This window comes from Phodopus roborovskii, unplaced genomic scaffold (genome assembly GCF_943737965.1).
Source record: "Phodopus roborovskii unplaced genomic scaffold, PHOROB, whole genome shotgun sequence".
NCBI classification, from domain to species: domain Eukaryota; kingdom Metazoa; phylum Chordata; class Mammalia; order Rodentia; family Cricetidae; genus Phodopus; species Phodopus roborovskii.
In genome coordinates, this window is record NW_026126651.1 from 11,487,810 (window position 1) to 11,548,757 (window position 60,948).

At 37.9% G+C, this 60,948-nt stretch overlaps 4 pseudogenes; all 4 read left to right on the top strand.

Moving 5' to 3' along the window:
• The first annotated feature begins 933 nt into the window (after positions 1–933).
• On the top strand, positions 934–1,904 carry LOC127213805 (ankyrin repeat domain-containing protein 40-like; annotated as a pseudogene).
• Positions 1,905–28,413: 26,509 nt separating this feature from the next.
• On the top strand, positions 28,414–29,476 carry LOC127213701 (leucine-rich repeat-containing protein 58-like; annotated as a pseudogene).
• Positions 29,477–43,308: 13,832 nt separating this feature from the next.
• Positions 43,309–44,877, top strand: LOC127213700 (leucine-rich repeat-containing protein 58-like; annotated as a pseudogene).
• Positions 44,878–53,939: 9,062 nt separating this feature from the next.
• Positions 53,940–54,865, top strand: LOC127213703 (leucine-rich repeat-containing protein 58-like; annotated as a pseudogene).
• Positions 54,866–60,948: the final 6,083 nt, after the last annotated feature.

Sequence of the window (60,948 nt, forward strand, 5' to 3'; positions counted from 1 at the left end):
GCATATGTAATGTATTTCATAAAGAAAAATTATATCTAGCCCTCCTTACTTGCTAGCATGCATCCTATATTCCCACCAACATGGTGTGTTACCAGTTATTTTTGCTGTACTTACCAGAGTAGCATGAGAATGTAGATTTTAATCATTTCTGGTTACTGTCTATAAACTCAGCACTTGAAAAGGTGAGACTGGAACATAGTTGTGAAATTACACATCACCCTGGCATACCAATTGGGTTCCAAGTCTGCCTGGGTCATAAAGATAGAACATGGCTTAAAATATAAAAAGGAAAATGCAGGACAGAAAAAGAAAAATGCAACACAGTATGCTGCAAAAAACAATGACCTTTACAATATATATGGAAATAATATTACCTTGTTTCCTTGGTATTATTTTAGGCATTCATGATGCTAAATCCAGTTAACTGTCAAACAGGCATTCTGTGTGGATATACTTAGACTTTGTATAAATGCACATATCTATGACAGTGTATATGAATATCCAAATATATTTACATTTGACTAAACATGAAAGCTTACTTCTAAACTTTTATAGTACAATTTCAACACCAAGTTAGTTGTTCCACATTTTAATTTTTAGTTACTTTCACAGCACTTGTATGAAATTTGGCTGCATTAAATCAATTGTGTGTGCCATAAACATGTTCAAACTAGTAAAAAGAAATCATTCTTTATGAGCCCAAGGAAATGTCTCTACTAAGTACATACAGAGTTAGAACATACCTAGTTGATACTTTCTTTTATTCTTAATTTATTTACTGAATATTCCATCTCAGGCCCTCATTTCCTATACCTGAATTAAGTGATGTTCTTCATATGCTTGTGCTTATCCAAACACACATACATAGACACCCAGACACACTTCCACATCTGACTGTGTTCTTGAAATCACCAAACCTATTTGTTTTTGAAAATGTATGCTCACGGCAACCCAGCATTCCCTTTTATCTATACTCCTGCAGAAGAAGACTCCACCCAGTTGCAGAATGGGGGTTCCCCCACAACTCCATCATCTCCCCCTGCAGATGGCTGACCTCCGTTGCTGGACTCCATAGAACCCCCTCTGCTAGGGGTCTTTCCCAGGGACCACAGTTCTTTGGCACTGGTTCAGAATGGTGATATTTCTGCCCTCTCTGCCATACTCAGAATAACAGAAAGCACAAAACATGGTCCCGAGTGTCAGCCACCAGTGAGTCAGAACCCCTCCCTGTTCTCCTCTGTCCCACCCAGGCCATCACTGTCTTTGAGGCCTCAGAATGAAACATGCAGGAGCAGCACCAGCATTTCAGCCATTTTTCTACCCTGGAGCATTTCCAATTAATATGCAAGAGCTGGTACTCAAGGTGAGAGTTCAGAAGCCATCTCTTTGGGAAAATGATTTCATTGAAATTTAACTGGATTGACAGGAGCTCACCTACCAAGAATTGCTCAGAGTGAGTTGCTCTGAGCTAGGTGTTAATCCAGACCAAGTGGAAAAGATAAGGAAGTTACCTAATACTCTGCTGAGAAAGGAAAAACATGTTGCCCGACTCCAGGATTTCCAGGAGATAGAGCTAGTTCTGATGATCTGTGAGAATAATTTTCTGTTCAGAAACGCTGCATCCACACTGACTGAGAGGCCTTGCTAAAACTGGAGAGCTTCAAAACTGACATACTAATGCAGCAGGGTCTTTTTCCTTGAGTATTGTGACACTGTGTGTCACCTCTGGGCCAAAGGACAAGCCATTGATCCCAAAGCCTCTGATGCCCACCAGGGCCCCTGGTGTCACTGCATAGTGTACACTAATATCCTGCCTCAGCAGGAGGGAACCCTGACCCTCCCGCAGCGGTGCCACTCGTCCAAGCCTCTTCGTGCACAATAAAACCTATTGCTGAATCTTTGAACAGCTGAAAAGTAGTCTTGAAAGGCAGAAGCCAGAGGTACGATAGCCAGTGTTTTGTGTGCACACTCTAGAGAGTTGCTGAAGCAGAAAATAGAGAGCTGACCTGTTTCCAGCCACTTCTGTTGACGGTGTACCTGAAGGGCCAGGCGCATTTCTCTTGGTGTTGCATGCTCCTTATGATCCTTGAGAGTTTGAACTGACTAGGAAGAAAAACTCGGGAAAGAAAGCACAGGTACTGGAAAAAAGGGATAATGTGACCTGTGGCTGTGAGGTTTCATATGCCATAGTTATGTTACTCAGGTTTAAAGTATTTAAAAATATAGTTACCTAACTGTAAATAGGCTGTTAACCAAAGGAGCTTCCCCACACACACACACACTTTTCCTTTGTGACCACTCATGACTGCCTCTGTCTCAGGACAGTCATCTTTGCGTCTCCTCCCCTCCATAGTCATTAGAGGACTCTCTAATGCTTTCTAACGGAACCACACTATTTTTACTCTAAGCAGTTCCTGTCATCCTTGCCATTTTGCACCATTCAGGAAGAACACAAACACGGCTGGTCCACGTCCACCACTCGCTTCCCATCAGAAACAAAAAAGCAGTTTTCGAGCCTGAGTTTGTTGTTGTTTTAACCGTCATTATGGGAAACTGAACTAAAAGAATTAGCATCTTTATTTTTGTATCAAAGATAAAGGTTATTTTGGAAATTATTAGGATTTTTATGTAACTCTGAAATCTGTTGCTTTTTTTTTTTTTATAAACAAATTGTTGGACTTTAGGAATGCCCCTGTAACCATCACCAATCCACGGGACACTCAGTTGTGAGCACCTGATCAGACTCTGGAGCACGGCATAAGAATCTTTCCTATGAGTGCTTTCAGAGAGTCATCCCCTTCTGCTCAGCATTGTCCAAGTGGAAAAGCCTCCGTTTTCCTGAAAACTTCACTTTAGGGAATAGGACCTGGCTTGAGCAGACGAACAGGAGAGTAGGGGCTGGAGCAGCTGTTGGCAAGGATTCCTGCTGTCTTAAGCTTTCTCCCCATAGTGCCTATAGTTTCTAAAGAAACTTAACTTCCTATTAACTAAATTTTATTAGAACACTGCAGTTGAGTGAAAACATGCAGATGTCAGTGGAGAGAATATTGTGATGAGGTAATGGCTTCCCACTGCCTCCTGAATGTTGAAATGAGGTTGAACTGTTCTTCAAGGCCAGCTTCGTGGGGTGGCAGTATGTAGTGACTTAATCATACCTACACTGGTGACTTCCCCCGTCACTCATCGCCCCTTTTCCCAAGTGCTTTAATGAAGAAACCTCCCTGGTGTTTCAACTAATGAGAAACTACTTTATCCAGATATACTAATCCCTCCCCTCTCCCCAATTTGCTTTGGAAAATCTTAGTTTACTGATACAGCTGAGTGTGATTCTATCTTTGAAGAAATAAATTCAGTATTAATTCATGTCTAAATGACTTGGGTTCAAACTCCTTTAGCCACCCCAACTGATAGTGATTGTCAGAAACAGTAGAGACCTGGCTGGGAGGTGAGCTACAAGAGAGTGCTACAGAGCTCAGAAACAAAGTGACCAAGGCTCTTGGTGACCCAAATATGGGGGCAGCTGTCACATGACTCTGCCCGGTAGCCTGTCCATTTCTGGTCCTCTGTGGTCACTGCCTCTGGCAATGGGATGTAGATGCATGGTTGCCCTTAGGTGAGTCTGAAGTCTTAATCTATGCATTCAGAGAAGTATTTTTATATGTTTTGTGTAATTTATAACAAGGGATTTTCTTTTCAGCTTTGTTAACTGCACGTCTCCTCCTCCATTTAAAGCATGTGTTCACACTGTGTGTGAATATTCACGGGGACTTTTCCTCATGTGTTGTTCACTCTTCAAACACAACAGGTATTATGAAAATTAAACATTAACTGAACAAGAAAAAAAATGTATGCTCACATAATTTATCACTTGTTTTATAACTGTCTCTAAGGTTATTTTGAGACTAATAAAATAATGCACATTTAAGGCCAAACTCATGAGGGGATATATAGATATAGATATAGATATATACAGAGAGAGAGAGAGTTAATACAAGGTCACACTTTTTTTTTCATGTCATTTGGGTAAGGAGGCAAAAGAATTTGAATAGTTTAAACATTCTTTATAGAATATTTGCCATTACAAGGTAACATAAGCTTGATACATTAGGACTCTATCTTTTCCAGATAGCAAACTCCAATACTGATTTTTATTTCTGAGTTACATTTTAATAATGTATGCACTTACACAGCTATGTGTAACACACAAGATTGTAGGTACTGAAAATTAAAGAAGCCAGAGCATACATAATAATGTAACCACAATAAAAGTAACATTTCTTCAGTCACATTTGTTGGTATTTGACCTCCAAACTTATGAAAAGCTAAAGCTAGTTATCTAGAAATTCTTTCCTATTGTTTTGTTATTAACAAACAATAAGTAGGCGCAAGATGCAAAAACCTCAACTAAAGCTTACATACACTTTTGGAAAGTAACTATTGGAGTCAGCACTGTTTCTCAGGAATACATGGCTAACCATGTGACCTGTAAGAACAGGGACTCTCCACCTTCCCTGTACACAAAACAAAGTGAGTTGGTTATTCCTCCTCCAATAGCAATGTGTAGGCAGAAGTTAGTGACCACCCTGATCCTGCCATACTTCACTCCCAAATAAACACAAAGAGACTTATATTAATTATAAAGTGTTTGTCCTTTGGCTTAGGCTTCTTATAGCTAGCTCTCTCTTAACTACTAATCCATTTCTATTAATCAGTAAATCAAGAGGTGGTTTTGGCTTACGAGAGAATGGCTGGGCAACCAATCTTCTCAGCAGTTACATGTCATCTGTCTGGAGACTCACTCTCTGTGTTCCTATCCCAGAATTCTTCTACTCTGGTTGCACTGCATATATATTCTCCCTGGCTATATCCTGTGTGGCCATTGGCCAAACAGTTTTATTCATCAACCAACAAGAGAAACATATATTCACAGGATATAGAAGGGCATTCTCCATCATCTCCTCTATTCTGTCTGAAAAAAAAAAACAAAACAAAAAAACAAGGAATATTTTAAATTTAACATAATTCAATCACAAAAGGTAATAAGCAAAAATTATAGTTAACATATTTAGTTCATTAACATTTGTCAAAATTTAAAGAAAATACTCTATTGTTTATCCTACCTGCTGTCACTTTAAAGCTTTATATGCAGCTTACAAATTACCATAATTAAGGAAATCCATAACCAGAATTATCTGTCATCACCACCACCATACTCCAGAAGATTAATATATAAACTCCAGAATTGACAGAGACAACTCGCTGTCTAGAAAGTAACCCCAAGTTCCTCTGTCACATTGGGGCATCCCTCTTCGGGCTATAGGCCCAGAATGTCTGCAAGACTTTTTGATAAGCAGAATTATGAAGGATCATCCTGTCCCTTGGCAAGTTCAGCAGGTGCTCTTCTTTGTAACCTACTGGTTCAGTTTGGACAGCATGCTGTCAAAAAGTCCATGCAAGAGAAGGTTCTTGTCCAAATGGCTGGTCCTGCCATGTCAGAGGCAAACTCCATAATGAGATTCTTCAATGCCGATTTTCCTTTCTGACATACTCTGCTGATGTCATCTGATGATCCTATTTATAGATATCTTATCAAGTTAATGTCTAAACTGTTTTTATATAAGGGAAAAGTATGAAAAGGAAGAAAAATTTAGCAGTGATTAGCAGCTCTTGTAAATGATAAGGCCAAAAGGGGTAAAAAAGAAAAAAAACCAATAACAATAATAACATTTAAAAAAAGGAAAAACAGCTACCAATGAGTATTTCACTGAAAGCTACAAGCTACACATGGAATGAAGCTTGCTCAGGATGAACAGCACCCTAGATCTAGCTATCTAGCTATATAATCTCCATTTCTGCCAAAAAAAAAAAAAAAATGACTGGTTTGACACATTATTTATAGTTATAGGGTAACTATAAGCATAAAAAGGCATAATAATCATTTTGTTAAAAGAAAACACAATAGGATACATGTATATTGCTATAGGCAAGAAAATTTACATTTATGGAAGATGAAAGAGTACTCCTCCTTTCTAGGAGGCAGGAAAGGGTATGTACTGTTAGATTCTCTATTTACAAGTAATTCCTAAAAGGCTACTCACTTTATTACTTAGGTCAAGGTAATTATCAATAAAGAAAGAACAGGAGTTAATCCAGGAGAAAACGGCCCCATCATTCTGAATGTTTTCCATGAAAACATTCTACGTTGCTTAACTAAAGTCATCTAATTACAAAATATTTACAGTTTGACACTTGGGTACTGCCCAAGATATCTGTGTCTTTCCTAATCTTGGAGTATGCAGCTATAGTCGCTCACTGGGTGAAAAAAAGAAAGACTTTATAACTACCACAATAATATTATGTTAATAGTAGAAACATCACTTCTATAAACACAGAAATAAACTCTCTACATAAGAAACATAATGATCTTACTATACTATTATGAGGAAAAGGTAAGGGGACTCACTATAGCAGCGTTTCACAACTGCAGTCATGAAACTCTCTGTTTCATGATGTAACACAAACACAAACAAAACCCTAAAATACCTATAGTCTACTAATATAATCTACTAAAGTAAAATAATATTTACAAGAAACCTAACATGCAAATATCCTCAGCATACAATTGGATTCTACCAAAGCATCCTTTAAGAGGCCACCTGATGACTAATTCATTCTGCAACTAGCTTTAGAACTTACCAACCAGCCGTCAGGTTATTACAGATTAGTTATTTAATCATCAGTAGTGAGAGTTAAATATTTTGCAATGCCAAATTAATTTTAATATTAGATTTATTTCGTAATCAATTAGTAATATTTGTTAATCTCCAATGACGTTAATGTGGGCTACTATTTTTCTCGTACACCTAAAGGAAACAACATTTTAATGTTGTCATTCCTGTTTTATCACTACTTCCATGTTAGTGTTCAATGGTTAAACCAACATTGTGAACTATGGTACTGTGAATGAACATAACGAGCTCTAATTCTGACTACCATCAACTGTCATGCAATCTAATTGTAGTTTTTCTTTCAAATTCAGAGGAAGTTTTGTTTTAGTATACAATACAAAGGAGACATATTTGACATTTAAAATCCAACCCGCCCAAACGCAACCCCACTTAGAGACAAGTTTTTATACAAATAGTACAGGATGGCCTCAAATGTACTATGTATGATGCCAAAGCTAACACTGAACTCCTGATCTTCTGCCCCTACCTCCCTTGTGTGGGTACGGAGGTGTTCACAACCCTGTACAACTTTCTCTCATTTAGTCCAATGTTACAAAGCAGCTTTTCTTAGATTACTTCCCATTCAGATTTTTCTATCAAGGAAAATTATTCTGTCTTTTGGCAAATAGATGGATCATGACTTTGGCCTCCCATTAATGTAAAAAGCATGATTACAAGAGATCATTAGGAAAGGGTATGTATGGTTAGATGCTCTATTTACAAGTAATTCCTAAAAGGCTACTCACTATATTACTTAGGTCAAGGTAATTATCAATGAAGAAAGTACAGGATTTAATCCAGGAGAAAATGGCCCCATCATTCTGAATGTTTTCCATGAAAACATTCTATGTTGCTTAACTAAAGTCATCTAATTACACAATATTTACAGTTTGACGTGGGTACAACCGCAGTCTGTGCCTTTCCCAATCATGGAGTAGGCAGCTTACAAGTTGCTCATTGGCTGGGAAAAAAAAAAGACTTTATAACCACTATGAAGAAAATATACTAGTAGTAGAAACATAACTTCTTTAAACAGAGGAATAAAATTTCTAAATACAAAAGATAAAAAACAAACTTACTACCCTATTCTGAGGAAAAGGTAAGGGGACTCACTATAGCAGCGTTTCATAACTGCAGTCATGAAACTCTCTTGTTTCATGATGTAACACAAAACACAAAGACCCTGAATTACCCTATAGTCTACTAATATAATCTCCTAAAATAAACATAATATTTATAAGAAACCTAACATGCAAAAATCCTCAACATACAACTGGAATCTTCCAAATCATCCTTTAAGACCTCTCCTCATGACCTAATGCAGTCAAAAACTACCTTTTGTACATAGCAACCAGCCTTCATGCTGTTACAGGTGGTACTGTAATCATTGTAGTGACAGTTAAATATTTTCTAATGCCAAATTATAATTTTAACATAAATTTTCAATGCATAATCAATGAGTAAAATTTAATAAACTTCAATAACAATAATCTGAGCTACTATTTTCCTCTTACACCTTAAGGATACAGAAATTTAATGTATTCATTCCAGTTTTATCAGAATTGTTTCTTAGTGTACAATGCTTAAACCAAATTTGTGAATAATTCTGTTGAGAGTGGATATAATGAGCTGTACTTCTGACAACCTTCAAATGTCATGTTACCTATTTGAAGTTTTTCTTTCAAAGGCAGAGAAATTTTTGTTTTAGCATACAACACAAGCAAAGGAAACACATCTGGGAGTTAAGATCCACCCCACCCCAATACACACCCAATTTGAGACAACTTTCTTGTATATAATCCAAGCTGCATTCATCTATACTATGATGTCTAAGCTAACTTTGAACTTATGATCTCTACATTCCATGTACTGATTTGTAGGTGTGTACACCATGTCCAACTTTAATTCCTTTAGTCCAAAGTTATAAAGCAGCTTTTCTTAAATGACTTGCCATTAGACTCTTCTGTCAGGAACAGTTAAGTTATTCTGTCTTTTGGCAACTTGATGTTTCATGACTGTAGCCTCCCAGACATGTAAAACACATGAACAAGAGATCATTGCAATTAACAAAATAAATTTTAGATGAAATGGAAGTAGGGCATGGTGACTATTTTTAATGCTGGCACCAGGAGGTACAGGCAGGTAGATCACTGAGTTTCTGACCAGCCCATTGGACATAAAGACTTCCAGGCCTGCAGGATACTGTCCTTATCTATACAGATGTTTACCTTGTCTAGAAAAAGCATATTTCCAAGTGTTTTGCATTGTGTCAGGTTGTGGGTTGCTGTAAAAACATTTTTAGAATAAGCTTCCATATCATTGTTAGGATTAATAAATTGAAACACATCACAACTAGAATGCATAATGTTATAACAATCACACAAAACAAGAGCTGAAGCTTAGATATTCCATTTAAATGTGATAGTCTTAAATATACCAGTTAATTAGTCAGAGGCTGAAACCCAAGAAGACACAAGAAGGCTCATTCTATTCATGGCACAATTTCCAGCCAAAGCAAAACAACTCAGGCAGTACAACTGTCAAGTTGTCTGGCTTTAGTCAAACCAATTGTCCCAGATGACACTACTGCTAGGCTGATTATAACTGCCCCTCTGAGTGTACCATGCTGCTAACTTTTCATCAAAGACTTAAGTGAAAGTGGTGACCAACCAGGTGAGATTTGAATTTCCATTCAGAATAAAGTATACTCAGAAACATAAACAAGGAACTGGACTCAGTCATGCAGAATGGATAAATGAAATGTAAAACCTTTCACAACATTGCACCTCTTACATGAACATTCAAGATGAAACCACTACACTTTCCACTAATCAATCTTCAAGGTCCATTTTCTTTTTTAATCATCTTTGCATAGTTCTAGTACTTTTCAACACCCACTTCTGATAACTACAAAGAACATTCTTCATTCTGTGTGCAACATAACTCCTTCATCTTCTGTGTCAGACTCTGACATGTGGAACGGTGTGAGGTTGAGCCCCAAGGCAAAGAGCATTCTGGAAAACACAAAAAATGTGTCAGTGGGGGGGGGGGTGATACATGCCACAGAAGTCCACAGACCTAAAATGTCTGACACAGCGCAGTAAAATAGACTTCTCCATATTTTGGGTTTGAGCAATTGCTGGCTAAACTCAAGTATCTACGGAGATTTTCAGGAAGATCATAGAGAGTGTAAGAAATACTTCTGGAAGGGCATATGGTAAATATCTAGGAAAATAAACAACCACTAAATTTCATCGACAAAGCAAATCTTACAGATAACTAAGGTTGAGGATCTCTAGAGGCAGGTATGTCAGCAAGTTATTGTGGGTATGCTCTGCAGCTGGTTGCCTCCCAGGTTAAGTATCTGCAGGGCTCCCCCTCCAACAGCTAGGCAGGACCCTCCTGGAAGCAGTTGCCTGAAAGGTTGAGTACCTGGACAGAGTGGTGAGTGAGCCAGGAGAATGAGCAGCAAGCCTGTGTTGCAGAGCCAGTTGTTGCTGTCCATCAGCATGCATAGGCCGCTCTGAGTCAGCAGCTCTGGTCCCAGCGTCAGGATCGCATTCCAGCTCACATCCTGTAGCTGGAGGTGCGGAAAGCCAGCCGCTGCTCAGCGCCATGTCAGCGATGTCAGATGTTTGTAGAAGGACACGATAAATTGCTGCCCCGACAAAGGCTGGAGCGCCGAGGAGCTGCATCCCTAACTCCCCCTCCAGCTCCGAAAGACTAGGGAGTGAGTCTAGGCACCATGCTGAGGAGGGAGCAGCTCAGAAGTCAGCTTCTCAGATCGTGGCCTCACCCAAGGACTGGATTCCCAGGGCTCTGCAAGCTGACACCGTGGCGCGCCCCGGAACCGGATGTGAGCTCTGTGTAGGAAGTGACTGGTCTAGGGGTCATTCTGCTGCTCGCTCACCACTCACTCTAAGATTTAAGAGAAACAGGAACTTCTATCATCCGATGGACAGAAAATGCGTTGAAATATTATGTAATATAAGATGAATGTAGCTGAGATTTTTGACAGATGATTAATTCATGTGTGAGGTTTAATATGTGGAGGACTCTTAGGTGCTTCTCATTTTGCACCACATGTATTAGGATCACAGGGCTAAGCAGAGACACTTTTCTGTTTCCTCAAATTTCAGTGCTTGTGAGGGAACTCAGAGGAGAAATTCAGAGATGGGACACAAGAAAACTAGAGGGTTTCAAATTGTTTGCTGCAGAGTGTTCTTAGGGATATACCAAAAGATTGCACATTCATATCACAAGGACATCTGTTCAACTGTGTTCATAGCAGTATTGTTTGTAACAGCCAAAACTTAGAAGCAACCCCGATGCATCTCAATCAAACAGTGGATAAAGAAAATTATATATATTACTCAGTGGTTAAAAAAAAAATCAATGTTGAAATCTTTAGGCAAACAATGGAATTAGAAGAAATCGTCCTCAGTGAGGTAATCCAGACATAGAAATAAATTTAGGGTTACGTACTCACTCATAAGTGAATATTAGACATATAGCAAAGAATTACTAGCCTACAACCCTCAACCTTAGAGAAGCTAGGAAACAAGGAGGATCCTAACAGAGAAATGTACCACCCAAAAGAGGAAAGGGAAAAGATCTCCCTAGTAAATTAGGAGCCTGGGGGAAGGGGGAGGCAGGTATGATACAGAGGAGGGCAGAAGGGGAAGGAGGAGGAGGAGGCCATGAAGGATCATGAATGTTGAGCTGGGGTACGAACAGAGAAGGAAAGCAAGGAAAGAGATACCTTAATAGAGGGAGCAATTATGGGATTAACGATAAATCTGCCAATAGAAACATCTCCACAGACCTATAAGCATGAATCCAACTAAGAATCTAAGCAACAGAAGAGAGGTGACCTTAAATGCCCTTCCCCTATAATGAGACTGATGACTACCTTAAATAAAACCCTAGAGCCTTCATCTAGCATCTGATAGAAGCAGAAGCAGAGATCCACAGCTAAACACTGAGCCGAGGTCTTGGAATGCATTTGGAGACAGGGAGGAGAGATGAGCAAAGGTGTCAAGACCATGCTAGGGAAACCTACAGAAACAGCTGATTTGTGCAAGTGGGTAGCTCATGGCCCCCAGTCTGACAGCTGGGGAACCAGCATAAGACCGAATCAGGCCCCCTGAATGTAGGGGGTTCTGGGCAGATTATACACTGGCAGTGGAACCTGTTCTTATGCCTAGAGCATGAACTGATTTTTGAAACCAAGTCACTGTGGACTTGTTCAGCCTAGATAGGGGCGAGGTGCCTTGGTCCAACCTCCAATGATGTGACAGACTTTGCTCATTCCCCATGCTAGGCCTCACTCTCTCTGAGGAATGGATTTGGGGTGGGATGGGGAGATATTGGGGAGAGTGAGAGAATGGGGGTGAGAGGGAACTGGGACGGGTATGTAAAATAAAAAGAAAATCGCTTTTAATTTTAAAAAATTCAAACAACAACAACAAAACTACTAACATGTTGTAAGCTGTTTAAAATAATTAAGCCATACAGGTTAATGATCACTTACCTCACTAATGATCAAATTCTTTAATGTGATCAAAACTTTGCTTACTGTAGTAATAAATGCAAATTTAACTCACTTACAAACACAGTATTGAGCCTTTATATACTCTCCATGTTAACACCAAAGCAATCACATAAAACATACAAAGTTTGTTACATGGACAGTTCATCCTGCTGACAGGATTAACACTAAAGAATATAAACTAACAAAACAGGTGTCCATGAAAAACTTACCATCCCTTTATTTAAAGGAACTTGCTTAAATATAAATAAATAGGTAAATAAATAAATACATATCTCTGATTCTATTGAAACATGACAGGTATACTGCACTGCTCTCATCTGTGACTCTACAGACCACAAGCAGAATGTATCTGCCTGGGAGCAAAGTCAAAATAGCCCTGACTCAAGGTTGCTGGCAGGGCCTGCTCCAGAGGGTTGATGCAGTGAGTTCTCTGCTACTGAGATCATTATGAAACTTCCATTCTTACCTCACTACGATTATTATCCCTGCCATCTGTAAAGCCTGCAAGGACCCTTTCACAAAGAATGTAACAGAAGTTCATTTGTTCAGGCCATGAAGATCATATGTCCCTAATGTTATCAAGATCCATCGACAAAAATGGCCACACCTTAAACAAATGTTGGTTTGACTTATTAGTACCTAGATTTGTTTTGTAGTACTGGATTAGAATTCAGCAGACTGATGGCCTGAACTAAGGTTAATTGGGTAATAAATGAAAGAAATCATTTCAAACAAATGCAAGTTAAACATGAGGTAAAATTAATAATCTATAGTGCGAGGTGCAGCCTAACCTTACCTCAGGCCCTTGGCATTTGGTATTCTCTCAGCCTAGGACAGCAAGCAGTGCATTGGAGATTTCGTGATACTAGAATGTGCTCCTGGGAACTGCTTCTCTGACTATACATATCTTACTTACATTCCAAGATCTTTTCTATACTATGATGCCAGCTCAGAGATTGGAGACCTCTCACTCTGTCATTATATATGAAAGAGTTACCCACAGCAAGCCCATAGTAAAGAGACACTGGATGAGTCAACATTATATAGCACACATACATACACAAGTACCCATTAATACATATCTAAAGGTCATGGGACTTACTCATTCAGTACTTCATTAGCCCTTACTATGAACTGGAGACAAATTGATCACTTACACCTTTTAGCTGGAGGGCAAAGGACACCCACTGGCTGTGAGAAATCACATAAACATGAAACAGCAGAATTTTGAGCACACTCAGATTAGACATTTCATAACCCAAACAAACTATATCCAGTAACATCCTGACTGCATTTAACTACTTTTCTCTCTACAGAGTAATCCTTGCTTTGGTGTGTACAATTAAAACACAAACAGATATATAATATGGCTAGCCCATTTTTCCTTTATTGAACAAACATGGGGTCCACAGTCTTTTGTTAATTTCCTTAGAGAGAGTATTAAGCACATAGGGACACTCTATACTCTTTACTTTAATGCTATCATTCAAACAGATCTATCCACAACCTGATGCCTTCCTCTCTATGCTTTAATTCAAAATGCAATGCACCTCTTACACAAGAGTCCCCTTCTCCTTCTGCTTGCTCTAGACTGTGGTGCTGAATGTGCCTGAGTGATATTCTGTTCCTCTCCTCTTGGTACCAAGAGTTCTAAACTGTCATTTATAGGTGACTGCCCCATGTTATGCCTCCAATTCTCAATACAATCACATTGCTTTTCACCAGTTCTGATTGATGTGGTATTTCACAAGCTCCATAGCATGACTACTGAGGAATCACTGCACTCTGTACTGTGCTCCAAAATACACAGCAACCTTGGTTCTTCAGTGAACAATGCATTTCCTCCTCCTAGTGAATGTCAGCCTCGCAGGTGTAACAGATGCCTTTGTACCAGGCTCATGCAATGGAGCACAATATGTACTGTTTTGTTATTTTTTAAGTAAGTAATTTTTAAAATAGTTTCCTTGAGGAGGTAGGGGAAGAAGTATCAGCCTTCTGTGCCACATTCAGCTACATAGCAAGAACACGGCCAGAAGCTACATAAAATCCTGTCTCAAAACAAACAAGCAAACAAACAAACAAACAAACGCTTGTCAGTCTATAAGGCAGTATGAAATCCCAAACATATCATTGAGCAGTTTGTCCATATGCATGTCACAGCAACATATACAATCAGCCTTCCGTACTCACAGGGATGAGACTTGGCTTCTGAAGAAACAGATCCCTTAAGTATGACATAAAAGTAAAGTCTTCACCATCCTTATGTGTGTTCGGGCAGACTTTCTTGGACATGGAAAGCAAGATTTTTCCAGGAGACCCATCAACTATCTGGAAATATCCAGAAGCTGCCTTGGCCCAACCAGCCAGGAGCTCTGAGCACCAGCTGTAACTGGTGTGAATCAAGGTCTTGATCATCAGTGGCACAGTAGAGCATCAGTGATCCAATTACTTTCTCCCTTACCCCAGGGGATAAGCTTAGTGATACATCACCTCACCACTGGCATGAAGGTTTCCAGCCTTACTTGGCCACCAGCACAGCTAAAGTTAACTGTGAATGCTTGGTATATTTTGATTCTTAAATCTCGTGCAAAGACCTGAAGTGCTGCTGTTGCACAGAATGCATTAGAGGGAGGGAACTATCATAGTTTAGATAGTTAGGTATCTTATATAGAACAGCAAACTTTGCCTCAAGGGTCTTGTCTCTGATTTCTAAGTAGCTTGGGTTAAGCAGGAAGTCTCCATGTGTCTTTGATCAATCTAGAAACCAGGCCATGAAATGGTGCAGCCTACTTTTAGTGTAAAACTTTCAAATTCAATTAATCACACACGGAAAACCTCCCATATGCATGCCAAGATCTGACTAAATTAGATAATCTCTGACATTAGCAAAACAATAAAACAGGTGGAAGCTCCATTATGTGTCATTGATATATTAACAATCTTGGGAGGGGGACTCTAGAAACTGTAGAGATTTCTAATTATGCTTAACACACTAATTTTTCAGAAAGAGATTTTCATCATTCCAGTCTCTCAGGGTTATCTTCTAACTCTCTGCTCAGAGCATGGAACTGGACAATGTTCCTAGATCAAAATCAAATATTTATTCATCCTTTTCTTTCTGCCTCCTGAAAACAAAATCCCATAGCCTGTGTATACTTTTCAGCCCAAGACTGACTCTGGACATGTTTTTGCCTGTGCCCTGTCCCCTCTCTACTCTTCTCTACACCTACAGTTTCCAGTTTCTCAGCTTTCCTTACACCTACTTTCTAATTACTTCACCTCTTACAATCCACTGTTTCATATGTATTCCTTGTCTTTTCTCCCTGTTTTTGTTCCTTATTCTGTACGGTCTTCATCCTTCTTTGTCTCTGCCCCCTCTCTTTTCTTTAACTTTCCCGCTCTCTCGCTTATTTTTACCACCCCTAGCTATATTCTCTCCCATTTACTCATGTTCTAGTCTGTATTAGGTCTCCTCTCTCAGGGAAAATTCTGGAGTCTTTTTCTCCTGGATCCAACTCCTGGAATACAGTTGCAAAGAGGAAGGAGCGATGAGCAAATGGGTCAAGACCAGGCTACAGAAACCCTCAAGGACAGCTGACCTGAACAAAGGGAAGCTCATGGCCCTTAGACTGATAGCTGCAACACCAACATTCCTCTGACACAGAACCCCTAAATGTGGTTCTCAGTTAGAAGGGGTGGGCAGTCTATGAGACCTCTGAAATTGGAACTAGGATATATCCCTGGTGCACAAAAGGACTTTGGGAGCACAGTATCCATGGAAGGGTACTCCCTTAACATAAGGACAGGACGGAGGGCCTAGGCTCTACTCCAAATAATGTGACAGATTTGGATGTTCCTTCCAGAAAGGCCTCACCCTCCCTGTGGAGTAGGTGGGGACTTGGATGGGGGGGGCATCGCAGGGTATGGGAGTATGGAAGAGAGAGGGAACTGGAATTGATATGTAAAATAAAAAAATAACTAATAGAATGTGGACAGCAGAGTGACTAGATTATTTTCTTAAAATTTACCATACGGGAAGCAACGCTTACCTTCACACATTGAACTGCTGAGTTTAAAGAATGTGTATATATGCAGAACAGAGGGATGGACTGTTTTCTTATACTGCTTTAAGAACAATCTATTGGACTTGACAGGTTTCAATCTCTCAGTGTTGACTTTCCACTGTCCACTTGATATACTTTTCCATTTTCTCCTCATATCACCCCAACTTGCTCTTCCATTCTATTATTCAAAGACATAAAATACATTCTCAAATTATACTTGTTTTGATCTTTTAAATTTGTTTTTTAATTAAATTTATTTTAAATACATGTTTTGTCATATTACCTGACTCCCTTGTTTACTGCCAGATTTTCCAAACCTCCTTCTCTACTCAATTTTATGACCCTTTTCTCAGTCCAAGAGGAAAAGAGAGGAGAACTCAAAGTACTTGGCTTTGCATTTCTGACATGACTAATTTCTTAAAGTTTGCCAATATTTTTCTTTTTTACTAATTTTATTTAAATTAAAACTAATATTATTTTACATAACAATACCAGTTACCTCTCCATCTCTTTTTCCCACTCCCCCCTAACACCACCCCATCATAGGCCCCATCCAGTCCTCTCTGAGGGTGAAGCCTCCCATGGGGATCATCAATCTCTTTCACATCATTTGGGCAAGACCTCACTCCCCCCCACACACACACATGTACCTATGCTGAGAGAGTATTCCTCCATAGGGAATGGGCGCCCAAAGCCCATTTGTGCACTGGGGATAACTACTGGCTCCACTGCCATTTAACAACAATTCATATTATATTTTCTGAGAGCATTGTACAAAATTTTGATGGAGACATTTTGATTTCTCATAATATGTATTTTTTTAAATATTCGGATACTTATCCTCTATTGAAGTATAATTGGTTAAGATTTTGCCATTCTGTTCACTGTCTCTTCGTTATAAGCATAGTGTTCTTTGCTTTACAGAAGATTCTTTGTTTCAAAAATTCCCCTTTATGGCTTCCAGTGCTTTCAGTGTCCTGATATGAAGTCCTGTCTAGTGCCAATGAGTTCAAGTGTATTCCTTACTTTCCCTCCTCATAATCTTCTCAGATCTTTTTTCCCTTCACACAATATATCATGACTGCAGACTGTCCTACCTCCACTCTTCCTGCCCTCCCATACCTCCCTTCTCCCCCCAGATACTGTTTTTTCTTTTTCCCTTCAAAAGAGTGCAGGCCCAAGGATACCAACCAAAATAAGAATTATTAAATTCAAAAGGACTAAGCATACACTCTTATAGTACTGATTCATTTCTGTGGTTATAAATGACAATCATTATGCACATCTATAATGAAAAGAATCAGTATCAACCATGAATAATATAAAATGTACAAATTTAACAAGAAAAGGCTTACTAATAAAGGTAGTATAGCTAAGTCCAGTGTTCACGGAAAAAACAGTTTAAAGACAAGCCTGAGGCTACATGGAATAAAGGGTGGTGTGACCTTAGTGAAGTCATTATAAGTGGAGAAAATAATATTTTCTATGTTTAAAGAATATCGATCTACAAATACTGTTCTAAACACACATTAGAAGAAGACTTACAACCATGGAGCTTAATTACAACCATGAAAACACACAGGGAATAAATTATCTCAGAACAGCAATTTCAAAAGAGGGGAATCACACACACACACACACACACACACACACACACACACACCACCACCACCACCACCACCACCACCATCACCACCACCACCACCAATAACAACAACAAATTAACAAGAATCAACAGCCACTGGTCATTGATATCTCTTAATATCAGTGGTATCATTTCCATACCAGACAGATAGAGCCTACTATAGTGGTTGTGAATATAGGATCCATGTTTTTATTGCATCCATGATAATCACTCCAAAATCAGTGACAGACTTTCTATAATTCAATTAAAATGAATACACAGCATACCCAAACTTATGAAACACAATGAAAGTAAGTTCATACCACTAAGTGCCTGCATAAAATAGATGGAGATATCTCATACTAGCAACATCACAGTACAGCCCTCAGGGTAAAGCTTTAGAAAAGGATATTTCAAAAAAATGGACTTAAGAAGCAACCAGGAATAACCATTTTAGTGTCTAACAAAAAGTCCTCAAATCTATCTAAAGAATTAAGGAAGGATACTATGTATTTATCAAAACAAACATACACTAGCAGACAGTTCAGGTCTTAACATCTATGACTTAAAGACAAGAAGCACTCAAGTTTGTAACAGAAAGACTAATACAGCTTAAAACACCTGTTACTCTCAAACAGTGGTGGTAGGAATCTTCAATACCCCACCCTCACCAGTTCACAAGACATTCAGGAAAACTTATATAGAAAAGTACTGGAACTAACAGATGTTATAACCAAAGAAACCAAAGAGATCAAACAGATAATTACAGAACATTTCACCAAAACACAAAAGAGAATACATTCTTCTCAACACTGCATGCAACTTTCTCCACAATTGCTCACATACTCAGACACAAAACTGGTCTCAACAGATACCGGAAATTGGAATAATTCTCTGTATCCTATTAAATCTTAAAGGAATGAAGCTTGATATTAATAACATCACAAAGCTTATTAATATATGGAACCTGAACTAGTCTACTGAATGAAAAATGGGTCAAAACAGAAAAACAAAAGAAATTAAGGTCTTTCTAGACTTCAATGTAAATTGAAACATACCATACCCAAATGTATTGGGCATAATAAAAGCTATGCTAAGAGGAACGTTTATAGCACTAAGTGCCTACCTAAAATAATTAAAGAGAACTCATACGAGCAATTTGACAGGATGAATGAAAGTTCTAGAGCACAAGTAATCACTCCAAGGAGATTAGATGGCAAGAAATAATCAAACTCAGGACTAAAGTCTATTAAACAGAAAAATTACAAAAAAAATATAGTTGGTTCTATGAAAAGTAATAAGATCAACAAACATTATCCAAATTAACTGAAAAGCAGATAAAGAATTTCCAAAATGAAGAAAATGAGAAATGAAATGAGGCAAGGCAACAGACACTGAGTGAATCCAGAGAGTAAATCCTTTATCCCTCACTGTCCCTCTATCACATATTTATAACATATAATAAAAATGAAAACAATATAGGGAGGATTGAGAAAAAAATATAACCAAAGCAAGAACAAAAACAAGTTGTGCAAACTCCAAACTCTCCTTCTTTGCATCAAATACAAAAATGTTCTTCAGATCTCCAAATCATTTCAGCTTACTTAATTGCAATATAATTCTATGTCTTGAGCTCGTTGCACTCCATTAGCAGCTTACCTTAGCAGGTACCCCACAGTTCTGTTACCTCAGAACTCTTTTATTTATTTATTTATTTATTTATTTATTTATTTATTTAATATAACCAAGTCCATTTAAATGAAAACAAACATTTATAGACAATATTTGGGAATTTGGGCGTCGTTCTTTCCAAACTACTTCCTGCTGGTAAGGGGCGCTGTCATGGGGGATTCTAAGAAGATGCAGAAATCCTGGCTGTAGTCTGTAAGGCTGCTTTGTCCAGCAGAACTCTTGTGGTCACCAAAGCAATCCAACCTTCAACCTCACAGCTTCATCCAATGGCCTCTCTAGGCCTCCATTCAGGGACAACACTGTCACATTCCTGGCCTTAGCAACTATCATTAGCTCTAGTTTCAAATTTCAAAAGCCCCTTCCTTTTATCTTAAAAGCCATAACCACCTTTCTGTAGCTTCCCACATTCAGTGGTCTGAGCCAGTCCTAAACTGGTTTAAAAGCTAACAGACTGGGGTGCATGAGGTCCCCCCTTGTTCAGGTCAGCTAATTCTGTCTGTGGGTTTCTCCAGCATGGTCTTGACCTCTTTGCTCATCACACGTCCTTCACTGTAACTTGATTCCAGGAGTTCAGCTAGTGTTCTTAAGAATTTATTTATAACTGGGTTTAGGCCCTGCCCCATGTGTCTAGGCTGAAAATGTATCCCTCTATGTGGGATGGGCTCCCAAATTCCACTAGTATAGGGATAAATACTGACCATTAATTCCTTCCAGACTAATGTGGTTTGATCACGCCAGACAGCCTGAAACAGAGTACCAGGTGATCCTACATTCCAAACAGCTGGACAAAACAGCCCTACAGACTACAGCCAGGATATCTGAATCTTCTTCGAATCCCCCATGACAGCGCCCCTTACCAGCAGGAAGTAGTTTGGAAAGAACGACGCCCAAATTCCCAACTATTGTGTATAAATGTTTGTTTTCATTTAATTGGACTTTGTTATATAAAATTAAATAAAATTAAAAAAAATACTGACCATTACTAGAAGCCTCATTGACTGCCCCGTCCTCCTAAATAACACCCACATTCAGGGGGTCTGAGCCAGTCATATGCTGGTTTCAATGCTATCAGACTGGGGTACATGAGGTATCCCCCTTGTTCAGGTCAGCTGATTCGGTCTGTGGGTTTCTCCAGCCTGATATTGACGCCTTTGTTCATCATGCCTCCTTTTCTGTAACTTGATCCCAAGAGTAAGGCTAGTGTTCTTAAGGATTTATTTATAACCAAGGAACCTAAGGAGTAGTGGAGGAAAAACTATTAAACACCAAGGGAGACTCTGGCACAAGAAAGGTCAGAATAATAAGACATCACGTAGAAAATGGTAATGGATGAGAAACATACTCCAATATATAGGGCAGTATATTCTTCCTCACTTGAAAAATCATTGTTTCTAAAATAAAATTTCATATGGTAGAATATAGTTATCATGAAAAATGATTCTAAATCCTAAATGAAATTTGATTATGGAAAGACAGAATTTCTATTTTAATTAAATTATTTTCTCATACAACATATCCTGATTATGTTTCCCCCTCCCTCAACTCCTCCGAGTTTCTCCCCATCCTTTCTTCTCTGCAGACCCACTCCCTTCCTGATTCTCTTCAGAAAAGAACAGGCTTCTGAAAGATAATAACCAAACATGCCAAACGAATTTGTTCTATTTCTGAGATTCTCAATATCTGCACAGCAAGTTGAAGTTAGAGATAAAAATTCCTTGAACAATCTCCTTTATTGCAATTTCTGAAAAGGAAGTTCTCTATGGAGAACTGTCATGCCAAGATTAAATGAATGGCCAGTCTTGAGAGTCAGAAGAATTGGGGATGCAGGTAAAGAAATCATGTCCATGTCCTCAAAACAGGGCTGACAACTAAATCACGCTATTTATGTTCGATAATTTATATTCACGTTTTCTATAAGTCATAACATTTTTGTAGACAAGATTTAGAATTTCTCACCATTCATGGAAATTGTTTCAGTAAATTGATGTTGATGAATCTATTATATTGTTCTTTCTTTATGCTGTCAAGAATTTGGACGTAGAATAATGACTTGTATGGCATGGTTCAGATAAGATGTTTCCGTGATTATGTGTCACAGTCACTAGATAACGAAAGTACTTCTAAGTAGACATACTGCAGATCTCTGGACCCTTGTACTCTTCCCTCCACATTTGGAAACCACTGTTCTGTGTCTAGCATCTTCTGTCTGTGATAGAGGCATTGAAAGCCTTATCCACCAATGAACATGGGAGAACAAGTTTTTCTGTAATAGGATGTAGAATCCTTTGGGTATGTAACTAAGTGGAGAGGTATATCCATTCACGCTTTCCCAAGGTACCTGCACAATCATTTCAAAAGTGTCTCTACATGCTTTCATTTCCACCAGCAATGGATAAGGATCCCCCTTAATCTACATCCTCATCAACATGTGCTAAAATTTATTAAACATATCCATCCTGATGAGTGTAAAATGTCATCTAAGGTGGTTTTGCTATGCATATCCCTGATGGCTTCAAAGTCTACATTACAGCTATAGTCCTGAAAACAGCTTGGTATTGGCACAAAAACAGACAGGTCGACCAAGGAAATCGAATGAAAAAATCCTGATATTCGCCCACACACCTGAGAAACTCTGATTTTTGACAAAACAGCTAAAATTATACAACAGAAGGAGGAAAGCATCTTCAACAAATAGTGCTGGCACAATTGGATGATGGTGTGTAAAACACTGCAGATAGACCCACGTCTATCGCAATGCACAAAACTCAAGTCTTAATGCATTAAAGACTTCAACATAAATCCAGACATACTGAACCTCTAAGAGGAGAAAGTGGGAAGTACCCTTGAACACACTGGTGGAGGAGACCAATTCCTAACCTAACTCTAGTAGCACAGACACTGAGATTGACAATAAATGAGACCTACTCAAACTAAGAAGCTTCTGTAAGGCAAAGGAGACAGTTTAGAAGATCAAATAGCAGCCCACAAATTGATAAAGATCTTTACCAATCCTACATCTGACAGAGAGGGCTGATCTCCAAAATATACAAAGAACTGAATAAACTAGTCACCAAAACACCAAATAACCCTATTTAAAAATGGGGTACAGAACTGAAGAGAGAACTTTCAATAGAGGAAATCAAAAAGGCTGAAAGATACTTAGGAAAGTGCTCACCATCCTTATCTATCAGGGAAATGCAAATCAAAACAACTCTGAGATACCATCTTACTCCTGCCAGAATGGCAAAAATTAGAAACACCAATGACAACCTATGCAGGAGAGGATGTGAAGAAAGGGGAACGTCCCTCCACTACTGGTAGGAGTACAAACTTGTACAGACACTTTGGAGATCAATATGGCGATTCCTTAGGAAAATGAGAATCAGTGTACCAAATGACCAGGCAATCCCACTCTTAGGCATATACGCAAATGATCCACATCCATGCAACAATGACATCTGTTCAAATATGTTTGCAGCAGCACTATTTGTAATAGCAAGAACCTGGAAGCAACCTCTATACCCATGAACTGAATACTGGATAAAGAAGATGTGGTACATTTACACAGTGGAATACTGCTCTGTGGGGGAGGGGGGACAAAAACAATAGAATCTTGAAATTCCCAAGAAAATGAATGGAACTTGAAGAAACCATCCTGAATGACATAACACAGTCACAAAAAGAGGAACATAGTATGTACACACATATAAATTTAGGCATAGAGCAAGGGATCACCAGCCTATAATTCACACCGCCAGAGAAACTAGTATACAAGAAGGAATCTAACATATTCATACAAGGTATCTCACAGAAGGGGAAAGGAACAAGATCTCCTGAGCATATTGTGAATGGGGGTCAATGAGTGGAGAAGGAGCAAGGAGAAAGAGATGGGGAGGATGGGAAAGCCCATGAGATGAGGAAGATTGAGTCAGGGGAAGAATAAATGAGAGAGAGAGAGAAAGAGAGAGAGAGAGAGAGAGAGAGAGAGAGAGAGAATAAAAGAGGGAACCATTATAGATTCAAAGAGAAGACTGACTCTAAAGAAATGTCCAGAGACCTACAACACTGACCCCCCCAACAATTTGAGCAATAGTGTAAAGGCTACCATAAATGTGCCCCTGATAATGAGATTGATGACTAACTTATCTGCCATCATAGAGCCCTCATCTAGTACCTGATGGAAACAGAAGCAGACACCCTCAGCTAAACACTGAGCTGTACTGGATTCCAAATGCAGAGAGAGAGGACAAGACCAGGCTACAGAAACCCAAAGAGAAAGCTGACATGAACAAGGGGGATCTAATAGGTCCCCAGACTGTTAGCTGGGAAAGCAACATTGGGCTGACTCAGACCCCTTGAACATGGGTCTCAGTTAGAAGGCCTGGACAGTCTAAGGGACCTCTGACAGTGGAACCAGTATGTATCCCTGGGGCACAAAAGGACTTTTGGAGCACATTTCCCATGGTGGGATACTCCCTTAACCTAGAGGCAGGAGAGAGGGCCTAGTCCCTATTCCAAATGACATGACAGATGCCCCTTCTGGAAGGCATCACCCTCCCTGTGGAGTGGGGATAGTGGTAGAATGGGATGGGAGGGTGGTCAGGGGAAATGGGTGAGAGGAAGAGAAGGAGGGAAGGCAGGAGGGAGAGGGAACTGGGATCTATATGTAAAATAAGAAAAAAAATCAGGACAATTCAAGAAAGATATTTCCCAGTACCTACTGTTGAATACATTTAGCTGAGTACATCCTTTCCCTTTCAATACCAGTAACCTTCCTTAAAAGCCTACTACAGTGCTGTACCCTGTCTGCTAAACAGTTGCTAGGATGTATATCACAATCCCTTGATAGAGACATGCCTGAACTTTACTCGAAGAGGAAGAGAACAAGGAGACAGGGATTTGTCCATTCTATAATTCCTCCTCCTCCCCATTGCCCCATGGCAAACAAAGATGCAAAACCACCATAAAGTTGTTTGAAGTTGATTTGTCTTTTGCTTTGGTTTTTCAAGTCAGGTATTTGTGTGTGTGTGTGTGTGTGTGTGTGTGTGTGTGTGTGTGTGTGTGTGTGTAGCTGTGGCTGTCCTTTTATTCTCTCTGAGAATAAGGCACTCTGCAGACAAGGTTTGCCTCAAACTCTGTTTGAGATTCAATTCTTTCAAAAGTTTCATTCAGTAGGTAAATTATGCTAGATGATTTACAAGAATTGTACTTTAACAACCACCATAAGGAGCTTGAAATTGCGTACTGATTAGATGAGCCAACTGACCTATGATAAAACAAATTACTACTGGTCTAAACAAGTATCAATAAAATTAATACTAATGATGTTATGCTATAATTGTAGGTGAGTGCCTTATTCAGCCATCATCAGAGAAACTTCTTCCATCAAATGTAAAGAAATTCAGTGACCTAACAACAGGAATTACTCAACATGACAGAGGTGAGCAACTTGGAACACACAGTTCCAGATGGGTTGTCTCCACCTGACAGGGAACGTCCTTCTGGGTGCTGTGGATATATGTTCCTCTTGGTTAAATAAAATGATGATTGGCTTGTACCCAGGCAAAAGTTTAAGCAGGGCTACCAAACTAGGAGAATTTGGGAAAGAGTAAGTCAGCAAGGGCCACAAGTGAGATGCCAGGTAACCACCAAAGAGGAGCAGAACTGGGCCTTCTGCCGCAAGTCTAGACCATGGGGAAATACTTTGATTAATAGAAATGGGTCAATAATTAAGAAAGAATTAGCCAGTAAGAAGCCTGTGACATTGACCAAAGAATTTATAATTAATATAGACCTCTGTGTGTTTACTTGGGGCTAAAGTGCTGTAGAACCTCTCAGACAGAAACTCCATCTTCAAATGGCACCTCCAAAGCGGGATAAGAACTTCTTCATAAAATGGAGTCACAGTGGGCTGAGCAGTCTCACATTCTAATGCATGGCCTGCTGCAGAGATAATAAGACAGTCAGGCTTGAACACAGCAAAGCAGATTCCCACAGGAGAACACAACAGCCATGTCTCCAAGCTGCACAGCATGCTGCATGACAGATTTAGCTTTTTTTAGTCACAGACAAAACAGGTATATGGGCATTGTGCTATAAGATGCTGGATGGCAGCATTGTCCAGTGTTGAGGTGGTAAGCACAGTTCTCAGAGCTGCTGGTAAACATATTCCTGCCATGTTGGAAGCAAACTGAATGGAGCCAGTTAGCCAAAACTTCTGCTTAATTTTAGCCATGTTATTAGACAGATTAAAATCTGTGTCAGAACAAGGTAGAGACATACAGTAAAGACAGATTCCGAGGAAAATAACCTCTAAACATTGTACAGTGTGTTTAAAAATATACATAGGCTTGGAAAAGAAAAAGATAAAGAAAGTCCTTAAAAGAAATAGAGTAGCTAGGTGTGGTGACACATGGCTTTAATCCCAGTACTCAGGAGCCATGGAGCCTGGGTTACAGAATGAATTTCAGGACAGGCAAAAATATACAGTGAAACCTTGTCTCAAAAATGAAAAACAAAATTAAAAGAAATAGAGTATGAGGAAGTTACAGACTGGAAACATCTTTTCATTTACAAATGCAAAGTATAGGAGCAAATAATATCCACTACAGTTGCAAGAGAGTTGGTCAAGGTCTTTCTGCCATTCCGCAGACATCAGTAATAGATATGTTATCATGGAGAGAAAACTGTAATGTGTGTGACTTTTGTTTAGGCTTCATTTGTCTAACTCTGTGAAGCAGTTTTCCTGTACCATTCTAAAACACTTGGTGGTCTAATAAAGAGCTGAATAGCCAATAGTGAAGCAGGAAAAAGGGTAGGCAGGGCTGGTCAGCAGAGAATATAAAGAGAAGGAGAAAGAAGGAGAAGAGGAGGTGCAGTTGGAGAAGAAGAAGAGGAGAACATCAGGGACCAGCCACCCAGAAAGCCACAGGGTAAGAAGGAAAATAAGATATACAGGATTAAGAAAGATAGATGCCCAGAAGGTAAAAGTAGAAGGAATAATTTAAGTTTAAAAAAAAAAATCCTGGCTAGATTTAAACCAAGCAAAGACTTGGTCATTCGCATGTGAGAATAAGCCTCCATGTGTGATTTACTTGGGAGCTGGGTGGGGTCCCTCCTCTCAAAAGAGTCAAAAGGTCAAAATAATTTGAAACAACACAAGTTCCAATGACATCTCAACCCTACACATGGAACTACAAGTAATTAAGTAATAATGAGCGTGAAAGGAATAGTACACCAACCGGATATTCAATATCAAATGGTCAGACATTTAACATATTAATAATGTTACAAGTTACAATGGTATATTTTGGAGTATATTTGTTTATATGTAAAAAAAAGTTTGTAAAAATAATTTTAAAAAGATGTCATGACTTTGAAAAAGAGCATGGGTGAATATACAGTATTACACACATATAAATGAAATAAGGGAATATATAATTATATTATCATTTCAAAACCTGTAAGAAATATTATAAAACCAAAAATATGTTAAAGGTTATAACATATTTTACATCATATATTATTATGTTATACATAAAATATAAAAAAAAGACAGGGCACAAAATTTGGAAGAGTATTTAGCCAATACTACCTGCTTTAGCAATTACTGCTATAAAATCAAGGATGGGTAATCTAGAGAAGGGGTAGGAGTAATATGTGTGTGTGTGTGTGCGCGCGCGCCTTGCTATATTTCAGCAGGGGATACAATTATGCAGCTATGGCAATTGTTCTTTTCTCCCCACCCCACCCCACCCCTATTTCTTTTGCTTAAAAACCTTCCTGGAGCAGAGTGAGTGTCATGTTGGAAGGGAGAAGCACACATATACATATAAATAACACCTCACCCCCATTTAAGGATACCAAATAAACTCTTTGTTCCTTAGTTTGAAATTTAGTGAAACCGTGGTGCTCTGTTATTGAGACCCTATGAGAAACAGTAGACCTGTTTAGAGCTTAAGCTGGAAATGAAATATAGCAGAAATAGCAATATTATACCAATACAAATTACTGCTGCTTCTGGACTTAGCTGAGTCTCTGTTTTCAGTAGAATGTAAATCACCTCGTAATTCCAGCTGGACGAACAAAAAACACAGAGATCTGCCAATTTCTCCTCCTCGAGTTCTGGGATTGCTAGACCACGTAATTTTGACAGATGTTCTTGCTTATTCGAGAAATTAACAGTCAGTAAGCCGTTCATACATGCGATAGAAGTCTATTGCTGAATACCCATCTACACAGCTGTGAATTTTTAATTTTATGTACAAAAAAACATAGTCACTTTACTGTAACCCTAATAACACTGCAACAAACACTTTCTGACCCTCCAGTTTTGCTCTGGCCCATCTCTGATGCTATCCTCAGTCACTTCTCGAGTTTCAACTTAAATTTTGTGTAAACTGCACTGATATCCCAGGAAACGTAAAAATGTCTGTGCTGGACCCTGTGATCCTCAGACGTGCAGAGGGAAATGAAAAGCACAGCGGGCACTCCCTCCCGCCCACTCATTCCATCACACACACGAACTAATCACCTGTCAGAGATCTCAGCTACATTCTATCTATAGTACACACTGCTCCAACACATTTTTCAGTTCATAAAATATTGTTTAAAAAATTCTCATTTCTCTTACATCTCAGAGAAAGCGGTGAGCAAGCCGACAGAATGACCAGTCACTTCCTGCACAGAGCTCACTTCCAGTTCCGGGGCGCGCTACGGTGTCAGCTGGCAGCGGCTTAGGAATCTGACATGATGGCTGAGGACACAATTGGAGACTCGGAACTCAGCTGCTCCCTCCTTAGCACGCTGGCCTAGGCCCTGTAGTCAGAGCTGGAGGGAAGGGCAGAGGAGCTGCGAGGCTCGAGAATGGTGGCTGCTGCTGCCCTACAATCATCTGACTTCGCTGCCAGGGCGCTGAGCCGCAGCTCCTGCACCTCCAGCTGCAGGACTTGAGCAGGAACGTGCTCATGGTGCTGGGACACTGGCTACTGTGGCTGAGCGGCCTGAGCATGCTGATGGACAGGAGCAACAGGCTCTGCAACCCAGGCTTGGCACTGGAGACCCTGGCCCATTCCCCACTCTGTGGGGCACTCCAGGTACTCAGTCTCACAGGCAGCTGCTTCCAGGAGGGACCTGCCTAGCTGTTGCAGAGGTAGCCCTGCTGGCCCTTAACCTGGGCTGCAACTAGCTCCAGAGCATTCCCGCTGAGATGGAGAACTTTCAGAGTTTTAGCATGCTTATACCTTTGAGGAAACTTCATTAAAGAAATCCCACCAGGATTAGCAAATCTACCTCTCTCAGTTACTTCATGTTATGTAACAAAAAAAAAAAAAAAAAAAAAAAAAAAAACACAAAAATCCAAATGTGCCTCCTCAGCTTTCATGGCTGCATTACTTCCCTCACTCCTGATTCTGGACCTCCTCGACCTTATTCATCTGGAAGAGTTGAGTATTCAAGGAAACCCGTTGGTTGCCTGTTCGGTTAGTGATTTATCATGACTCTACAACTCTTTTGGAATTACCTGCAAAGACCACTAAGATCTACAAGTATTTCTGACATTCACTCTTGCTGGGAATCTGCTAAGATTCCTGAAACCCAAAGTATGGAGAGTGTATTTTGACTGCTGTGTCAGAAAAATTAAGTTGTGGCCTTCTGTGGGGGGTATCACCTCTCCCTGATGCATTATTTGTGTCCTCCAGAATACTCTTCCCCCTGCAGCTCTGCCTCACACAGCTCCATATTCCAGAGTGAATCTGACCCAGAAAATGAAGCCAGTGATGCTGAACACAGAAAACACAATGTCCTTCTTGGTTAACCTCTTTGGGTATAGAAAAATACTAAAACTAAGCAAAGGTGATATTTAAAAAAAAATAGAGCATGAAGATTATTGGGAAGCTCCTTGCTTTCATCTTGAATGTCCATGAAAGAGTTATAATGTTGTGATGGTTTTGCATTTCATGTATACAATGAAATTTCATTTGACATTTCATGTATTCAGCATAACATAGTCCAATCCCATGTTTAGGTTTTTTAGTATAACTTCTTCTGAATATCACTTCAAAATTTACCTGGTTGGTCATGGTTTTCACTTAAGTCTTTGATGAAAAGTTAGCAGCATGGTACACAAAGAGGGGCAGGTATAATCAGCCTGCAGTAGTGTCATCTGGGAGAGTTGGGTTGACTAAAGCCAGACAATTTGACAGTTGTACTGACAGAGTTGTTTTGGTTAGGCTGAAAACTGTGCCATGAATAGAATAAGCCTTCTCCTTGTGTCTCCTTGGATTTCAGCCTCTGACTAATTAACTGGTATATTTAAGACTATCACTTTTAAATGGAATATCTAAGCTTCAGCTCTTGTTTTGTGTGATTGTTATAACATTATGCATTCTAGGTGTGATGTGTTTCAGTTCATTAATCCTAGCAATGATACGGAAGCTTATTCTAAAAATGTTTTTACAGCAACCCACAAACTGACACAATGGAAAACACTTGGAAATATGCTTTAACAGAGTAAGTAAACATCTGTATAGATAAAGCCAGTGTCCTGCAGGCCTGGAAGTCTGTATGTCGAATGGGGTGGTCAGAAACTCAGTGATCTCCTGGTGCCAGCATTAAAAATAGTCACCACACCCTACTTCCATTTCAAATAAATTTAATTTTGTTAATTGCAATGATCTCTTGTAATCATGCGTTTTACATGTCTGGGAGGCTACAGTCATGATACATCAATTTGCCAAAAGACAGAATAACTAACTGTTCCTGACAGAAAAGACTAATGGCAAGTAATCTAAGAAAAGCTGCTTTATAACTTTGGACTAAAGGAGGAAAAGTAGGACATGGTGTGCACACCTACAAACCAGCACATGGGATGTAGAGATCAGGAATTCAAAGTTAGCTTAGGCATCATAGTATAGATGAACGCAGCTTGGATTATATACAAGAAAGTTGTTTCAAAGTGGGTGTGTGTTGGGGTGGAGTGGATTTTAACTCCCAAATGTGTCTCCTTTGCTTGTGTTGTATGCTAAAGCAAAACTTTGTCTGCCTTTGAGAGAAAAACTACAATTAGATAACCTGACATTTGAAGGTAGAAGTACTGATCATTATGTCCAATCACAATAGAATTATTCACAAATTTGGTTTAAGCATTGTACACTAACAATTTTGATAAAACTGGAATGAATACATTGAAATTCTGTATCCTTAAGGTGTGGGAGAAATTAATTGCACAAATTATTGTCATTGAAGTTTATTAAATTTTACTCATTGATTATGCACTGAAAATTGATGTTAAAATTATAATTTGGCATTAGAAAATATTTAACTGCCACTATTGATGATTACAGAACCAACTGTACTAGCATGAAGGCTGGTTGCTATGTACAAAAGGTAGTTTTAGACTGCATTAGGTCATGAGGTGAGCTCTTAAAGGGTTCTTAGGAAGAATTTAGTTGTATGCTGAGGACTTTTGCATGTTAGGTTTCTTGTAAATATTATGTTTATTTTCAGTAGTTTATATTAGTAGACTATAGGGTAATTCAGGGTCTTTGTGTTTTTCTGTTACATCATGAAACAAGAGAGTTTCATGACTACAGTTATGAAACGCTGCTATAGTGAGTCCCCTTACCTTTTCCTCAGAATAGGGTAGCAAGTTTGATTTTTATCTTTTGCATTTAGAAATTTTATTCCTCTGTTTAAAGAAGTGATGTTTCTACTACTATTGTATTTTCTTCATAGTAGTTATAAAGTCTTTTTTTTTCCCCAGACAATGAGCAACTTGTAAGCTGCCTACTCCATGATTGGGAAAGGCACAGACTGCGGTTGTACCCACGTCAAACTGTAAATATTGTGTAATTAGATGACTTTAGTTAAGCAACATAGAATGTTTTCATGGAAAACATTCAGAATGATGGGGCCATATTCTCCTGGATTAAATCCTGTACTTTCTTCATTGATAATTACCTTGACCTAAGTAATATAGTGAGTAGCCTTTTAGGAATTACTTGTAAATAGAGCATCTAACCATACATACCCTTTCCTAATGATCTCTTGTAATCATGCTTTTTACATTAATGGGAGGCTAAAGTCATGATCCATCTATTTGCCAAAAGATGGAATAATTTTTCTTGATAGAAAAATCTGAATGGGAAGTAATCTAAGAAAAGCTGCTTTGTAACATTGGACTAAATGAGGGAAAGTTGTACAGGGTTGTGAATACCTGCATACCAACACAAGGGAGGTAGAGGCAGAAGATCAGGAGTTCAGTGTTAGCTTTGGCATCATACATATTGCATGTGAGGCCATCCTGGACTATTTACATAAAAACTTGTCTCTAAGTGGGGTTGCGTTGGGTTGGGTTGGGTTGGATTTTAACTGTCAAATATGTCTCCTTTGCTTGTGTTGTATACTAAAACAAAACTTTCTCTGAATTTGAAAGAAAAACTACAACTCGATAGCATGACAGTTGAAGATAGTCAGAAGTAGAGCTCGTTATGTTCATTCACAGTACCATAGTTCACAATGTTGGTTTAACCATTGAACACTAACATGGAAGTAGTAATAAAACAGGAATGAAACATTAAAATTGTTGTTTCCTTGAGATGTAGGAGAAAAATAATAGCCCACATTAATGTCATTGGAGATTAACAAATATTACTAATTGATTATGAAATTAAAACTAGTATTTAAATTAATTTGGCATTGCAAAATATTTAACTCTCACTACTGATGAGTAAATAACTAATCTGTAATAGCATGAAGGTTCGTTGGTAAGTTCTAAAGCTAGTTTCAGATTGAATTTGTCGTCAAGTGACCTCTTAAAGGATGCTTTGGTAGAATCCAATTGTATGCTGAGAATATTTGCATGTTTGGTTTCTTGTAAATATTATTTTATTTTAGCAGATTATATTAGCAGACTATAGGTATTTCAGGGTTTTGTGTGCATTTGTGTTATATCATGAAACAGGAAAGTTTCATGACTGCAGTTGTGAAACGCTGCTATAGAGATCCCCTTACCTTTTTCCTCAGAATAGTGTGATAAGATCATTTTTTTATTTAGAGAGTTTATTTCTGTGTGTATAGAAGTGATGCTTCTACTATTAACATAATTTTATTGTAGTAGTTATAAAGTCTTTCCTTCTTTTTTCACCCAGTGAGCGACTATAAGCTGCATACTCCAAGATTAGGAAAGACACAGATATTTTGGGCTGTACCCAAGTGTCCAACTGTAAATACCTTGTAATTAGATGACTTTACTTAAGCAACATAGAATGTTTTCATGGAAAACATTCAGAATGTTGGGGCCGTTTTCTCCTGGATTAAATCCTGTACTTTCTTCATTGATAATTACCTTGACCGAAGTAATAAAGTGAGTAGCCTTTTAGGAATTACTTGTAAATAGAGCATCTAACCATACATACCCATTCCAGCACCCTAGAAAGGAGGTGTACTGTTTCACTTTTCTTAAATATAAATATTCTAGCCTGTGGCACATAAATGTATCCTATGGTTGTTTTTCAGCAAAGTGTTTATTGTGGCTTTTTATGCTTATAGTTATCCTATGTAAATAATGTGTGAAACCAGTCCTTTTTTTGGCAGAAATGGAGATTATATAGCTAGATAGCTAGATCTAGGGTGCTGTTCATCCTGAGCAAGCTACATTCCATGTGTAGCTTTTAGTGAAATCCTTATTGGTAGCTGTTTTACCTTTTTTATGTTATTGTTGTTTTGTTTTGTTTTGTTTTTCATTTTACCCATTTTGGCGTTATCATTTACAAGAGCTGACAATCACTACCAAATTTTTCTTCATTTTCATACTTTTCCCTTTAAAAAAAAAACTGAGTTTAGACATTAACTTGATAAGATCATCTATAAACAGGATCATCAGATTACGTCAGCAGATTATGTCAGAGAGGAAAATCGGCATTGAAGAAACTCATGGAGTTTGCCTTTGACATGGCAGGACCAGCCATTTGGACAAGAACCTTCTCTTGCCTGGGCTGCTTAACAGCATGTTGTCCAAACTGAACCAGCAGGTTACAAAGAAAAGTACCTGCTGAATTTGCCAAGGTACAGGATGATCCTTCATATTCCTGCTTGTCAAGAAGTTTTGCAGCCATTCTGGGCCTATAGCCTGAAGAGGGATGCCTCAATGTGACAGGGGAACCTGGGGTTACTTTCTAGACAGCGAGATGTCTCCGTCAATTCTAAGGTTCCTATATTATACTTCTGGAGTCTGGTGGTGTTGAAGACAGATAATTATAGTCATAGATTTCCTTAATTGTGGTAATAGGTAAGCTGCATATAAAGCTTTAAACTTACAACAGGTAGGATAGATGATAGAATCTTTAATTTTGACAAATGTTAATGAACTAAATATTGTTAACTATAGTTTTTGCTTATTACCTTTTGTAATACATAATTGGACTATGTTAAATTTAACGTCTTGGTTTTTTGTTTGTTTGTTTGTTTGTTTTGCTTTTGTTTTTCCTAACGTTGATTTACCTCTATATATTGGCAGGTTTACACTTCTAGGAATGATTTCTCTCTTATGGAGTAGGTTTTAAGTTCAGTTAGAGAGTTATTTGTTCCCACCAAAGATATCACTATTCCCTTAAGGGTACCTTGCCATGAGATCATAATTGTGATTTACAGGAATCATCACAAGTAGTATTGGTGATTGCTTCCCATCTATGGAAGCTTGCCTAACGACTTCCATTGCCATGGAAGCTATTCCTCAGGTTGAAAACTTTCAAATTAATTACACTTCAGGAGGATCTGCATCCTGCCTCTGAATGAAGTGCATAGGGCTATAATAAAATAACACATAGGCAAACTCTCTCTCTCTCTCTCTCTCTCTCTCTCTCTCTCTCTCACACGATGTTGGGAAAGAGTTTCTGAATTACAATTGAACATGAACTTATAATCATTGTATAGAAATAAGAAGGAGGCACGTTTATCATATACGTTAAACTGGAGTCAGATCTGCCTAATTTTGGTAAAAAGTGTGTTTGAAAGAGAACAGAATTCAAGCAGTAAATATATGGTATTAAGATCTATGATTCATGTTTTCTGCATATAGTGAAAGATTTGCCATCCCTATGATGTCCACATCTTCACAACCTGAAGTAATATAAAGTCCATAAATATTTTAGTCTGTGTATTTTAAGGTGACTTGTAGTTTTTGCCTACTCTTATATTAATGTAGTAGTTTGTAGTTTACATTTCAAGTTTTATCTGTTAAAATAAACTAAATATGTGTTCATTTTTGTCATTGTGTTTTTCCTCGGGTTTGATAAGTACTGGGGAAGTTGCTTTGTGGTTGTTTTTTCTTTTGTTATAGGTTTTTTAAGACAGGGTTTTTCTGTGTGTGGCTGACTGTCCTAATCTCAAGAGTGTATACAAACAGCCATACTTTGGACGACTAAAACATCCATTATAAAAGGGGCAATGAAGTTGGGAAGATAATGTGATGTGGGTACATAGGAAGAATTATAAGGTGAAATGAGTCAGGATATGATCAAGGTCTGGTGTATGTATGCATGCAAATTTCAAATAATAACTCCAATTAAAATATAAAATAATCAATAAAAATCCCACATGACACTGTGATTTCACTTCTAAGCTATCTCAGCCTCTGTGCAAGCTCTGATACCTATGGTATACATCAGGAGCTAATGAACTTTTAAGGAAACATTTGTGTTAGTCTCAAATGATATTCACATTCAGATTGCTGTGTATATAGTTCTCCACCCTTATCAATTATCAATTATAGTAGTACTAGTGGAACAAAATATTTTTCTGTGACTTCACATTTAACTGTTTAATTTACAAGGTTTCAGCTATAATTAGGTAAACGATGGTGAATTATGAAATGAAGTTAAAGTTAGCTTATCAACTTTATGATAAACAAGTTAATAACACTATAAATCTAATTAATAGTACATTAATAAAAATAAAAGACAAGTTATAATTAATAAGTTATTATCTGCATTGCATATCAAGTTATGGTATGTCTAAGCATCAAGTATGAATAATAGAGGAACCAACCAAAGCAGTAGGGACAGCTCCTGCTCCCACTGTTATATGAGTTGATTCAATGGGGGCCTAGGTCATATTCTTTGCAGAATTCCTGGGTGTTGGTTCATACTCTGAGTTCTTATGAGTCACGTTACTTGTTTCTGTGGGTTTCTTATTATGTCTCTGCGTCTTCTGCCTCCTACAGCCCTTCCTCACTTTCTTCAGCAGGATTCCCTGAGGTGGTCTAATGTTTTGCTGTGGTTCTCTGTATATGCTTCCATTAGTTACTGGATGAAGCCAGTAACTGATGACAATTGAATGTGATCACAGGAAATAGTCAGTTCAGAGTAAACATCCATTAATGTGAGGAGTCTTAGCCGGAGTTGTAGCTAACTGGGAATTGTAGATTAGTGCAAATATTCCTTCCATCAGGTTTCTACCTGATCCTGAAATCCCCCCTTTCCAGTTATCATTTTCAGTACTCTTCCCCACCAATCACCCCCCCAAACCAACCCCTCAAGTTCCAATCCCAACCTGCCCCCAAATCTTTTCTATGTCCCTGTTCCAGGAAGATCCATGTATTCCCATTGGGCCCTCCTTGTTATCTAAACTTTCTGTATATTATAAAATAGCTATCCTTGGCTTTACAGATAATATGTATGAATACATGCCATTTTTAGCATTCTGAGTTCCCTCACTTATGATTTTTTCTAGTTCTATTTGCCTTCCAAATTCCTGATGTCTTTGCTTTTAACAGTATAGTAATACTCCATTATGCAATTGCATCACATTTACTTTATCCATTTTTGTTGTTGTTGTTGAAAGCCATCTAGGTTATGTCCAGGTTCTGTCTATTATGAAAAAGCTGCTATGATCACAGTTGAGCAAGGGTCCTTATGATATGATTGAATATCTATTGGTTATAGGGCCAAGAATTGTATACAGTTTTGTCTTGAGGTAGACTGACTCCCAAATTCTGAGAAATCACCATTTTGATATCCAAAGTGGCTGCATAAGTTTGCACTCCCACCAGCAATGATGAGTGTTTCTCTTTTTCCACATCTTCTTTAGCTGAAGCTGTCATTTGAGATTTTGTTCTTAACCATTCTTCCAGGTTTAAGATGGAACTTAAAGTCATTTTCATTTGCGTTTCCTAGATAACAAAGGATGCTGAAAATGTCTTTAAGTGTATCTCTGTAATTTGGATTTCTCGTTTCATAATTTGTGGGGAACCCCAGAGCAAAGTTAGCATCTTAACAGCCATCCTTCCAATACTCTTAGATATTAACATACTGGTAATTTTCCATTCTCCTATGACTGTTCTCTTGTTAAACATACGATGCAACCTGACGCTGAAAGAGTCTCACTTTCAGACTTATTGTATAGCAAGTTATCTTATAGCAGAACACCTGCATCCTGCTCAGAAGGCATTCTGCCTCCCTCACATCCTCCCTTTGACCCATTCCCTCATTTACCCACTACTTAAACCCTGTGGTTATATTCATTAAATGAGACTTGATCAGAAAACTATCTTGTCTCCATCTCTCGAGTCTCTTGTCTCCTCATTCTCCCTTCCTCCCTCAGGGTCCTCACCGACTGAACCCGCAGGCCGGAGCAATAATTCTCTTCTTAGGTCTGTAGTTTTAAACTGTATTATTTGGATGTTGGATGTCTATCTGCTTTAGTTCTTTATATAATTTAAGGATCAGCACTATGGCAGATATACAATACTTTGTTGATGCCCGTGGGACCTGCCCATTTCTGAAGAGAAATAGAGGAGGAGTGGATTGGCAGGGCAGGGTAGAGTTGTTGGGAAGAAATAGGAAGAAGAGGGTGCAAGGTTACCTAAGGTCTGGATGTAGAGTAATTCAATAAATAAAGCAAAGTTTTTTAAAAAAAGTGTCACTTTAGGGCAAAGAGGTAGAAAAAGGTCAGTGATCACTCGAGCACCATCAAAGAAGCTTCTCCATTTAATAGAGAGAAATTTTACATAATCCCTAAAGCTAGACAATATGCGGAGCATGATAGAGGGACTTTGGAGCAGTTAGTAGGATATTGTCTACCCAGTCAATTCAAGATTCAATGATCAGAGTGATTGTGGGTGCTGTCTCATCTGGTTCTTCACCCTCCCTCTGTGTTCCAGTAAAACCAGGGAAAGTGGTTTTAGTGGACAGTTCAGGCTAATCAGGCAGGGACCTACAGACACTTGGTGGCGCTTGCCCATAACTGGTTTTTAATGCACTACTGTAATTGTCTCTTTAAAATTTACATGTATGAAAACCTTTAAAAAAAAATCTGTCTCACATGTAGTTTGCTTGTTTGTGGGAAATAATACATCACATACTATCATGTTATCTTTTGGGCAATCAAGACTTTAGAATAGGTGCACATTATTGCAGGGAAGATTTTTACCTAATATTTGTTTTATTTTTGTCTCTATTTATATCATTTTCATTCTGCCATGCAGGCACCTTCATGAACATTTGTAAAGTAGCATCTGCAGAAACAAAACATATTTATTATATTATATACCACATGACATATGTTAATGTAAACAGCAATGAGGAAGTACTGATGAATATAAGCATACGGTTGCTATGGGATATAAATGAAAACGGTATCAAAATTAAATATTAAGTTTTGCTATTTTGGAGTTTGAAAGTATTTGTCAGAGGAAGCTTACAGACTGAACACCTCTTTTGAAGTACAAATGAACAGAATAGGAAACAAATACTATTCACTATAGTTATGATATAAGTAAGAAAGTTGGTCTAGGTCTTCTTTCTGTCACTCCACATTCAATACCATATTAACAAGGTTTGCCATTCACAACACAAATGTGCTGTGGAGAATGATGTCTGTGATGTAACATTATTAAACAAAATGGGATGGTTCTGGGAATTACTAAGGAGGACAACAAAAAAATCGCAATACATTGGAAGCAGTTCAGGCACAGAGAAAGGAATCATTCAATGAGTTTAGTCAGGAACACAGGTCCTTCTGTCTATATGATTCTGTGTTTTTGAAGACAATGTTCAGAATGCTCAAATCCTGTGCCCACACTAGATTACTACACTGGCATTATCTATCTGTCATCTCATCCTGGAACATAGTCTGCTTTACATGAAACAAATTCTAAACTGTTATTTGTTCAAATCTTTAAATATTCAAATTTCTTAAGTTAACATCTTTTATTTGTAAGCACTGAAAAATTAGTGTATGAGGTAGAACATGAATAATGGAAAAGTTCTGTAGGATTAGTGATGTTCTGAGAAAGTGCAACATTTTTAAAGGTTCATACTTACTGTTTTGTTGAATTTAGCATATCTATTTAGCATTTATCATGTAGTCGTTGATACGAGTCCAACAAATGTCATCCGTTTACTAAAATAATAGTTTGATGTTATTTTGAGACAATACATTTTCAAAGATATTTCTCTTGATTACAAGGCCTCTTTAAAAATATGGTGAACCCAACAGAGAAGCTAGGAAACAAGGACGACCCTAAAAGAGACATACATGGACCCAACAGAAGAGAAAAGGGACAAGATCTGCTGAGCATAAAGGAAGCAATTGGGGTGAGGGGCAGTGAGGGGAGAGGGAATTAGGAGAAAGAGAAGTGGAAAAGAGGAGGGGAGAGGAGAACATGACTGAGCAGGAAGATTGAGTCAGGGGGAGGAAGAGAGTAGAACAAGAAAAGAAATACCATAACAGAGGGAGCCATTATAGGTTTGAAGAGAAAACTGGCACTAAGGAAATGTTCAGAGACCTACAAGGATGACCCCAACTAACAATCTGAGCAATAGTGGAGAGGCTCCCTTAAATGTCCTTCCCTGATAATGAGACTGATAACTATCATGTGTAGTGGGGGGAGGATGGGATGAGAGGTTGGTGGGGGGAATGGGAGGGAAGGAGGGGAATGAGAGGGAACTGGGATCGATATGTAAAATAAAAAATATTTGCAGACTCTATACCATTTCAGGTTGTGAAGACAATGGCTCAAGTATTAGTTATTAAATTTTTAAAGATTTGATCCCCAAAGGCCCAGTCTTTCTCATATTTAGAAAATTAGCCAAGGATAATTTGGCCATGTCCACTGAACATTATCCTAATGGGCAATAATTTTCCAAATTATCTATATTTTTAATGCTTAAGGCAGACAAGGCAATCTATACCTTTGAGAAGGACATAACTATGTGCACAGAAAAGCACTCAGTAACAAATAATATGCTCAGGTTTAATGTAAAATTTCAACACGCATGCAACATAGAAAGATATAAAATTTAACCTAATGCATATAAAATAAAATCTGATGAATTGGAGACATAGCATTTCTTTTGAAAGTAACTTTCGATTCTTTGCACTCTTATCATAATTTTCTAAGTTATAATAGCATCTTCACTGAGTGTGATTATAATGGTGTCTTCTCTAATGTACTGATACATAGGAGCATGTGATAGACTAAGTGAATATATGTCACTGAAATGGGCAAGATATTACCTCATCACCTTTGGAGTAGCAAAATTTTATATGGTCAACATCATAGGGATGACATATTTCTCAGGTACTACAAGTGCAAATATTGACACTATATACAGAAAACATGAACCATAGATTTTAATACCAGTTTTTACTGAATTAATTCAGCTCCCTCTCAAACACACCTTTTACCAAGGCTAGTTAACCCTGCCTCCATATTCAATGTATATAATAAACCTGCCAACTCATTGTCTTTATACAATGGTTCAATGTGATTATTTAATTGCAATTCATAAGCATTCTGAGCTATTGTAGTAGTGTGGGTTTTCAAACTGTGAGTAGAAATGAGTCTATCCCACTAGTGTGTGTGTGTGTGTGTGTGTGTGTGTGTGTGTGTGTGTGTTATTTTATTATAGGCTTCTGTCCTTTATTCAGAAGAAGAATGCAGATGCTCCAGACCTGTATCTAATTTGCAATCTCACTATCTGAGGAATAGCCTCCATTGTACCTAAAGTCATTATGCAAGCTTCCAAAGGTAGGAAGCACTTGCCAATCCTACTAGGTATGATTCCTTTGAACCAGAATTATGATTATTGTGGCAAAATAACCTTACGGGAATAGTGATATCAAACAACTTTGATGGTAACAAATAACTCTCTAATTGAACTTAAAACCTATTCAGTAAGACAAAAATCATGATTAGAGCTGGGAACCTGCCAAGATATTTAGTTATAGGGAGGTCAGGAATCTTGAAGAAGAGTAACGGTAATTTAATAAACACGCAATATGTCCAACATTCTAAATATCTGCTTTATACATACGCAAAATTTTAGTCCTCATCCATCACTGAGCCTGTTTCCTAAAAGGACAACTATACAATATGCATAGATGTTGAATATACTCCCAATCGACACATCTACAATACAATTCTTGAACCTAAGGCTTAGGGAGCATCGTGGAGAGGGTGATGTATAAGAGAGAGAGGATCTGGCAGACTGATACAAGATTATGTCTTCTAGTAATGTCAGAACCTAAACACATTTCAACAAAGTGAGAGTCTAAACACATCAGTAATAGATATGCTATCATGGAAAAGTGTTATAGAATATTACTGTAGTGTGTGTGGCTTTTGTTTATCCTTCATTTGTTAAACTCTGTGAAGAGGTTTTCCTGTGCCTTTCTAAAACAGCTGGTAGTCTAATATAGGGATGAATGGCCAATAGTGAAGCAAGAACAAGGATAGGCAGGGCTGGTTATCAGAGCGTATAGAGAGAAGAAGAAAGGACGAGGAGAGGTACAGTAAGAGGAGAAGAAGAGAACATCAGGGCCAGCCACCCAGCCCACACAGCCTGACACTGAGTAGGAAGGAAAGAAAGACATACAGGATTAAGAAAGATAAAGTCCAGGAGGTAAAGCTAGAAGGATTAATTTAAGTAAAGCTCATTAGAAACACACCAAGCTAAGGCTGCGCATTCATAAGTAAGAATAAACCTCCATGTGTGATTTATTTGGGAGATGGATGGTGCCCTTCTCCTCAAAAGAGTCAAAAGGCCAAAAAAGAGTAAAACTTATTTGAAAGAACACAAAATCTTATGAGGTCTCAACCCTACACATGGAACTACATGTAATTAAGTGATAATGAGAGTGAAAGGAATAATACAGCAACAGGATATTCGTTGTCAAATGGGCACCCATTCAACGTATTAAAATGTTACAAATTATATTCGTATATTTATGAGTATATATGTTTTTATGTAAAAATTTGCTTGTAAAAATAAGTAATAAAAAAGAGGCCATTACTTTGAAGGAAAGCATGTGTGAATATATAGGATGACATACATGTAAGGGTTAGTAGGAATTTCATAATTATAATTTCAAAATCTATAAGAAATATTCTAAAACAAAAATAAGTTAAAGTTACACATATTATATAAAAATAGTATGAACTATATTTATATTATCACATCCTATATATGTTATATAGAAAAGGTGGGACATAAAATTCAGAAGAGCATTCAGTTGCTACTACTTGCTTTAGGAACCTCTGCTGTCAAATCCAGGAGTGGTGATCTGGGGCAGGGGATATATCTATGTAAAGTGTGTGTTTATTGTATATATACTTATACATACATAAGTGTGTGTGTGTGTGTGTGTGTGTGTGTGCCTTGCTCTACTATATCAGGATTTATATTTTTCCACCTATGGGAATTGTTCCTTTCTTTTTTTCCCCCTCAATTCTTTAGGGTAAATTTCTAGGTGTGACATGTTGTGATGGAGGAAAACCCATAAACATATAAGTATCAGCTCACCTGCATTTTTAAGGAAACCCAACAAACTCATTTGTTCCTTAGTTTGAAATTTATTGAAACCCTGCTGGTTTGTTATTAGAACCCTATGAGGAATAAGCAGTAGACATTTTTATACCATATCATGAAAGCCAATATGTAAAGAATATCAATACTCTTTCAGTACAAATTACTGCCAACTCTGGACTTATCTGACTGTTATCAGTACAATGTAATTTACCATGTAATTTGAGCTGGTTGGCCAGCAAACACAGATCTGTCATCTCTGCTTCTCTAGTCCTGAGATTGCTAGACCACATAATTTTGACAGATTTTAATGCTCATTGGAGTGATAACACTCAGCTGTTCATAATGCAATACAAGTCTATTGCTTAATAAGCCATCTACGTAGCTCTTAATATTTTGTTTTTTGTAAAAAAAAAAAATAATCACTTTACTATGACCCAAGGAATAAGCTGCAACAAACAATTTGAAATCCTCCAGTTTCCTCTGTCCCATCTCTGCTGCTATCCTCTGAATTCACTCTCAGGAACTGAAATCTGGGGAAACAGAAAAGTGTCTGTGCTGAACCTTGTGACCCTAGGGTGGGCCGTGGAAAATGAGAAGCACAAATGCCATCTCACTCATAAATCAATCATCTCTCAAAAGATCTCACCTACATTCGATCTGTATTAAAGAATGTTCAGTTCATCAGATGATAAAAGTCCACATTTCCCTTAAATCTTAGAGAAAGTGGTGAACCGGCAGCAGAATGACCCCCTAGACCAGTCACTTCCCACACAGAGCTCACTTCCCTTTCCGGGGTGCGCCACGGAGTCAGCTGGCTGCGGCCTGGGAATCTGACATGATGGCTGAGGACACAATTGGAGACGCCCAATGCAGCTGCTCCCTTCTCAGCTTGACTGCCTAACCCTGGTGTCAGAGCTGGAGGGGAGGGCTGAGGAGCAGCGGGGATCGAGAATGGTGCTGCTGTGGCTGCTGCTGTCTTACAATCATCTGACATCTCTGCCTGCCTGCCGGGGCTCTGAGACGCAGCTCCTGCACCTCCAGCTGCAGGACTTGAGCATGAAGGCGCTCATGGCGCTGGGATCCAACCTGCTATGGCAGAACAGCCTGTCCTTTTTGATGGACAGGAACAAAAGGATTGGAAAAACAGGCTTGCTGCTGCAGGGCCTGGCCCACTCACCATTCTCTGGCACACTCCAGGAGCTCAACATCACAGGCAAGTACTTCCAGGAGGGACCTACCTAGTTGTTTGGAGGGGGAACCCTGCAGACCCTTAACCATGACAGCAAGCAGCTCCAGAGTATTCCCGGTGAGGTGTGAAACTTTCAGAGGACACTTCATTAAAGAAATCCCACCAGAATTAGCAAATCTACCTCTCTCAGTTACTTCATGTTATGCGACAGCAGATTCCAAATGTGCCCCCTCAGCTTTCAAGGCTGCATTACTTTCCCCTTCTCAATAACTTGCTGACATATCTGCCTCTAGAGCCCCTTAACCTTATTCATCTGGAGGTGAGTTTTTTCAGAAAACTACTGGCTTTTTGTCTGGTTAGTGATTTAACATATGACACCCCCCCCCCAACTCTTCCGGAATTACCTCTAAAAATCATTAAGATCCCAAAGTATTTCTGACACTGCTATCTCCATGAGAAATTAATACACTTTGGTTCAGCTAGCAATTGCCCAAACCCAAATTATGGGAGAGTGTATTTTGACAGCTGTGTCAGACAAATTAAGTTTGTGGACTTCTGTGGGTAATATCACCTCCCCCTGATGCATTATTTATCTTCTCCAGAATCCTCATCTCCCTGCAGCTCTGCCTCACACAGCTCCACATCTCACAGTGAGTCTGCCTCAGAAGATGAAGCCAGCGATGCTGCACCCAGAATGCAGAATGTTCTTCTTGGTTAACAGCTTTCAGTGTAGAAAAATACTAAAACTAATCAAAGATGATTGAAAAAGAAAATGTAGCTTAAAGATGATTGGGAAGCTTAGTGGTTCCATCTTGAATGTCCATGTAAGTGTTTCAAAGATGTGAAATGTTTTGTGTTTCATGTATCCATTCAGCATGATAGAGTCCAGTTCCCTGTTTGGATTCTTTGAGTATAATTTCTTCTGAATGGCCATTCAAAATTCAGCTGATTGGTCACATTTTTTCACATAAATCTTTAATGAAAAGCCAGCAGAATGGTACACTCGGAGGATCAGTTATAATCAGCCTGGAGTGCATTGTCACCTGGGACAATGGGTTTGACTAAAGTAAGACAGTTGTACTACCAGAATTGTTCTGGTTTGGCTGAAAACTATGTCATGAATAGAATGAACCTCCTCCATGAAACACCTCTGTGTTTCAGCCTCTTACTGAGTAACTAGTATATTAAGGACTATCACTTTTAAATTGAATGTTTGAACTCCAGCTCTTGTTTTCTTTCTTTCTTTTTTTTTGTTTGCTTTGTTTTGTGATTGTTACTAACTTTATGTATTCTAGCTGTCATTCATGTGTTTCAGTGCCTTAATCCTAGCAAGGATATGGATATGGAAGCTTATTCTAGAATTGATTTTAAAGGAACCTACCATCTGACACAATGCAAAACATTTGGACATATACATTAACAGAAGAGGTAAACAACTGTATAGGTAATGCCTGCAGTTCTGCAGGCCTGGAAGTCGTCATGTAGAATGCTCTGACCAGGAACTTAGAGATCCACCTGCCCCTACCTCCTGGTGCTGGCATTAAAGTTGTGCGCCACCCCCTACTTATATGTCATATTAACTTCATTTTGTTAACTGCAATGATCTCTTTTAATAATGCCTTTACATTTCTGGGAGGCTACAATCGTGATACATCAACTTGCCAAAATACAGAATTACTGTTCTTGATAGAAAAATCTAATGGAGAGTAATCTTAAAAATGCTGCTTTACAACTTTGGACTAAATGAGGAAAACTTGTATATGGTTGTGTATACTTCCAAACCATCACTTGTATCAGGAGTTCAAGGTTAGCCTAGGCATCATAGTAAAGTGATGGTGTCTTAAAGTAGGGGTGAATTGGGGTGGGTTGGACTTTACCTGTCAAATGTGTCTCCTTTGCTTGTGTTGTATACTAAAGAAAAACTTTCTCTGCATTTGAGAGAAAAACTAGATAACATGACAGTTGAAAGTAGTCAGAAGTAGAGCTCATTTTATCTAATCACAATAGGATAGTTCCGAGCATTGTACACTAAGTAAGAGTTTTGATAAAACATGGATGAAAACATTAAAATGCTGAATCCTAAAAATGTTGGAGAAAAACAGTAGCACAAATTATTGTCATTGGAGATTAACAAATTTTACCTATTGTTTATATAGTAAAACTAGTATTAAAACTATAATTTGGCATTAGAAAATAGTTAACTCTCACTCTCACTACTGATGATTACATAACCAACCTGTAACAGCATCAAGGCTGGTTGGTGACTACTAAAGGTAGTTTCAGATTGTATTGGGCTGGTCATCAGGTGATCTCTTAAAGGTGCTTGGGTAGAATCGAATTGCATGCTAGGTTTCTTGTATATATTATTTTTACTTTGGTAGATTATTTTAGTAGATTATATTTGTTGACTACAGGGTAATTCAGGGTCTGTGTGTGTGTGTTTGTGTTATATCATGAAACACGAGAGTTTCATGACTGCAGGCGAGACACGCTGCTATATTGAGTCCCCTTACCTTTTCCCCAGACTAATATAGTACGATAATTTTTTTGTATTTAGAAATTCTATTTTTGTAATTACAGAAGTGATGGTTCTACTACTAATGTAATTTAACAATAGTAGTTATAAATTCTTTTTTTTTTTCACCCAATGAACAACTGTAAGCTGCCTACTCCAGGACTGGGAAAGGCACAGTTGACTTGGGCAGTACCTATGTGTCAAACTGTAAATATTTTGTAAATAGATGACTTTAGTTAAGCAAATAGAATGTTTTCATGGAAAACATTCAGAATGATGGGGCCATATTCTCCTGGTTTAAATCCTGTCCTTTCTTGGCCTAAGTAATAACGTGAGTAGTCTTTTAGAAATTACTTGTAAATAGCTTTATAAATAGAGCATCTAACCATACACACCCTTTACAGCCTTACAGAAAGGAGATATACTGTTTCACCTTTCATAAATGTAAATATTCCATCCTGTGACAAATAAATGTATTTTATGATTGTCTTTCAACAAAGTACTTATACTTAAACCATGTAAATAGTATGCATAATATCTTTTTTGTCAGAGATGAGGAATATAGATATAGATGCAGGGTGTTGTGCATGCTGAGCAAGCTACATTCTATGCATAGCATTGAAAAGTGATAGCGAAATCCTCAAGTAGGTCTTTTACCTTTTCCCCTTTTGATTGTTGTTTTCTTTTTTTCTTTTTTCCCCATCTATTTGGGCCTTGTCTTTTATAAGAAATGCCAGTGAATGCCAAAATTTTTCTTCTTTTTCATACTTGTCCTTTTTTTAAAAAAATGATTTTAGACATTAACTTGATAAGATCATCTAGAAATATGATCATCTCCTGAAGTCAGAAGATTTTGTCAGAGAGGAAGATGGACATCAAAGAAACTTGTTATGGAGTTTGCCTTTTACATGACAGGACCAGCCATTTGGATTAGAAACTGCTCTTGTCTAGGCTACTTTACAGCATGCTGTCCAAATCAGACAAGCAGATTTCAAAAAAAAGTGACAGCTGAACTTGCCAAGATACAGGATGATCCTTCATATTCCTGCTTCATCAAAAACTCTTGCAAACATTCTGGGCCTATAGGCTGAAGAAGGCTGCCCCAATGTTATAGGGGAACCTTGGGTTACTTTCTAGACAGCATGATGTCTCTGTCAGTTGTGGAGTTTATATATTATCTTTCTGGAGTCTTTGGTGGTGGTGAAGACATATAACTGTGGTTATGGATTTCCTTAGTTAAGCTGCATATAAAGCTTTAAACTAACACAGGTAGGAGAGATGATAGAATATTTTCTTTAAATTTGCAAAATGTTAATGGGCTTCATATTGTTAACTACAATTTTTGCTTATAGACTTTGTAATGCATAAATGAACTACATTAAATTTAAAATTTTCCTTGTTCTTTTCAGACAGAAAAGAAGAGGTGATGCAGAATGCCCTTCTATATGATATGAATATATGTTTCTCTTCTTGGTTGATGAATAAACCTGTTTCAGCCAATATCCAGGCACAATATAGCCAGGGAGGACATACAAGCAGTTCAACCAGAGAATTCTAAGAAAGGAACACAGAGATTGAGCCTCCATATAGATGCCATGTAGTTTCTGGGAATTTAGGTTGCCCAGGCATTCCCTAGTAATCCAAAACCACCTAGAAATTCACGGGAGAATAGAAATGAATTGGTAATTAAGAGTGAGCTAGCCAATAATAATCCCGAGCCAAAGGACAAATGGTTATAATTAATATATGCCTCTTTTTGTTTATTTGGGATTGAAATGTGGCAGGATCACCCAGAATACTACCTTCTGCCTATACATTGATGTTAGTGGAGCAATTCCTGAGTTGCTTCATTTTGTATACAGAGATGGTAGAGAGCACCTGTTCTCACAGTTCACATGGTCAACTATGTGTTCCTAAGAAAAAGTGCTGACCCCAGAAGTAATTTTCTAAAAGTGATAGGCAAACTTAAGATTTGTGCATCCTTCGCCCACTTCTGGTTTGTTAGCAAACCAGAAAGAATTTCTACATAACCAGCCTTAGCTTTTCATAAATTTGGGGGTCAAATACCAAGAAATGTGCCTGACAGTGCTACTTTTATTTTAGTGAAATTATTATGTATGCTCTGATTTATTTAATTTTGAGTACCTAAAATCTTGTGTGTTACACATAGCTGTATATGTGCTTACATAATTAAAATGTACATCAGAAATATAATTCAGTATTGGAGTTTGCTATCTGGTAAAGACTTAGACCTGCTGTATCAAGTTTATGTTATGTTGTAATGGCAAATATTCTAAAAGGAATGTTTAAACTATACAAATTCTTGTGCCTCCTTTCCCAAAGGACATTAAAAAATGTGATCTTATATTAAGTATATATACCCTCATCAATTTTGCCATAAACATTGTGCATTGTTTTATTCAACTCAAAACAAACTTGTAGAAATTCATAAAACAAGTTATAAATTATGTGAGCATAAATTTTCAAAATTAAGTAGATTTGGTGATCCCAAGAACACACTCAGATAAGTGTCTATGTCTGAGTGTCTCTGCATGAGTGTTTAGATAACTATAATCATATGTAGATCATCACTGAATTCAGTGGAACATTAAGTAAATAGATTAAGGATCAAACAAGGTGGGAACTAGATATGTTCTAACTCTATATGTACTTAGTAGGGATGTTTGGGGCAACCAGGTAATGTTGTTTCCAGACTTACTTAAATGTCTTTGGTTTTGAGTCATACTGTGTTGCATTTTTGTTTCTGTCCTGTATTTTTCTTTGTATATTTTAAGCCATAATCTCACAGCAATGAGGTCCTGACCTCCAAAGGACCTGGAATGAAAAACAGGAGACATGAGAAGCCAGCAGCTAGGCATGCTTTCTGATCAAGCTGCAAAATTTTATATTTCTCAACCATGTAGGGTAGGGCAGGAAGCTAGGTGAGATAGAGATTCAGGGAGGGGGTCATTGCTTGGTAAAATGACCGCAGGATGTTCTTAGTCATAGATCACTGAAGGTGAACAGGATATTGGCTAAGAGGAAATGCAGGTAGAGATAAGCAGGTTGTTAGCAGGGGAAGAGGTCGGGAGTTGCTAAATTCCCTAACTGCATATGGAAGGGTTACCAAGTAACCTAACTGCTTTCCTCTAAGCCTTAAATTCTACTTCTCAGGTGTTGGAGAGTGGTGGAATATTAATTAGGACCAAAAGTATCAATCTTCTAACTCATGGCTATTCTAAGAAAAGGCTGGCGATCTCTAAAGCTTATACCACGATCACTCCTGGCAATTTATACCACCACCATATTGAAATTGTTTATTATTTTATTGCTAATTCTAATTTCAAGTGTATATACAAACAAAAATTATTGTGTTGACATATTTACAGACAACTATGGTATTTATTATGAAAGGTGGAAATGAAGTTGGGAAAACAGTGTAAAGAAGAGATGAAAGAAGAAGTATAAGGTGAAATGAGGGAGGACATTATCAAGATCCCTTCTATATATGTATGGAAATTTCTACTAATAAATCAAATAAAAAACACAAAATAGTGAAAGTTTGACTTCTTCCTTTCAAAACTGTATCCTTTTTATCTCCTTTGTTGTCTTATTGGCCTAGCTAGAAATTGAAGTACAATATCGAATGCATATGGAGAGAGTGAACAGCTGGAGAACCTGCCTAAGAGTGAACTTAGCCTCCTCAATGTGGTTGTCAGTTGGAGAGCATGGGCAATCTGTGGGGGCTGCTGGCAGTGGACCCAGTATTCATCCCTAGTAGATAAATGGGCTTTGGAAGCCAATTCCCTTGGAGAGATACTCTCTCAGCCTAGATACATACAGGAGGGCTAGTTCCTGCCCACATGATGTGACAGACATTCATGATCATACATGGGAGGCCTCACCCTATCTGATGTTTGGGATGAGCAATTAGCAGGGGGAATGGGAGGACAGAAGGGAGAGTGAACTGGGATTAATATACAAAATAAGGTTGTTTTTAATTTGAATAAAAATTAATTAAAATATGAAATAATCAATAAAAGATTCCACATGATACTTTGATTTCACTTTTAAGCTATCACAATCCCTGTGCAAGCTGTGATACCCATGGTATATATGAAGAGCTAATGAAGTTTCAAGACAGCACTTGTGTAAGTCTAAAAGGATATTCACATCCAATTACAGTATTGCTAGTGGAAATATATGTTTCTGTGACTTCCCATTTAATTGCTAAATTTATAAAATTTCAGCTATGATTTAATGAAGAGCAATAAAATATGTATTGGAGTTTAAATTTATCAATTTTAATGATAAAATGTTAACATTACAAGTAAAGTCAAATATTAATGAATAAATCATACAATTATATAATAAAATTAAAATGTGAATTAAAATTAATAAATATTAACTACCTGGCATATCAAGGTATGATATATACACCTTTATATTAAAGGCAATCTAGCATGAATTATAGGTTCCCAAGAGCCAGCCAAGCATGAGTAACAGCTCCTGCTCCCACTGTTATTGAGTCCCACTGAATAAGGGCCTATGTCATTCCCTTTGCAGGCTTCCTGGTTGTTGCTTCAGACTCTGGGTTACTATGAGCCAGGTTAGTTGTTACTGTCGGTTTCTTGTGATATTTTGATCAGTCTGCCTCCTACAATCTTTCCTCACTTTCTTCAGAATGGGTCCTTGAGGTGACCTAAAGTTTTGCTGTGGGTCTCTGTATCTGTTTTCATTAGTTACTGGATTAGTTACTGAGAACAATTGGCCTAGTCACCGATGTGATCACAAGAGATGGCCAGATCAAGGTAAGCATCCCTTATTGTGAGGAGAGTCATCTATGGTCCTTAATGTAGATTCTTGGGAATTTTCCTTCCATCATGTTTCTACTTGATCCTGAAATTCCTCCCTTTATGTGACCACTTTCAGGGCAATTTCCCACCAAAAATCAACCAAACAAACCCCTCAAGTTCCAGTCCCCACCTGCTCCCAATCCACCAAGATGTTTTCTATTTCTCTTTTACAGGAAGATCCATGTGTTATTCCTGGGCCCTCTTGCTAGTTGGCCTTCCTGATTCTGTGTATTTCAGGACACTCATCCTTCCTTTTACAGTTAAAATGCATGAGTACATGCCATGCTTTCATTCTGCCTTTCCCCACTTAGGATTCTCTTTGACTTCAAATTGATGATGTCCTTGGTTTTAACAGCTGAGTAATACTCCATTGTTTAGTTGTAACAAGTTTTTCTTTATGGATTTTTTTTGTGAGAGCCCACTAGGTTATTTCCAGGTTCTTACTCTATAAACAATACTGTCATTATCACAGTTAAGCAAGTGTCCTTCTGATATGTTTGATTATAGTTCCAAGAGTGGCATAGCTGGGCTTTGAGGTGGATTGATTCCCAATTTTCTGAAAAATCAACATTTAGAATTCTAAAAAGACTGTACAAGTTTACACTCCCACCATCAGTGCATGAGTGTTTCTTCTGTCCCCCATCATCTCCGGCATATGCTGTCATTTCTGGTTTTGGCCTTAGTCATTCTGACAGTGAAGATGGAACCTCGCAGTCATTTTGATATACACTTTCTTCATGGCTAAGGATGCTGAACATTTATTTGTTTCCCTGTATTTGAGCATTCTCTTATTAGGTCTGTACCCCATTTTTATACTGTATTATCTGGTTTTAGTTAGTGTCTAAGTTCTTTAGTTCTTATATATTTTGGAAATCAGCACTATATCAGATATGTAATACTTTGTTGATATCCATGGGAAACCTGCCCCTTTCTGAACAGAAACAGAGGAGGGGTGGATTAACAGAGCAGAGGAGAGGTGTGAGGCAGGAAATAGAAGGAGAGGCAGCAAGGGAACCTGAGGTATAGATGTAAAACAAATAAGTAAAATAAAATAAATAACCACATAAGAGCAAAGCAGTGAAGAATGATCAGTAATCACTCAAGTATCATCAAAGAAATTTCTACACTAATAGGTAAAAATTAAAACATAACCCCTAAAACTAGATAATATGCTGAGCACGAGAGACTTTGGTGCATTTAGTAGGATACAACCTCCTCAATTCAAGACTCAATTATCTCTGAGCAAAAGGATTCAGAATGCTTGTAGGTGATGTTTCATCTATTTCTTCCTCCAACTAGTGTGGTGCAGTAAAACTGGGGTAAGTGAATCCAGAAACCCAGAACAAAATCAGTTTTCTCTGGGACCCTGGCAGTAACTGACCGCAGAGAAAAACATCCAGTGTTGGAGATGTAAAACCTTGTGTGGATTTTGGGAACTGATCCTGGCTACTTATAGGACATTCTCCACCTCTTCCTGGTCTTCCTCATTATGGCTGTGCAGTGTAAAGACAGCCTGGGAAGAAATAATTTAAATCTTCCTGTGGCAAGTTTTTCAAGTAATTATATATGAGTATTTAACAAAATGGTTCAAACTGTTATATCTACTATAACAACAAAAATACCTCCAAAAAAATCAACAACAACTAATAAAATACCTGCTCAGACTGCTGAAGCAACTTACCCATCCAGGCTGGAGTTACTTATAGTGACATTAAGATAAAGCAATAATATCAGGGATATATTTTCAAAAAACATATATAAAGATTATACCACTTTTCAGCATTTCATTACATACACATTAATTCATGCACAAATCCAGTCTTACTGGATTCTTCAGTCTAATCAGGCAAGTGCACAAATACATTTGGAGGTCTTTGCTCATTATTTGATATTAATGCACTACTGTAATTGTCTCTTTAAAATGTAAATGTCAGAAAACCTTAAAAAATCTTTCTCTTGAGTTGATTGTTTCTTTGAAACAATACATCACATTCCTCATCTGAGTCACTGTTTTCAGTGGAATGGAATTCACTATGTAATTTCAGTCGGATGGACAGCAAAGACAGAGATCTGACATCTCTGCTTCTCAAGTCCTGTTAATGCTAGACCACATAATTTTGACTATTTTCAGGGGTTCATACATGCAATGCAAATCTATTGCTGAGTGATCCATCTACCCAGCTATGAATATTTAGGCTTCATATATATTTGTAACCCCAAGAAAGCACTGCAACAAAAACTTTGACACCCAACAGTTTTCCTCTGTCCTGAGTCACTTCTCAGGTTGAAAGTGAACCTTTCTGGATCCTGCACTGAAATCTGAGGAAATGGAAAAGGGTCTGTGCTGAATCCTCATGCAGTGGAAAATGAGAACGACAGAGGACCCCGCCCCATGTGCCGTCTCACACATGAACGTCATCATCTGTCAAAGATCTCACCTATGCTCAGTCTATTTTATGAATGTCTCAACACTCAGTTCACATGACAAAGTTCACATTTCTGTTAAATCTTTATTACTACTATTATTTTACATATCGATCCCAGTTCTCTCTCTCTCCCTCCTTCTTTCCCTCCCTCCCATGTTAAATCTTATTAAAAGTGAGAAGGCAGCAGCCTACCCCCAGCCACATCACTTCCCCCACCAAGGTCATTCCCGTCATATCCGGGGCTGGGAATGCCACGCTGTCAGCTGGCAGCTGCCTGGGATTCTCGCGGGATTGCTGATGTGGCAGTCAGAGAAGCTGAACTCAGCCGCTCCCTCCTCACACGTTGATCTAGATGCTGAAGGGAGGGAGCAAAGAAGAGCTGGGGAGTCCAGGATGTCGCTGCTGGCTGCAGCCACTGCTGCCCTAAAACCATCAGACATCGCTGCCAGGGCGCTGAAAAACAGGACTTGAGCCGGAACCTTCTCATGGAGCTGAAACCAGAGCTGCTCCAACAGAACAGCCTGTGCCTGCTGATTGACAGGAACAACAGGATCGGCAACACAGGCTTCCTCCTCGAGGACATGGCGCAGTCACCATTCTGTCGCAGACTCAAGGTACTCAAACTCATAAGCAACTTCTTCCAGGAGGGACCTGATTAGCTAGCTAGGAGCCCTGCAGACCCTTAACCTGAGCAGGAACTGGCTCCAGAGTATCCCCCACTGAGATTAGGATCTTTCAGAGTTTAGAATGCTTATAACTTTGAGGAAACTTCACCTAAGAAATCCCATCAGGATTAGAAAATCTACCTTCTCTCAGTTTCTTGGTGTTATGTGAAAACAAATCCAAAGTGTGCCTCCCCAGCTTTGATGGCTGCATTACTTCCCTCACTCTCCACAATAACTTGCTGACACACCTGAATCTAGAGCTACACAACCATATTCATGTGGGAGTTGAGTTTTCAAGGAAATTCATTGGTTGTTCGTTTTATTAGCAACTTAACATTAAACCCTCCAACTATTCTGTAATAAGCTGTATGGACCATTAATATTCGGGATTATTTAGTCTACTCCCTATGATCTTCCTGGGAATCTCCTTATATACTTGGATTCAGCCAGCAATTGCCCAAATCCAAAGAATGGCAGAGTCTATTTTGAAGAATATGTCAGACAATGTGGGCTTCTGTGGGGAGTATCACCTCCTCCAGATGCTTTATTTGTGTTTTCCAGAATGTTCTTCCCCCTCCAGCTCCGCTTCAAACGGCTCCACATCCCAGAGTGACTTTGTGTTCTCCAGAATGCCCTTTCCCCTGCAGATCTGCCTTACTCAGCTACATGTCCTAGAGGGAGTCAGAATCAGAAGATGAATCCAATGATGCTGCACAAAGAATCCAGAAAGTGCTTCAAGGTTAAAAATAGGGGTGTTGAAAAATAGTAAAAGTAAGCAAAGATGATCAAAAAGGAAATTGGAGGTTGAAATTGATTAGAAAGCTTAGTAGCTTCATCTTGATGTCCATATAAGAGTTAAAATGATGTGAAAGGTTTTGCATTCATGTATCCATTCAACATGTTTTGGTCCATTTCTGTTTCAATTTTTTTTTTAGTATAATCTAGTTAACAGCAGTTAAAAATTCAGCTGGTTCTTCATGATTTCCACTTAAGTCTTTGATGGAATTCTAAGAGAATGGTACACTGAGGGGAGCAGTTATAATTAGCATAGAGTGGTGTAACCCGGGATAGTTGGGTTGACTAAAGTAAGGCATCATAACAGTTGTACTACCAGAGTTGTTCTGGTTTGTCTGAAAACTATGCCATAAATAGAAGGAGTCTTCTCATTGTGTCACCTATAGGTGTGAGCCTATGACCAACTAACTGATTTATTTAGGACTATCACTTTCAAATGGCATATTTAAACTTCAGAGCTTGTTTTGTTTGTTATTAACTTTATGCAAACTATCTGTGATGTGTTGCAGTGCCTTAATCAAAGCAAGTATATAGAAGCTTATTCTAGAAATGATTTAAGAGAAACCCAGAACCTGACACAATGCAAAACACTTGGATTTGCTTTAACAGACTACATAAACAATTGTATACATAATACCTGAGTCCTGCAAAAAGATCCCTGTGATTTCAAAGTAATCCTGGTGTACGGAGTGAATTCCAGGGTAGCCAAAGTTACACAAACAAACACTGTCTCAAAAAATGAAAATAATGAAAGTTAAAAGAAATAGAGTAATAAGCCACATGAATATAGAAAGCACACAAAGAGTCTGGATACTGTCTGCTATGGTGTTGTCTTTAAATTACGCAGTTACAATGGAAGGAATAATTGCTACAATACACTTGATTATCAATGCTGCTAAATTAATCCAATTCATATATTTTAAAAATGCTTTGACTCCAGAATTTAAGTCTAAGGACAGGGTATTGGGGAAAAGGATTTATATTTTTATTTCCACAGAAAATGGAAAGCCGTGGATTGCTTCCAGACTAACATGGTTTGACCAAGCCAGACCCCCTGAAACAGTGTCCCAGGATATCCAACATTCAAAACAGCTGGGACAAGGCAGCCATACAGACCACTACAGCCAGGATTTCTATGGCTTCTTATTCTTAGTATTCCCCATGACAGCGCCCCCTACCAGCAGGAAGCAGTTTGGAAAGAACGACGCCCAAATTCCCAAATATTGCATAAAAATGTTTGTTTTCATTTAAATGGGCTTGTTTATAAATGATTAATGCTCATAAACAATCTCTTTAAAGGAAAAAAGGGGATTATGGTACAGATATGAATACTTTGTTTTGGAATGGATTTACATTTATTGATACATATTTACGGTCAATTTTTGATATGTACATTTCTTCTCGTGTTTAGGTAATGTGTATATATAGCTCATTTAAAAATGTGTAATATAGTACAGATTATAGATAGTTACCTATGATAGTCAAAACTTAGAGTTAAGTTAGGTTTTCAAGATGTATTTGAGATGGATAGATATTCTTCAAACCTTTCAAAGACCTACAGAATATGGCATTTAAAATGGTTTAGGGTTTTTCTTGACAGTGAGACATAACTGGCAACACCAGCTGCATCAGAAAGGAAGATGGACTTCGAAGAAATGCATTATGGAGTTTGCTTCAAAAATGCTGCTCTTGTCTGGATTGTTTGAGTTTATGCTGTATAAACTGGACATGCAGGTCCCATAGGAAAGTGACTGCTGATACAAGAGGGACATTGTTACAGGGTTCCTGCTTCATGTAAGAGTCTGATAGACAGTCTACAGGATACAGAAAAAAGTGACTGACAAATTGCCAGTACAGGTGGACAGTTTAGTTTCCCTCTTTACAGAGGAGTCTGTTAGATACTATGGCCTATAGGCTGAAGATAGAACATTACGGAAAAATTTCCGGTGACTGACCAGGCAGTGAGCTATCTCTGTAATTTCTAGGGCTTATATATTATCCTTCTGTGGTCTTTAAAGGAGTTGAAGACAGATAGTTATGGTTATAGTTTTCCTTAGTTAGGATTAAAGATAAGTTACATATAGGACTTTAGACTCACAAAGATAGGGTAGATGATAGAATATTTTCTTTAAATCTTGCTAAATGTTAATGGACTAAATATTGTTAACTGTAGTTCTTATTTGATAACTGTTTTGTTATATATTTTACTATGTTAAAGTTAAAACCCTTCTTTATATTTAGACACAAAAGAGGAGATGATGGGAGATGTCATTCTCTAAATACGTTTCTCATATTGGATAATGAATAAAGCACTGTTGACTGATAGGAAAGCAAGATAGGCAGGACTAGGAGACAAAGAGGAGAGAGGAAGAGGTAGAAAGGAGATTCAATATGGAGGACTGAGAGAGCAGAGTGCCAGGCCGTCTTTCCAGTAAGATAAGACCATGTGGAAATACTTCGATTAGTAGAACGGGTTAATATTTAAGACAGAGCTAGCCAATAAGTAATGCTAGTAACAGGCCAACAGCATTATATCTAAAAAAAAAAAAAAAGATGTAGGTGACAAATAGCACAAATTATTGTCATTGGAGATTAACAAATTTTACTAATTTATTATGCAATACAAACTAGCATTAAAATAGTAATTTGGCATTAGGAAATATTTACCTGTCACTACTGATGGTTAAATAACCAGCCTGTAATAGCATCAAGAGTTGTTGTTAAATACTAAAGGTATTTTTTGATTGCATTAAATAGTCAGGTGATCATTTGAAGGGTGCTTTGGTGGAATCCAGTGGTATGCTGAGAATACTTTCATGTTACTTTTCTTGTACATACTATTTTTATTTTAATAGATTATATTTGTATATTATATTAGTAGAGTATGGGGTATGCAGGGGTTGTGTTTGTTTGTGTTTATTCATGAAACAGGAGTTTCATGACTGCAGTTGTGAAACGCTGCTATAGTGAGTCCCCTTACCTTTTCCTCGGAATAGTGTAGTAAGATCATTTTTACTTTATTTTTATTTAATGATTTTATTTCTGGGTTTATAGAAGTGATGTTTCTATGGCTTTTATAATTTTACTATAGTGGTTTTAAAGTCTTTTTTTTCTTGCTTTCTTTCACACAGTTAGTAACTGTAAACTGCCCACTCCACAGATGACTTGGGATTTCATTCCCCAAGTTTCAAACTATAAATATAATGTAATAAGTTGACTTTAGTTAATTAACATAGAATGTTTTCCTGCAAAACATTCAGAATGATGGGACTGTATTCTCCTGGATTATATCCTGTATCTCTTTATCTATAATTATCTTGACTGAAGTAATTAAGTGAGTAGCCTTTTAGGAATTACTTATAAATAGAGCATCTACCCATAGTTAACATTTCCAACCTGTTTCACCTTTCATAAATGTAAATAATCCAATGTGAAGAATATATATATATGTATATATTCTATGCTGTCTTTCAACTAAGTGTTTATAGTAGTTCTTATGTGAAAAAATAAATTCTGTGAGCAGTGTGCTAATTAGTGTGCCCAGTCAGTAGTTTTGCCAGAGAGGTGGATAAAAGGAATAGATTCAGGACCTCTTGCCAGCTGAACAAGGTACATACAGTCCATGCCTAGGGCATAGATTACCATTAATGCTATCTTCATTTGTTGCAGTTTTACCTCTTTTGGTTTTGTTATTTTTTTTTCTTTTCTTTTTCTTTTTTACCAAACTTTGGCCTTATCCTTAACAAAAACTACCAATGATTGTTTAATTTTTTCCTTCTTTTTCATACATTTCCCATGTTTAATAACTGATTACAGACATTAACTTCTAGAGATAGGAAATGGCCAAATGAAGTCCGCAAAATGTATTTTAAGTTGTAGACGTTCTCACTAATTATGAATCCCATATTTATCCAGCTAATAAACCCTTAGAGTTTCAGAATCAACATGGGGTAATTTTCATAACACAGCTATTTTATATTCTGAGACAAGTAAAGGCTCTTCTTGAACTTGACATGTAGACAAGTCTGGCCTGATTTTTATGCTCTTTCCTCAGTTTACCAGATGCTGGAATTACCTGTGTAAACCATGGGACCGGCTAATTTTTTACTTAGAAAAGAACCAAAGGTGTCTTTTGGTAAAAATTTCCTTTCTAAGTTTGTCTTGACAATATGAAAAATAAAAGTATTGTAAATAGTCTTCAAATATGAGAAATTGGTGTGATATAAATGTAATTAAAGGTAGTACTTACTATGACAAGACAGTACTGTAGACTAGTTCTAACAGATACTTGAAGTCCTATTTCAAATGAAGAGCCAAAAAGAGGCTATTTTCTGGAATGTTAATTGAAACAAATCTTTAAAAGCAGTGAAGTATAAGAGAAGTCATCGGTGGCCAGGCAGTTCACTGAGCCGAAGAAGCCCTGTACAGTAATAAGAAGTTATTTTAAATTGATTCACCAATTTCCTACTACTGCCACATAAAAACCTTATTACTAAGATTATTACTGCTATTGTTATTATGGTATCCTCCCTGCTGCTCCATTTCTTCCTTTCTTTAAGTCTTACTCTTCCCACAGTTCTATTGGAAAGTAGTTGTTTTTTTCCTGGTTAATAATAGAGAAGTTGGCCTTAGTGAATATTTACATTTTGGTTGGCTTGTTTCTTTTTTTAAAAAACCTTCAAATTATGTATTTAGTAGTAGCTATTTTCATAAAAAAAAAAACCAACAGTTATCATGTGAGTGCTTCTATAAACAACTTTACCAGTAAAAGTGTATATAGGTCGTCTCTTTAGTGCTTTGGTAGATTTCACCTGTATGCTTACAATATTTTCATCTTAGGTATTTGTATATATTATTTTTACTTTAGTAGGTTATTTTAGTAGATTATATTGATAGACTATAGTTTAATTCAGGGTTCGTGTGTGGTGGTATTACATCATGAAACAGATGAGTTTCATGACTGCAGTTATGAAACGCTGCTATATTGAGTCCCCTTACCTTTTCCTCATAACAGTGTAGTTAGATCATTTTTTTATTACAGATTTTGTTTGTGTGTTTATAGAAGTTATTTTTCTACTGCTAATGTAGTTTTATTATAGTAGTTGTAAAGTCTTTCTATCTTTCATCCAGAGCAACTGTAAGCTGCCTATTCCCAGATTAGGAAAGACACAGATGATTTGGACAGTACCCAAGTGTCAAACTGTAAATGTTTTTGATTAGATGAGTTTAGTTAAGCAACATGGAATGTTTTCCTGGAAAACATTCAGAATGATGGGACCGTATTCTCCTGGATTAAATCCTATACTTTTCTTAGTTGATAATTATGTTGACCTAAGTAATAACGTGAATGCCCTTTTAGGAATTAGTTGTAAATAGCCTTGTAAATAGAGCATCTAAACATAGTTACCCTTTCCAACCACTTAGTAAAGATGTATAATGTTTTGCCTTTTGTAAATGTAAATATTCTAACATATCAGCAAAGTGTTTATGGTGGTATTTTATGTGTATAGTTATACTCTGTGAATAGTGTACCAAATTAGTAGTTTTGGCAGAGAAGTGGATAATAGGAATAGACCCAGGACATTGTGACTGCTGATCGAGCTATTTACAGTCCACGCCTAAAGCATAGATTGCCTTTAGTGCAATCTCCATTCATTTTTGTTTTAAGGGTTTTTTGTTTTGTTTTGTTTCTTTTATACCCATATTTGAGTTTTTCCTTAACAAAAGGCTTGTCATGTAGACAAGTCTGGCCTGACTGTAATGCTCTTTCCTCGGGTTCCCAGCTACTGGAATCACCTGTGTAAACCATGGGCCCAGCTCAGTATTTTACTGAGAAAGGAGCCAAAGATGCCTCTTGAAAAGAAAATGATTTCTAAATTTTTCTTGCCTACATGAAAAAAATGTATATTGTAAATGGTCTTCAATTATGAGAAATTTTGGTGATATAACTATAATTAATGGTAGTCCTCATTATGACAAGAATGTACTTCAGACTAGTTCTAACAGACATTGGAAATCCTGGAATCACATGA